General features: G+C 31.5%; 2 protein-coding genes across 4 annotated transcripts; both read left to right on the top strand.

The window, feature by feature from the left end:
• The first annotated feature begins 21,208 nt into the window (after positions 1 to 21,208).
• LOC120078079 (receptor-like serine/threonine-protein kinase ALE2) lies at positions 21,209 to 29,363 on the top strand. Of its 2 annotated transcripts, XM_039032287.1 has the most exons (9): positions 21,210 to 21,756; positions 22,092 to 22,181; positions 24,471 to 24,575; positions 24,650 to 24,739; positions 25,260 to 25,628; positions 25,715 to 25,975; positions 26,129 to 26,518; positions 27,731 to 27,971; positions 28,357 to 29,363. In XM_039032287.1, exons 1-9 carry the CDS (start codon positions 21,690 to 21,692, stop codon positions 29,069 to 29,071), a joined length of 2,328 nt encoding a protein of 775 aa, XP_038888215.1. In that variant the 5' UTR covers positions 21,210 to 21,689; the 3' UTR covers positions 29,072 to 29,363. The 2 variants fall into 2 exon arrangements, with proteins under 2 accessions (XP_038888216.1, XP_038888215.1); XM_039032288.1 differs by lacking the exon at positions 22,092 to 22,181 and having other exon boundaries at positions 21,209 to 21,756.
• A 723-nt stretch (positions 29,364 to 30,086) lies between these two features.
• LOC120078724 (ribokinase) lies at positions 30,087 to 37,205 on the top strand. Of its 2 annotated transcripts, none has more exons than XM_039033029.1 (13): positions 30,087 to 30,284; positions 30,395 to 30,458; positions 30,585 to 30,674; positions 31,820 to 31,897; positions 32,030 to 32,104; positions 33,562 to 33,614; positions 34,062 to 34,212; positions 34,474 to 34,584; positions 35,091 to 35,217; positions 35,362 to 35,462; positions 36,171 to 36,309; positions 36,618 to 36,670; positions 36,795 to 37,205. In XM_039033029.1, exons 1-13 carry the CDS (start codon positions 30,202 to 30,204, stop codon positions 36,876 to 36,878), a joined length of 1,209 nt encoding a protein of 402 aa, XP_038888957.1. In that variant the 5' UTR covers positions 30,087 to 30,201; the 3' UTR covers positions 36,879 to 37,205. The 2 variants fall into 2 exon arrangements, with proteins under 2 accessions (XP_038888957.1, XP_038888958.1); XM_039033030.1 differs by having other exon boundaries at positions 30,150 to 30,284; positions 30,366 to 30,458.
• Positions 37,206 to 72,089: the final 34,884 nt, after the last annotated feature.

Raw genomic sequence — 72,089 nt, 5'->3', positions numbered from 1 at the left:
TTTATAAGTGTATTTTATAGAAATCTTTCTTTTATCATAACATTTTTATTAAAAAATAAAAATTAAAGAGGAATAGTTGTTGTAGAAAAAAAATTAATTATTGTTTTAGTATTTAAATTATAATATAACTATCTAGGTGCATTGTAATTGAACTAGTATAAAATTAAATACAATTTTAATTCTATATATTCGAAAATAGAATGATATAATCTCTATAATATTTTTTATAGTAAAGTGATAGAATTATTAATATTTAATATTGAAATTTTTCAAAACAAGAAAAATGAAGGGAAAAAAAACATTCGGAAGTAGATTTGAACCTAGGTGGTGTGAGGAAAATGCCAATACTTCACCACTTTTCCAAAATGAAACAATGTCCAAATAAAAACAATGTATATAAATAAAAAATAAATACATCATTAAAAATTTAACCCTTTATTTTATGGTAGCACAATTTCGAGAAGAGACGTATTCTAATAAGAATAAAAAAAAAATTAAAAAAACTATTTTATTGTCATAATTATTTTATCAAAAGATGTGATGGGATAGATGCAAAATACACTTCTGTCCAAAAAATTAAGCGTATGAAAAAATAAAATTCCATTTCCCTACTCCATCATTATAAATAATTTAAAAACTTCGAGATTGGTGTCCTTCTGATCTCTTAATTTCTAGGTTAAATTATATAAAATATCTTTAAATTTAATATTTTGTGTCAAAAACACTTTTAAATTTTTTTAAAAAAATAAAAATATATATATTTTTTATAAACTCTTAAGTTTCAATATTCTTAAACTTCAAAAAAACTTCAAAAGTAATATTGCAGTTTAGTGTATGAAATTTTTAAAAAAATATTCTTAAATTTTCAATGGTTGCATGAATATTCTTATTTTTACAAAAAAAAAATATTAAAAATGTTTCTACTTGAGGAATTTGTTCGAAATTTTCTTAAATATATTAACAATAAGGATATATATTTTAACTTTTCTATAAGTTTAAAGGTACTTTTGAAACTTTTGAAAGTTCAAAAGTATTTTTTAACGTTTTAGGCTCAGGATTGGAATCAAGATTCAAAATTTGAATTTGACACCTGATGGCCCCAACATTTCCCTACGACTTGGCCATATTGCATGTTTTGGCTTCACTCACATGCTTCTAGGAAAATTCTGAGGATGTCACCAAACATATAATTGCTCCATTTTAATTATTTTAAACATTTTTAATCATATTTTCATATCTTTAAGAATCCTCTCATTCTAATATGATAACCGTTCATCCGTATATCCTCTAGACCCTGAACGTTATAAGACTAATCTTTAAAAGTGTCTAATATGCTTCTAAAATATTAATTTTACATCTAAGAGATGTTCACAACCAGGCAAATTCACATGACTAGTTATTTGTATAATAAAATTCTATAATTTTTCTTGGAATGATAATGGGATGCATTTTGTCAATGCCTTGGCCAGCGTGTAAAAGGCCAGCCAACGTAGCTCAACATTTTTTTTCATTTAGTTTTTTCAATTTTGCAATATATCTTCATATATATTATTTTACTGATTAAATTACTATTTTCATCCATATATTTTAGAACTTATTTAACTTTTGTCCTTATTTTTTTAATTATCTAATTTTTCTCCATACATATTTTCAATAAATCTTAAATCTAGTCTACATTATTAGTTTATTATTGATTTTTATTTTTTATTTTTTTCCATCCGTTAACATTTTTATTATAAATGTGAAAACATATCCACAATTTGTAATTTTTGCATAAAATTTATTAGTAGTATTAATTAACTAATTTTGGTGAAAACTAATTTTGTATGATTAAATTTAGAATTATTGAAAGTAGAAGAATTAAATTTGGACCATTGGAACTATAGATGTTAAAATTAAATTACCAAAATGGTTTTTAATACCCATTTTATTTTAGTAACTTAGACATGTTAGAATTTAGTTGATTTTAATCTTTACTAAATTATTTTATAGAAACTAATTGGAAAAAGAAAATCTAATTCAATTTTTAAAATTATTTCAAATTTCATTCTTTGTTATTTATTTAGGTGGATAATTTTATGACAGTTTACTAGAACTTTGAACTTTAACCATGTTCAATGAGCTTTTCAATTTGTATCCTATTGATGTCATAATCTGAACGATGAAAATGCACTTGACCTTTATGTGATATCAATACTAAATTTATTTGAAAGAGGTAAGAATGTGGCTTACTAATGAAAGAAAATCTACTCATTAGACACTTTGATGTGTAAGTTAGAGAGTGAAAGAGTGTGGATGAAAGGGAGATTGAGAATAGGATTTCACTTACCTTTCTAGGAGTTGTAAGGATATATTTATAGTATGGTTTGACCTAGATCTTTCCCTACTTCCTTTAGAAATCTGATCATTTGATAATTTAATTAGGTATCGCTTAGGCTTATTGGGGTTGGGGGCTTTGCTAGACATGCCTAGTGCGAGATTGGGTTCCTTGACCTTGGAGGTCGAGGGACAAGTTGGCCTAAAGGCCTAACTCCGTTCTCTGGGTTCAATTCATCTTACCTTGGCCTTGATTTGATTTTTTTTCTCTTATCTATTAGATTTATCCGTTTGGTCCAAAATTACCATTTTATCTCATACGTCTTATGCGTATTAATTTTTTTTAAGAAATCAACTGTTACATTTAGGGAAAAATTAATTCTATATCCAATTAAACCTCGAAAGCCTTAATTTTGTGTTAAACACAAAATTAAATTTCATGTCTAAGGGAACATTTGATCTTTAAAATTTGAATATGCCTCAATTGGATTTAAGTTTGAAAGTTTTAGGATCCATAAAAAATTGAAAATTTAGGGACCTATTGCACAACTTTTAAAGTTCACCATAGAGTTTTTTTCCAAGAAAAAGATCAATTCGATTGTTGGTCTATGTGATGATTCCGGATTGTGGACTGTTGAGAATGTTGATTTAGGTAACTTAGCAACGAACTTTTTTCAGAAGTTTTTTACCTCTTCGAATCCAAAGGAAAATCCCTCATAAACAAGAGTCCATAACTCACTCAGGATTAAAACTAAGTTGCCTAGATCATCCTATTGAAATAGAAACCTAACTAGTCAATCGAGTTATATTTAGTGGTTACTATTTCGTGGTCCGGTTTTATGCAAACTCATTGCATAGGATACCTCCACTTGCATGTCCCCTACACGAACGTGTTGGATCATTGCATTTGTATCAAATACAAAGTGGGTCATATCCATAGTGTCACCAGAATAGGTACCCAGCCTTATCCATATACTATAAACCCTTTAGGTTGTATCTTGAACATTGATCCTCGTATGTCTCCACATACAGTTCAAGACTCATACAACAGTCTAGGATGTTAATTTATTGGATTAGGATTATTTAGGCAAGATAAATACAAGATAAATAATAACTATTTATTGTAATAAACATTAATAACACCTTATAGATCAGTCAAATATTACATTTACTATCTACGAGTTTTAGGACATAAAATCTAACATAGGATATATATATATATATATATATATATATATATAAGATCACTAGTTGTATTGAGCGTAAAGTGACTACTGTCCAAAAAGATGAGTTGTGCTATAATTTTTCGAGGGATAGGGTGGAGAAAGCCTTAAAAAGGGTGGTCTTGGAAAAAGCTCTTGGTCTTAATGGTATGCATACTCTCTTCTATTAGAAGTATTGGGAGATTGTGGGATCTAATTCTGTGGATTTGTGCTTGAATATCCTTGATGATCAAGACAGGGGCCTTGAGCTAATCAATGGAACTTATATTTCTCTTATACCCAAAATAAAAGACCCTAAGCATATGCCAGATTTTAGACCCATCAGTCTGTGTTACGTCATTTACAAGATCATAGCCCAGGTTCTAGCAAATCAGTTTAAGTGAGTTCTCGAAATCATCATTTCTTCATTCCAATTAGCTTTCATTTCTAGAAGGCTTATCACTGACAATACTCTTATTGGTTTTGAATACTTTCATGCTATCAACTCTAGAAGAAAAGGGAAGCAGGGTTGGGTGGCTATAAAAACTTATATCAACAAAGTATTTTTTTGCAGGCACGTCGACAAATGCCTCATTTTTTTTTTATGCTTTTTTCTAATTTCTTTCCCAAAATTGTAACTAATTTTCTTTTCTTTTCTTTTTTCTTTCTCTTTTTTTTTTTTTTAATTCACAGTAGGCCCTATTTTATCCACTTTGTCTAGTTTTGCTCTAAAACAAACACAGTTACTCCTAAGTCAAAGGTGGACCTTTCAGAGTGACAACAGAAATACAAATCAGATAACCCAATTCTAAGCATGCAAGCCTTTTTCACAAAATAATCACTTAAAAGATGCATAGGAGACAAGAAAAATTTTTAAATTTGGACTAAAATCATGATCATGTCTTCTTAACGTTCTTTCATGCAAATTTTATTTCAAGAAGAGTGCGTCATAAACTATCATGATAACAACAGAGCAAATAGCAAGCAAGGCAATCAAAGTACACAATCATTATCCAAGCATAGCGCTCAAGGACCCCAAGCTAGTAAAAACCTACCTGACAGGTACCCCACCTTAACTTGAAATAATACATTGTCCCCAATGTATCTCAAGTAAGCTAAAAAAAGAATAAAAGCAAGGGAACAGAAAACCTCCCCTGATAACAATGTTGCGCACGGGATGGTGTGGTCGGGCATCTCCTCCTCGCTCGATTAGGCTCTAGAGAGGCCTACAAAAAGAAAAAATAAAAGAAAAACTATAAAAATAAAGTCTAACCTAAATAAAAGGAAAAGAAAGAGAAAAAAATAGAAATAGAAATAATCTAACCTAAATAAAATAAAAGAAAAGAAAGAATAAAAATAACAAAGAAAAGAAATAAAAAATGTTAAAATATGGCTGCCTCCAAGAAGCGTAAATTTTTAATGTCTGTTGCTCGATGCAACCTGTCCCTTATCAAGGCATAAAGAAATTCTCATATTTCTCTAGTCCTTTCTTGGATGAGTCGATATGGTCTGATAAAGCCATAAGAGTTCCCATCTTTTGAAAAGAATCGGACAGGTTAAATTTGAAATTTTTAATTTTTATAAAGGAAATAAAATAAAAGACTCAAAGACTGACTCAACTAAAAACAAAGACTCTGACTCAACAACCTCGACTGACTCGTGAGGTGAAAGTGAGCAAAATTCTAAAATAAGAGAATACCAGAATAAAGAACAGGAAGAGGCTTGGGAGCCTCTGACTCTTTTACCTAAGATTTTTCCAAATAAAGCCCATACTCGTACTTAACCTTACAAACTTATTCTTGGGATGGCAAAGGATAAACATCGTCGTTTGAATCGGCCATGCATATTCCCTAACAAGGCCGACTTCAGTGCCACAGACATAGGACGGCTCTAAATGATTTTCTGCACACTCAAAAAAATCATTAGTATGTTCATACATTAAGAAATCCAACGTCTTACCTTGTTCAGGAATTTGAGGGACTAGCTGTTCTGCGGAATCATTAATGCAAGTATTTCCACTGCTCAATTCAACATCTTCAGAAGATGTTGATTCTCAAGATTCGTCATCCTGCTGGAAACTGACGGGTTCTTGATAATTATAGAGGTACTCCTAAAGGAACTCTTATACAATAGTACCTCTGAGCGGAAACGGATCTTTCCAAATATATTATGACAGAATTACCACATTTATATTCAAACAGATAGATATGCATCATACTGTAAAATTACTGGCATACTTAGAACAAAAAACAACAAAGAGAAGAGATACGTACCAGTTGAAGAACTTTTCTTTACAGCAAATCTCGCTCTCTCAAAAGAAACGGGTCCTCTCGCTATCGTTGGAATGTCAAGCCAATCGTTCACCAACACCCGGTCGTCTACTCATGAATGGCCTCCACACAAACACAAGAATGGGGATGATTAGAACTGTCTCTTATACACATCTAGATGTGTATAAGAGACAGAGTGTATACAACGGCCAAGCAAGTGGGAGAAGGCTTAGTCTATCGTATAGTCAAAATACTTGATCGTTTAGATGAAGTACACGATTGTGTAGGGAAGAGGCAGCGATCGTCTATACGATCGTTTAGTAAATGCTCGACGCTAGACGATCGTTTAGTAAAACGTAGGTGATTGTTTAGAAGATGCGCGTGCGTATGCGATCATGTAGTAAATTCGAGCTATCGTATAGTCTCTCAGTTTACTCAGCGATAGGCAGCATACACTTTATGAGCAAATTACGTGATGTCTTGCAAAAATGAAAACAATTTTCATTTTATTCTTCAGTTACGAAAACTAAATCAAATTTCCCACTAACGCACGATTACGAAGAAAATGGCGTATCCCATAATTGTCAAATTAAAATAATAAATATAATCATATTATAATCATTAATCTATAGTTTAATATTATATATAAATCACAGTATTTTCTCCTCCACTAGATATAAATCATATTTATATTCAAATTTCTCCAATTAATGTATCTCATACATAAAGTTAATGATATCATATGTAACAAAAGATTCCTTTTTTATGTGGATTATGTGAAAAAGGCCCATATCAATAATTATGATTTTACGTATGGATAATTCCTGAATATCTTATTCATTCGCAACAAAATATTTTCTTTGTGCGACGGTAAAAAAAAAACATGCTTTTTTGTAGAGAGATACTATTTCACCAATCGAGTCACAGGTATCTAACATATTCATACCTAACGATTTTCCACAAAGTGGTGACGAAAGGTATAACTTGTACAGATCTTTCCATTTTCCAATTCGATCTGATCCATTCGTTCGTCGAGCTATTTACTCGATCGCAGACATTTCTGGAACACCTCTAACAGAGGGACAAATAGTCAATTTCAAAAGAACTTATTGTCTACCTCTTTCAGATATGAATCTATCCGATTCAGAGGGGAAGAACTTGCATCAGTATCTCAATTTCAATTCAAACATGGGTTTAATTCACACTCCATGTTCTGAGAAATATTTACCATCCGAAAAGAGGAAAAAACGGAGTCTTTGTCTAAAGAAATGCCTTGAGAAAAGGCAGATGTATAGAACCTTTCAACGAAATAGTGCTTTTTCAACTTTCTCAAAATGGAATCTATTCCAAACATATATGCCATGGTTCCTTACTTCGACAAGGTACAAATATCTAAATTTTCTATTTTTAGATACTTTTTTCAGACTTAGCAGCAAAAAAATTGTATCCATTTTTCATGATATTGTGCATGGATCAGGTATATCATCGATATCCATAATGGAATCTGACAAGTGAGATTTCGAGTAAGTGTTTACATAATCTTCTTATATCCGAAGAAATGATTCATCGAAATAATGAGTCACCATCGATATCGACACATCTGAGATCGCCAAATGTTCGGGAGTTCCTCTATTCAATCATTTTCCTTTTTCTTGTTGTTGTATATCTCGTTCGTACACATCTTCTCTTTGTTTCTCGAGCCTATAGTGAGTTACAGACAGAGTTCGAAAAGGTAAAATCTTTGATGATTCCATCATAGATGATTGAGTTGCGAAAACTTTTGGATAGGTATCCCACATCTGAACTGAATTCTTTCTGGTAGAGAATCTCTTTCTAGTTGCTCTGGAACAATTAGGAGATTCTCTAGAAGAAATATGAGGTTCTGCTTCTGGTGGCAATATGCTATGGGGTGGCGGTCTCCCTTATGGAGTCAAATCAATACGTTCGAAGAAGAAAGATTGGAATATCAATCTCATCGATCTCATAAGTATCATACCAAATCCCATCAATTGAATCATTTTTTCGAGAAATATGAATCAATCATATCATATACGAGATCTCACATCGATCTCATTAACTAGTTCAATCATATAATATATAATCGAACTCCCTCTTGTCAATTTGAACATTTCAAACTGACCCAAAAACTAATTCTCAACTTGAATCCATTTAGCTACCAAGAGGACCTTATAGACCTATGGCTCGAAGCTCCAACGGTATGTGAATAACTGATTAAACTCTTTAGCCACGAGATCCACCATCCGTTAACTGTCAGGCATTCCACTAAATACCGACAGCTGAGCTCTCTTTACCACATATATATTTCTGTGTCCATCGAATATAACCAATCAACAGTACAATAACCTTTCACATATGCTCGTAAGTACAACTGGGCCAATTTACCGTTTTTCCCCTATAGTTATATCTAACTCCTTAAGTACAACTGATCCCTCTAATGAACAATACAACATAGTCCTACTATGTGTGAACACCTCTCGGGTCATGAGAAGATGTGTGGTGCCACATCATTCAAGTCCCGGGATCAGGCCTTAAGGGAGCAATCTATCTACGTACCTCTGCTTCGGGGAAGGAGTGAATTCCATCTTGTGTAGCTGAGTTCCCAACTCCCAAATCAAACGAATCCCTAAAGTGGTAGGTTTGAGTCGGCAATCAAGCCACTCGCACCCATGCAAATCAAAGAACCGCCCTAAAGGCAGAAGTTCCCAACTCACTCAGGATTGAGGTCATGTTACCTATGGTCATCCTAGTGAAGTGAAGTCTCTGTCATGAACGGCATTATATAACGAGACGTTAACACTTCGTGGTCAGATCTTATACAAACTCTTTGTATAGGATGTCCCCGCTCGCACGTTCCCACATGAATGATCAGGATCAGACCATCTATAGCAAGTCACAACACTTGTAACTATTCCACAAAACGGGTCGCATCCATAGCATTACCAGGATAAGGTTTCCCTCCTATATCTATATACTACAGACTATTTTGGTCATCACTTAAGACATGATTCACTTGTGTGTCACCACATACATGCTTAAGTTATATAATGACAACCAGGGATTTTAGTTTATTGGTTTGTAGTAAAGCAAATAAAACATCCAATGTTCATAGACAAGTAGTGAAGAAAATATCATGTATTATACATCACAAGTGTTCGTACAAAACTGTGTTTACAAACTACAGGACACGAGAGTTTAGGGCATCATCTCCAACAACTCCTACACAAACTCACTAGAGCGATTAGAAAGTTTTCTAACTGTATCCTCTAAATAAATACCTGGATTTACAGACGGATATGGCATCGACAACGATGTTTGGCTAGGCTCCTCCCAAGGAGGATAGTATTCACACTCAGGATCACATGAATTCTGCATTTGCATACTAGCCATAACTTGAACAATAGAGGTTAGTTCAAATATTTGATCTCTAAGCTCACGAATTTCTCTTATCTTTTGTGTTTCCCAATGTTCTACATACCTTGCTTGAAGAGTATAAATGTTCATGTTTTCTACCACTAAAAAATAAGTAGACACGAGAAAGGAATACATACATACATACAGTCAATTCTAACTAAAAGATATTAATTGGCTTGCTTCCCCTGCAGCGGCGCCATTTTTTACAGGCTCAAAACTTACGTCGTTAATAAATTTCAAACTTGATCAAAAGAAAATTTGTAAAATCACTAAACTACTTCTATTACTACTAAAACGTAGCAACAATAGTAAGTGCGGGATTGAACCACAGAGAAGCGAAGAATTAATTTCTTTTTGGGTTAGATTTGACCGTGGAAAAACAATAAAACAGTGTTTCGGTTTTTGGTTTTAAAATTGAAAACATGCAAGAAAAGAAAATTGTAAGGGATATATGAAACGGTAATGGATTCATCTAGTTCTCGGATCAAGTAACCATTCAATATAATTTAAATCATTGCTTTCCGCCAAAGTATCATGTTATCGAATTATGCATGCATAGCTACCAAATTAACTAATCTCTACAAAGGGCGACAATTTATTAATTTGAAACTAATCGAGCGTCCTAATTCGTAATTAAGGCTGGGCAGACCGTGCCCTAACTAACTGTTGGGATTGGTGTCCTAATTCTCTCGGAGTCTTATAGTTTTTAATATATCCACATTTTTATGAATAAAATAAAAGTTATTTTATCTAACATTTACTTATATCCAATAAACAAAGCTCCATGGTTATTATATGTAAACTTAAGTATGTATATGAAATATACAAGTGGATCATGCCTTAAGTGATAACCTAAGTAGGTCTGTAGTATAAGAATTAAGGAGGAATTTCTGATCCTAGTGACACTACGGATTCGACCCTCTTTGTAAAGGTTTGCAAGTATTGTGAACTACTACAGATGGTAGATCCTGACCATTCATGTGGAGACATGCGAGCAAGGGTGTCCTATACAAAGAGTTTGTATAAGATCGGACCACGAGATGACTAGTCTCTGTATATAACGTCGTTGATACTGGAGACTTACATCTCACCTAAACGACTATATGTGACATGACCTCAATCCTGAGTGTTTTGGAAACTCTTGTCTTTGAGGGCGGTTCTTTGATTAGTATGGGTGAGAGTGGCCAGATTGTCAACTCAACATACCTACCTTTTTAGGGTTTTTCTAATTTGGGAGCTGGGAACTCGGTTACATAATATGAAATTCCCTTCTTCCCCGAAGCAGAAGTAAGTAGATATATTGCTCCCTTAAGGGATGATTCAAGGCTTGAACATAGTGGCCACAACTTTTCTTTGGAAGAGAGGACTCAGTCATAGTAGGACTATGACTTATGTTCATTAGAGAGATCAGTAGTACTTAAGAAGTTAGATATAACTACAAGGGCATAACAGTTATTGGCCTAGCTGTACTTTCGAGCGATCTGTGAAGGGTTATCGCACTGTTGATGAAGGAAATCAGATACGAGGATTTCCATGAGCAGCGGAAGGATCTTTCCAAATTTCAATCATATGTGAACATACACAATTACAGTCGCAAACGGAAACAATAGGCTATGCGCAAAACAGAAATTACAACATGTTTTTCTACAGATCAAGGGAAAAATTCACATACCTTTGAAGACTCATTTTCAAGGCCCTTAATCTCGAACGCTCGTATAGCACGACCGCTACACTACACGATCACAACGAACTCAAACAAAGCGATCACCAAGGTCACAAACACTCTGAACACCACAAACGACCTCCATAGAACCTCAACTGTGTCGAGTTGAGTATAATGATGACGTAAATTTAGGATGCAATTATTTGCGATGCATGTCTTAGGTTATGCGTTGGTTTTCATGCATCAGTGGTCATGCGTTGGAGTGGAATGTATGCGTTAAGCTCTTATACAATGACCATGCGTTCCTGTCACAAGTTTTCTTGCGCTCTCGCCAAGTATAACGAGATCGCAAGTTTCTCGGGTGATCTGAGGTTGAACTCAGAGACTTGTAGCTAAATGTATGCGGTAATGTGTATGCAGCGAATAAATAAAAGAATGATAAGGGTTATGGGCTAAGCACTACTCCTACTCCTAATAACAGACAAAGTAATGGAAGTATGACTGAGAGGTAGAGACGCGGAAACTGTTAACGCATAGTAAAATGCATGGAAAAATAGATGAAAAGGCGGGGATTTCTTCATTGCAGCACTAAGCTTGACCGTAAGGGTAACCCCAGCCAACGCAAGCTATGCTATCATGCTATACACACTTGACCTAGACGCATGCGATGTATATGTTATAGTGTCGAGAAGCCTATTTCTAAGCCTCTATATGACCGCATACCACCATATCCTACTTAAAGGGTGCATACGCTATGTAGTAGCAAACGGAGCTTATTCCTAAGTTCCCCATTATTGCTTATGCGATCCAATCCGCTCTCCCGAGACTTAGATTTGGTTTTTAGACTACTCTTCCAAGTATGCCTAAATGATGAACGATGCACTCATAAGACAAGGTAATCGCATAAACTTGGCTGACGTAAGATTATTCCTATTCTAGTGAACATTTGCTTAAATTGCTTAATGCGACCAACCATTTACCCTCCCGAGCAATTAGTTGTTGTTGATTCTACTCATAGACAAGCATTGTGTCCGCTTATAGACAAGCGTTGTTACAACTTCATACTCATCAAATAAGGTTTTCTCACAATATTTGCGCAATGCACGCCCCCCGGTGGTTTGTTATATGCTTCATATTCCTATGTCGCATGATTAAGTGTGTGATACTTTAACAGTCTTACTTAGTGATGCAATGAAAGTAAAGGATACTACGTAAATGAAGATGGAGATGGAATTGAAGGAAATATAGAAATGCATTGATAAAAAATGTATTAATTCCTTAAGCCAAAATGTAATACAATACAAAGATAGAAGAGAAATGGAGGGCCAGCTGGAAGCAATGTTTTACTTCTAACAGATGTGTGTCAAGGTTGTCAGTGGTGCCATGGATGGGCGGTGGAGTAGAATCTCTCGAGCTCTAACTCCAGCGAAGGCTCCGGTCGTCACTCGAAATGGTTGAGGGGATGAAGAACTCTCAAGCTATCTTCTCACGCTTTCGTCTGGATCACAAGGATCCACCCGAGGATAGAAACTTTGATGATCTGAAATTCTGCTCTACGGCTTCTATTTATAGAGCTTGATCACTGACAGAATTTATGGACCTGCTCTGAATCTGACACTCGCAGCGCGATGGTCATTTTCTGAATCTCTACAGCTAACGACGTGGTAGGTGAAATGTCAACATCACTTTTTGATACTCCCGAGATATGCGTTCATGCTTGGTTTCTAGAGTATCAACGAATTCCACCACCCTTGCAGTCATCCTTCTATTATGGTTATTATTCTATAGCCACAATCTCTCTGCGATGACCGCATTCGCTTGATGGCTGCAACTTCTATGCGATGGACGCATGTGGTTAATGGCCGCAACGTCCATGCGTCGAACGTATACGTTCGCCTCTATGATGGAAAGATTCCCTACGTGGTCATCTTTTGCAATAGCCTGGCTTCCGTGCATGCAACCGCTTCCTGCGTTAGCTACAAAGATAGACAATTGAATGCATAATAACGCATAAAAGTGAGTTAGTTAAGATTCTTAATGCGATCGACGCAAACTCGTTTTCTCATGAATTTTTAATATAATCGCTGCATATTCTACTTAACAGCCCCCATAATTTTAAATAAAATACCTATAATGATGTGTATTTCTGACCTTCATCATATAACACCACTAAAAAAGTTACCTTAGTATTCTCGGTGTGAGAATCCAGAGTGTGGGCTCTATGTGGACTTGGTTAGAGGCAGAAACTGGAGGAGGAGCAATCGTGTAAATGATTGAGCAAGTAGGAGAAAATACAACCTATCGTATAGGTCGATGCTCAATCGTTTATCAAAAGCTATGCGATCGTCTAGCTGAGTGTCTATCGTGTAGGAACACTCCACGATCGTTTAGTCTCTCCAAGTCGTCTAGTAAATCTGATTTACTTGACAACTATACCATGAGTAATATCCGAGAGTGGAAATCTCAAATTCACATTCACTAAATTTAGGAAAATATTTTTTCTTTTATCTCACGGTTACCATGAAACCACCAATAACCTCCCACTCAATTGGTTGTTAGAGAAAAAGAGATAATTATCCGATAATGAATATTATTATAAATATAAATAATAACTAACTTACCATAATATATTTATAACCTATAGTTTTAATATTTCATCTCATGAAACATATAAACCATAGCTCTTTTTCTATTCCATGGTAGTTAATGTAAATCTCATTTACATTAACCCTCCACTAGATGTATCTCATACATCATACCGATCATATCATATATAATCGAATCACCTCTTGTCAGTTTGAACATTTCAAATCAATACCAAGAATTGATCCTCAACTTGAATCCATTGAACTACCAAGGGGACTTTATGAACCTATAGCTCGAAGCTCTAACGATACATAAATAACTGATTAAACTCTTTAGTCACGGGATCCACCATCCGTTAACTGCTAGGCACTCCACTAAAGTCAAACAACTGAACTCTCCTTACTACAAATATATTATGTGTCCATCTTAACTAATCAACAATGCAACAACCCTTCACAGATCTCTTGTAAGTACAGCTCGGCCAATAACCGTTATGCCCCTATAGTTACATCTAACTCCTTAAGTACCACTGATCCCTCTAATGAACATAAGTCATAGTTCTACTATGACTGAGTCATCTCTTCCAAAGAGAAGTTGTGGCCACTATATTCAAGCCCTAGAATCAACCCTTAAGGGAGCAATTTATCTACTTACCCCTGCTTCAGGGAAGGAGTGAATTTCATCTTGTGTAACTGAGTTCCCAGTTCCCAAATCAGACAAGTCCCTAAAAAGGTAGGTTGTTGAGTTGGCAATTTCGCGACTCTCACCCATACCAATCAAAGGACCGTCCTCAAAGGCAGGAGTTCCCAAAACACTCAGAATCGAGGTCATGTCATTTATGGTTGTTTAGGTGAGATGTAAGTCTCCAGTATCAACGGTGTTATATACAGAGTCTAATCATCTTGTGGTCCAATCTTATACAAATTCTTTATATAGGACACCCTCGCTCGCATGTCTCCACATGGATGGTCAAGATCTACCATCTGTAGTAGTTTATAACACTTGAAAACCTCTACAAAGCGGGTTGTATCCGTAGTATCACTAGGATCAGGTATCCTACCTTAATCTTTATACTACAAACCTATTTAGGTTATCACTTAAGGCATGATCTACTTGTATATCCCATATACATGCTTAAGTTTACATACAATAACCAAGGAGCTTTGTTTATTGGATATGAGTAAATGCCAGAATGAAATAACACTTATTTTATTTAGAATTACAAATAATGAGACTCCGGGAGAATTAGAACACCAATCCCAACAGTTGATTGGTTGATATGGACACATAATATATTTGTAGTAAGGAGAGTCTAGTTGTCGATCTTTAGTGGAGTGTTTGGTAGTTAACGGATGGTGGATCCCGTGACTAAGGAGTTTAGTCAGTTATTTACATACCGTTGGAACTTCAAGCTACAGGTCCATAAGGTCCCCTTGGTAGCTTAATGGATTCAAGTTGAGAATCAGTTCTTGGTGTTGATTTGAAATGTTCAAATTGACAAGAGGTAATTTGATTCTATATGATATGATCGGTGTAGTGTATGAGATACATCAAGTGGAGGATTAATGTAAATGAAATTTACATTAAGGACCATGAAAAAGAAAAAAAAAAACTATGGTTTATATGTTTCATGAGATGAAATATTAAAACTATAGGTTATATATATAGTATGGTAAGTTGGTTTTCATATATATTTATTATAATAATAATAATTGGATAATTATCTCTTTTTCTTTAATAACCAATTGAGTGAAAGGTTATTGGTGGTTTCATGATAACCGTGAGATAAAAGGAAAAATGTTTTCCTAAATTTGATAGTTGTTGAATTGAGAGTTTCTATTCTCGGAAGTTCTCACAGTGACTGTCAAGTAAATGAGATTCACTAAACGACAGCTGAAGAGAGACTATACGATCATGGAGTGAATCTATGCGATATTTCACTCAGTTGGACGATAGCTAAACGATCTTGCAACTTTTGCTAAACAATCGCTGAGCTTATTCTAAACGATTGGGCATCGTTTATATGATTGACCTTGTCATCTCCCACTTGCTCGATCATTTACATGATTGTTCCTCCGGTCTTGTCCTCTAACCAAGTCCACACAGAGCCCACACTTCTGGATTCTCACACTGAAAATACCAAGGTAGCCATTGTAGTGGTGTCGTACTCAACTCGACATAGTCGAGGTTTTTGGAGGTCGTTCGCTGAGTTCGAGCATTCGTGAGTTGCAGTCTTGGAGTCTGTTCAAGCGTTCGTGATCAAGGGAGATTGAAGATGGGTCTTCAAAGGTATGTGCATTCTTTCCCTTGATCGTATAGTAAAGCATGTTGTCATTTCGTTTTGTGCATAGCCTATATGTTTCCGTTTCTTGATTGTAATTGTGAATATTCATATACGAATGAAATTTGGAACAATCATTCCGCTGCTCATAGAAATCCTCATGTCTGATTTCTTTTCACTAACCTACATGCTTCTAGATGCAATTGGGTCCTTAGTGGTCATGAATAACTAAAAACACATGCATTAAGATACAAGATTTAACTATGTTGATTAAGTATCATGATAGCCATATTCAAATAATCAATTTATTCTTTAAATCTAGATTAAACGTGCGATGTAAAGATTCAAGGTCAGCCTATACACCTAAACATGCTTATCTAATCGATGCTACAAGGGTGAACTCAAAGCATGGACGGTTACAGGGATACGTGTGAGCTTGAATTTAACTAGCTAAGATATGCGATCATGATAGGGGCGTCAATCTAACACACAAAAGCAAATTTAAATCATGCAAGATTCAAAGAAAAACATAAAATCTAAATTTAAATGCAATATTGGACAAAAAACTCATCAAATCACAAGAATGCTCGATCCAAGAACTAAACAAAAGAATTACCTCATCGATTCGTAGACAAACCAACGAGATACGTCCAACACACATCCATAATCCGAAAATAAAATAAAAACTAACCTAAGGATATTGAAAACATAAAGGAAAAGGAAGAAGTCAATGCCTCTCCTCGGCCTCCATTAAGGAACAATACAATTTTCAGCATATGCCGACCTAAAACAGAAGAGAATTATTTATAGGAAAAATCAAGACAGCGTTGCAACGTTGATGCGACTGGAGGGGAGCATCGAGCTGGAAGTCCAACGCTAGGCCTGACGGTCTCTCTCTCGCGCGCTTTGTTTTCCGTCCGTATAAAATCGTAGCATTGCAACGCTGACAGGGAGCGTTGCAACGCTACCCATTCTGTCCACAAGCGTTAGGGTTGGAGCGTTGCCTGGCATTGTGATGGTGGCACTGATGAATCTCCAGAGCGTTGTGACGCTATGCTACGCTCCCCTGTACTCCAAGCTACTGCCTCCAAGCGTCAGGTGAGCGTCAGACTTAGGCAAATCAAGAGCGTTGTGACGCTTCGGCAAGGGCATTTTACTCATTTCAACTCATTTGAAGCCCGAATGCTCAAATCAACTCCAAATTGCTTCAAATTAACCCTGTTCTTCACCAAATGATTAGTTCTACCTCTTGATTACTCGATACCTACAAAATAGGGGAATAAACACGTAAAATCCGATAACGAGCTCGAATTAAGTTAGGAATAATAGCTCTTTTTGAGAGCTATCATCTATGTTTGATAAATTAAATTATTAATTAATCTATAGAATCATTTTTTAAATTCTAATTATTAGACTTCGTTGATTCTTTTAAAAACAAAAATAAAAAATGAAATGATTATCAAGAGTGGAAAAGGAAGAAATTGGGGAAGTGAGGCCACGAAGTGAAGAAAAGAAGCGGCTGCTGGCAATGGGTTGTTTGTAGACTGAAGGTTGGTCTGCAGTAACGTAAAAAGGGAAGGAAAGCAGTCGGTGTGAGTTAAAAATTTACATGCAACCTGCAAAATTCTTTCAAAAAGTTGAAGAGAGAACGAAGGAGAAGAAGACTTGTGATTGCTAAGGGAATTGGTGATCGGAAAGTTGAAGAAAACTGGAAGGGAAGCTGGATAATTTAAAGAAAAATCGTACCTTGATCGAAATTTGAAAAAAACCGAGCACCGTGGAGTTTGAGCTAATTTTGGGAGTTCGAGGGATTTTTGAAGCTTCAAACTTTAAGGTTATTTAACCTACAAGTTATCTAAGAATCTTAAGCAAAATAATTGAGGTTATTTGGTCTGGAATTTACGAATTTAGAGCTCATTTTCGTTGACAAAAACTGCCTCGAACAGGGTGTGTTACTGTGGAAGATTGAAGATTTCTCTCAAAACAGTCGAACAATTGGAATGTTTTATTCACTAAAGTTGGAGAGAATTGAGTAAGAAATAACTTCGAGGGCTGACAAAGGAGAACGAATTTGGGAAGGCCGTCAGTTTTTAAGAAAACATGTAGTTTTTTCGAAAACAGAAGAATTCGGGTTTAATGCAAATTCGTGGACTTAGAGGTTAAATAGAGGCTCCAACTTCGAATTTAAGTTTATTCTAAAGTCCCTCTAAAGCTTTGTAAAAGTTAATTTAAGTTTTATTGGCTGAAAATGTTGAATTTAGACTCTGAAAATTTCTGCAACTTTTTCATCGGGAAAACAGGGGATCGAGGAGTGTTTGATCAATTCCGGGAGATTCAAGGCGATTCGAGGCTCCAAATTTTGAAGTAAGATATTTTAGATGATGGGTAAGAGGTTTATATGAGATTAATTGAGCTTTTAATGACCGGAAATCGATGAAATTAAGTCTGAAGAGCTCACCGGAAAAGCTGGCCGGAATCTGGAAATTTTCTGGAGGTTGCAGATGACCACTGTCTATCATCTTTTGTCCGAGATTAAAAGCGGGAAATCCAATTTTAGGATAATTGAGGTGTTCTTGAGCATGATTAGGGGTCCAATTATGATACTTTAAACTTGAAATTAGGAGAAATTGGGATCTAAGTTAATAGTTGAAGTTGATTAAGGGGTCAATTTATAAAATAAACCCTAATTAGGGTTAATAGATTAGGTAAAATTAGACAAAATTAAGGTTAATTAAGATGTTCCTAAGCTCCATTTAAGTTCTCATGGGTACCAGTTAGATGCTTTGACCTTAAGATTGAATTGATTTGGAACCATAAGTTAATTTTAATGTAATTTGAGGATTAAAGTATAAGGTGAAACCTTAAATTGGATAAGTTAGGGTTTGGAAAAAAATTAAGGATAGTTGGCATTTTTACGGCACCTAAAACCTACAATTGGAAATTAATTTTGGGACCTCAAGTTGATTTTAAGTAATTAAAGGACTCAATTGCAAAGTAAAACTTTAAATTGGGGTTTTAGGGAAGTTTAAGTAAAGTTGGGATATTTTAGGGAGGATTTAGGGGTTAGGGGAGTTATGGTTAAATGATGAGTTGTTGATGTACTGTTTGGACTGAATAATTATCTAGAAGATAACCATGGGTTATAATGTGATTTTTAGGTCAAGTTCAATTAGGAGAGACTTATAAATCCGAAGGATCGAGCTGAAAATTGTGAGTGACAATGTTTTCTAAAAGACTTTCTTAAAATGTGTTCCACGACTATTTATGCATGATTTACTCCGAGTGCCTGGATGCATAATTTATAATTGAATGAATATTCTATATGGCTTACATTTTAAATCACGAGTTATGAGTTGAATGTTTTGAATTATATAAAAGAAAAGTCGTATGCTAGATTTCACCATGAAATTGCTATGATGACTCAAGTATGATTTTATTATTACGACATTCCTAATGTTCATGAATTCCTTTTAGTTTTATGAGGAATGCTGGGTTATTTCAGATGCATAATATGTTTTATGTGAAGCATGTTTAAAAGTTTACAACGACACCATGTGTTGATAAAGCATAATGCTTTTTGACAATCTCTTCATGAATATGCTATTTTAAGGTATGTTTTCATTGAAACGTTTGATATTTTAAATGCTTCACCCTATTTTAGGATCTCTGGTATCAAAGGTATGGTAAGATACATAGAATCTTGTAAACTAATCTAAAGTTTCTGGTACTGAAGATATGGTAAAGTATACAAAATTGCTATCAGGAGATTTTCATAATCGAAGGTATGGTAAGGTATACAAAATCCCATACTCTAAAGCCTAATATAGGTCTTCAAGACCCATATCTACGTACATGTATGATTAGTATTATCGACATTGAGCGATTAAGCAAAAAGAAGCTCTCCCTCAACTAAGGCAATTAAGTACAAATGTTTTATGAAGCAAACCAATGATGAGTTATGTTTTTAGGTTTTATATGCCATGATCTTTTATGTAATCAGATTATGTTTTTATTAACCCTGATCAATGGAATCTTGAATTTTATTAGTAAATCATGTTTTACGTATTATGACATATTATGACAGTATGTTTTAAAAGCTAATCATTCACTTGGCATTTTAAGCTCATATTTTCCAATATTTTAACTCCACGGGTAGTGGTTAATTCCCCAAAATCTTGCTGATATGCCAGTATGCCACAAAGCTTAGAATCTCAAAGGGTCAAAAGAAGTTTAGGTGATCTATCATGTTTTGTGTAAACTTTAAGACTTCCATGTACATATTAGAGGAAAATGATAGAACCCTAGATGAAATCGTTGTAGTATAAACTCATGTAAAGTTGTTCTGGTTGTATATAAGTGGTGTGTGCATTAGTGTTTAAGCCAAGGTTGCATGTTTGGGTATGTTGGTGAATGTATGTACATTGATTGATTATCAGGTACAACAGGTGCAATGGAGACAAGTTTTAGGAGTAGAATGGGCAGTGGATGTCATACGAGGGTTGACGTCTATTGTCTTCACATCTCTTTACAGGTTAAGTAAGTGATTTGGGAGAGAGTGTGACAATAACCACCTACATCTGAGAGTAGTATGCCCAAGAAAAATAATCCACTAATATTAAAGAGTCAATCAATTACAACGTAGTACTTATTTATAATGTAATGACTATTACAGTGACTCGTATAGAGCCTAACTCACCAATCACCTAGGTTCCCCTAGATCCGAGACTCCCTCTCTGAAGAACTTAGGCTCCCCCTAAATATGTTAATATTAGCAACAAACACTTCAACTATCCTCAATGTTTGGGACTCCCTCTCTATTGGTGTTATCTTTCCTTCATTCAGTAAACAACCTTCACTAATCTGACTTAGGTACACCTTAAGTTAGAGAACTCCTTCTCGCATAGTGAAGTCTTAGGTTCCCCTTAAGATCGAGAATCTCTTCTCAATAATAAAGCCTTAAGCTCCACCCAAGATTGTGAATTGCTTCTTGCATGGAAATTGGCAACCCTAACAAAGCCCAATACTTGCAAGTAAATAGGCATTCCAGAAAAGGATAAAAACATCCTCGGATGAATTATGCAGACCATAAGAAAGGAAATAATCCATATAAAATAATTATGCAGAATTTTTCAAATAGGAAAACAAATAATTTGTAGAAAAGGCATCTTTTGTGACATCTTCCGCGACAATAACAAAACTCTTAACAAAAATTTGTATATCGTTTATATTATATTATATTTTATATATATATATATATAGTGAAAGTCTCCTCCTACTTTGGTAGTTTTTGTTTGGCAAAAGAAAACAAAAAGAAAAAAAGGAATTATGACGTAGTCAAACGAGTCTCTAAATTGTCGTTTCATTCAACAGCGCGTGGACCAGACCCATCCATTGGCCACCTTTATGCAAAAATAAAAAACAAACAAATAAAATAAAATAAAAAGCAGTGGCTTAGTAGTAGCAGTAATAGTAGAGTGTTGTTTGTTGCCATGTATTAAAGTTTCCTCACCTAGCTCCTTCCTTCCTCCTCTCAAGATCTCCTTCTCCATTTTCCTCCATTGTTTTCTCTCCCTAAATTCCTCCTTCACTCTTCTTTCTCCTTGTATTCTGCACCTTTTCTTTATCCTTTCTTCTAGATCTTCCACCGCATTTCATGGATCTGCAACTCTTCATACCTGCATTGCTTCCTCCTCTTTCGTTTTCTCTCTCCTAGGGTTTTTTTCCGGTCATTTTCAGCCATGTGGTGCCGGATTTTGACCTCTCATTGCGTTGAAGATGATTCTTGCCGGCGAGTGCTTAATCGTAACTCTTGTGGGTGTTTTCTTTGGCAGATTTTTGTTCAGCTGGTGGTTGAGGTTGTAGCTCGCTATGGCTACTGATGATGATCATAATGATGATGATGATTCTTTTCCATTGAAATTTCCTTTCTGGACACGAAAATGCCTTTCTCGATTATGCACCTTCTTTTGGTTCTTCATTCGTTCGATTTGCTTTTCTCTTGCTCAGGTAACTTTTCTACTTCAGAAAAAAGTACGTTGTTTCTGTTGCTTGCTTTACTTCTTTTCGCCTTTTGTATTTCTGTGTAAAAAGAGTCATTCCTTCAGAAAGTGTTTTAGTTAGCAGTTAATTTACTCTACTGTATGTTAAGCTGTAGTAAGAGCGACACTCGATTTGCTTCTGATTTTTTTTTTTTTTTTTTTTTTTTTTTTTTTTTATATATTTTGCTGAATACAACATTCGAATCTCTTATTGATGAGCTGTATTAGTATTGTTATTAACTGAATTGTCTTGGGTATTGTAATGTAGAACTTCTGAGAGTTACTTATTGTCTCTGGTTTCAGGACAATCTTCAGTTTCGCCACACATATACTTATCTCCTTCCTTACAGCCAAACTTGCAAACAATGACCACAGAAATGTCAACAGAGCATGGTATAGTGATTTCCATTTAGTATCAACGTGTCTCGTTTGATTAATATCTATACATATTCCAAGTTCAGTATTATAAACACACGATAAGTGCCCAAAATGTGTTTGAATGTAAAGTCATTGCTCTTACAGAAATTGATAATGCACAACTTGTAGCTTCTGTTTGAACTAATTACATACCCATCAGTTGTCCAAACTCCCAAAGTTGGAAAATTTTACGCCGTCTATTAACTTTTGACCATGATGTGTCTTTAATCAAAGGAACTTCTTTTGCAAACTACAAAGTGAAGCTACATCTTCCACGTCAATGATTAGAATGGAATAAGTTTGGTTGTTATGTGGAGGCATCAATCTTACTAACTCTGCCAATAAACCTAAATTCATCTCTTTTCAGCTTCAGTTTCCTGCATCTGAAGTTGGTTTTCAACAATTTGAAGAGGAGCATATTAAACGAAAAGATGATTTTATCTCGTTGGATATTCAGTCTAGGCTAGTATCTGGAGCACAGAATATATGAAATAGATTCCAAAATATTAGAACAAATATTAGAACTATGATTCATACTTATCAGACCTCGTGGCCGGACTCCGAAATTTTTTTTATTCTTTCATTGGTATCTGTCTGACCTCTTTCCTTTTTTGATTACCTTCCTCGGAGGCCTTTTGCCGGCTAATGTCTTCCAAGGAGTATCAGGGGGTGGAACGACAAATGAACCTTTTTGAGGCTCGGGCCGAAGAGCGTGAGGGAATGCTAGACGTTTGGTAATTTGGCCTCCGGCCAGAATAAAAGAACCCATTGAAGCGGCTAATCCCATGCATATGCCCTAAAACTAAGTTCTTATCGTTTTTCCCGGTAAAATGCGAGACCCTTTCGATCCTTCACTCTTGCGGTTTCCTCCTTTTTCCCAATAAGTCGACGGCGTTACACCATTGGGATACTTCGAATAAACTAGAGTACATATAGAATACACCGGTGCTAAAACCTTTTCTCAAGATATCTTCCAAACTACACTCGAAAGTGCTTCGAAAGGTGTCAGCAGGTGCGCGGAGCCGGAGCCCGCCATGTTTGCCTGTTGGGCCAAACCTTTTCTTTTGTATCTGTTTCAATCGATATTATTACATTCCAATTCCTTCCTGATACCTCTCAAGGAAAATTCCGAATTGGATCTAGCTCCAAATACGTGCATTGGAGCTCTTCGCTCGATGTCCCGGGTCGCTAACTCTCCATGATATTGAAAATCAAATTTTTGAGATTGACAATGATCCTTCTTTTGTAAGTGAACTAGAAAATGCTTTTTATCGTTTTTGGAACTCTACTTATCAAAATAATGTATCTAAGAGTGCTGATTCCCACGATGATCGTCTCGCATACTGCTAAGGAAGAAATTAGAAAAATAACAAACCCTATAGGTAGACACCACAAATTCCACCCCCAAAAACCATATTTTGATTGAGCCTAAACTATATTAACGGTACTCGAACTGTTAGATAATCATAATCGGTAATAACATCACTGTTCTTATCGCTATTACAGAACCGTACATGAGATTTTCACCTCATACGACTCCTTGAGGGTTTTAAATAAATCCAAGGAGCGTATCGGGATTATTTATCTTGATATGTCTTTTTTGTAGAATACTATAGGATAAAAATCTATCGTGTGTCCCCGAATTAACTCAGTAGAATTTTGTCTGCTCTCTTTGAAACAAGGGACGCTTCTGGTTCTGTCGGTGCTTGAAACAATTTAGTCTTCTCCATATTACTATATCTCTAGAGTCAATAATTCTAAATGAGGAAAATGCAGCTGCACATTGGAAACATCTTTTGTATTCCCTCTAAATTGGACTCATTTTTGTATTTCTTTGGATAATTTCATTCATCAATGAAAACATTACTTATCCAATAAAAAAAATACAGTTGGTAGTAATAACATTTCGTTCAGACTTTGAATTCTAATCATAAAAATCATTATTTGACTTTGACTTCGGAATAAGGACCAGGAAATTATAAATAATGACCTGGGAATGGAGAATTTAAATAAGGCAGTGATCTTGCTTTTCCTAATCATCTGGTCGTTTTTTAATGTTTAATTTAATTTCTGCTTGGTTGGGATTGTTCTCAAATTCAAATTAATTATTTTTAGCTTTCTGGGAATACCGAACACAGTTGGTGGAAAAAATGAAAAGTGAAGTAGTTAATTTTTATGATGTTCATGCCTTTTTCATCTCCTAATTGTTCAACGATTCATGTTTATCTCTTTTTCTATGGCATGCACATGTCTCCATAATTGCAGCAAGGTTGGACTCGATAAGTTTTTCATTTGTGCCGTCAAAGTTACGTGGTAACTGGATATTTAAGTCTTCTTTGGGACCATCTACTGCTCCTGCACCCTCTCCAGGTTATGAAGGCAATTTAATAGATTCTCCATTGTCCTTTGTTTTGCCATTACTTACTGGCACTACGCTTTTGTAGGTCCTAGGAGTGCACCCTTGCCTATCCGACGTCATCGACGGCGTCGTGTACGGCCTCATATGGTTGCTCCTACCCCATCAAAAGACCAAGGTATAGTCGGGGATTGAATTATTTAGCGGTCAATTATATGTCAAAATCGAAAACCTGTATAACCTCACAGATTATGATTACCAAATGATGGCTCTTTGTTTCTACACTTCTGCTCCTCATTTCTTGTAATTGCTTCTAGGCTGCTAAAGTGCTTGCTCCTTTTGATTGATCAATATCTCCGTCCATCTTATTTCTAGCTAAAAAAACAGGTTTATAGAGCCATTCCCATCTGTTAAGCATTTGCTTTAACATGATTTATTTCAGAGCTGGAATTCTGTCGCTGTGAAACCATTGTTTTAATTCAATATCTACATTTGAATAGCTTTGTAACATTTGACGTCATGATTAGTACGTGGTGCCTTTGATTTTGTTAAGTGATGGTGATCCATAAAGAAGGTTATCAAAGGACCTTTGCAAATTTTCATCTATCGTTGTCTAGACCAATGGTTAGCCTTGAAGTTGTAAATTGTTTTTCACGAAATTCTTTGTACTAAATATTTTTTACCCATGGACTTGGAAGGTTGTGATCAAATATGCATGGAGCCCCTTACTGCAGCTCCCTTTGGTTCACCTTGTGGTTGTGTGTTTCCCATGAAAGTCAGACTTCTTCTGGATATAGCTCCATATGCTGTTTTTCCTGTGATGAACGAGCTTGAAAGTGAGATTGCAGTGGGGACTTACTTGGAGCAGAGCCAAGTGAAAATCATGGGTGCAAGTGCAGACAGTCAAAATCAAGGAAGAACTATGGTGGACATAAATTTAGTACCACTAGGAGAGAAGTTTGATAATACAACTGCAGTACTGACTTACAGAAGGTTTTGGGATAAAAAAGTGCATTTGAATATGACGCTTTTTGGTGATTATCAAGTTGTCTACATCAGCTATCCAGGTAATAACTTCAACATTTTTTTTTTCTCTGCTTTTGTTAACCTCTCCCCCTATCAGTAAATACTGAGAATAATGAGCCATGATCAGGGATTCCTTCTTCACCGCCATATGGAGGGTACATGGGAAGTGCTCCTAGTGGAAGTGCGGGTGACCTTCCCATTACTGCAAATTTTGTTAATAAGAGCCAGAAGATGAATGTCAAAACAATTGCCATCATAGCACTTTCAGCATTTGTTGTGTTATTAGTGTTCATTGGAGCTCTTTCCATCTTTTTTAAATGGAGAAAAGTTGGCAGGCCGTCTAGTGCTGTTGGCCCTGTCTTCACGTCATCAATTAACAAAAGATCTGGTGAGTTTGTAGACCCTGATCTGTTTGTTATCACAAGGATCTTTTCACAAGTATTATTTGATTATGAACTGTCCATTCAGTGAGCCATATTGCAAGTCCTGTTTATTTTACTTGTAATGCTGCTTGAGACGATTTCATTTTGAATTAATGCAGGTCTAGGATCAGCATTATCAAGTAGCATTGCAAGCTCCACCTCTGTTTCCCTAATTTCCACAATGCCAACCAGTCTTCAATCTGTTAAAACATTTTCACTTTCTGAACTTGAGAAAGCAACAGACAAGTTTAGTTCAAAAAGGATTTTAGGTGAAGGGGGATTTGGCCGTGTTTACTGTGGTATTTTGGAAGATGGAAATGAAGTTGCAGTTAAGTTGCTTACACGGGATAATCAGAATAGAGACCGTGAATTTATTGCAGAAGTTGAAATGTTGAGTAGACTTCATCATCGGAATCTCGTGAAACTGATTGGGATATGCATTGAAGGGCGAACTCGCTGCTTAGTTTATGAGCTTGTCCATAATGGCAGTGTTGAGTCTCACTTGCATGGTATGTTTCCCATATCACCTATAATTTATCATTTTAGGTGTTTGTTATGCATTCTTATATGTACTGTTGTTGGACGTCTCCATTTTCTATACATGATTTGTTTGGTCAACTTTAGTAAAACTTTTCTCATTCATTCAATCTTAGAACAGAAATGCCTCATTCACCTTTTTCCTTGATCATCAATGCGATGAAATTTGATCTCGTGGATAACATCAAATTAAAGATTCATCTGCTTTTTGTGCCTAGGGACTTTCTCTGTCAGTCTGTCTATCGTCTGTTAGTTATATATTGGCTATCGGGACATTTTAATTTGTTCTGTTTAAAAAAGTCGGTCAACCTTTTCTTATTTGAAGTTCTGTATCAAAAAGTATTGATAGATGAAGGATTTCTCAAAGCCAGAAGGGTGAAGAAAAGGGTTGATTTGTTCATATGAAACTTCAGAAATTTCTTAACCAACCAACATCAAATGATATAACTAGGCATCCCTATGCCAGGAGTGACAGGATCAAACAAAAGACCCCCGATCTAAGTTGATAGCAAAAGTAGATTAGCTACAAAGAGATTTGTGTAAGATACTCTGATTTGGAGCCTTTAATGTTTACATGACTGTGAGAGTAATAAATTCGTATTCTTGAATACTCTCGTAGGGTATGATGCCAAAAAATCCTAGCTTTCCTTTGGTAGTAATAGAAACAAAAATTTCTGTATCTTTTTGGAGATATACGCTGAATTAACCATTCTTAGCATCAAGTAAATAACATTTGGTTTTCGATGTCGCTTTCACCTGTATTTTTTTTTAAAAAAGTAAGAGCTCTTTAGGTTTCTCTCTTTAGATATGTGTACATTACCATTTATTTAGTTCCAAAAGTTTTTTCCATCTTGTTCTTAACTGTTGACCTAGTAGTAAATAGAGGGCATAACTATGATAAAGGGCTAAGAGGTCATGGGTTCAATCTATGGTGGCCACCAACATAGGATTTAATATCTTATAAGTTTTTTTTGACACTCAAATGTTGTAGGGTCAAGTGGGTTGTCATGTGAGATTAGTCGATATGAGCTTTGGCTAGTTCGAACACTCACAAGAAAAAGAAACTGATTATATTGTAGTTCTCTATACCTTTATTGCTTGATGGAAGTTCAACTATCCATTTTTTATGTCATCTAATTGCACTTGGTTTTATATTAAAAAGGCCCTTCATCTGTATTGTGTAGGCATTGACAAGAGAAAAGGACCCCTTGACTGGGACGCACGATTAAAGATTGCTCTTGGAGCAGCAAGAGGTTTGGCATATCTTCATGAAGATTCTAATCCCCGTGTAATTCACCGCGATTTCAAGGCAAGTAATGTTCTCTTGGAAGTTGACTTCACCCCCAAGGTTTCGGATTTTGGATTGGCCAGGGAAGCAACTGAAGGCAGTGAACATATCTCAACACGCGTGATGGGAACTTTCGGGTAATTCTGGTGTTGAGCATATCTATATTTCTTAGGAAAATACTGCTGCACCGTGCACTCCTTGCTGCACCCAGTTAAAAATTTACACCTGTCATTTTTTAAATTAAAAAAAGTGATTACAAACTATTTTTTTGTGTATATATAGGAAAGGGGAGTATGTTGCTCTATTTCTTATTGCATCGATTTACGAATCTGTAGTAGTATTTAGTCCGTGGATCATGGATTCAAGAAACTAGTTTCAGAACCGAATTATTAGCAGGATAAACTTTTTTTCTGTGATATTGTTGATTAACTCACTTCAGAAAATAAGGGACATGAATCTCAAGTCTGTCTCTACTTTACATAATATTGGTGGATCTCCTTGACCAAGTTGATAAATTTGCAGGTATGTAGCCCCTGAATATGCAATGACCGGGCACCTGCTTGTCAAAAGCGATGTTTACAGTTATGGAGTTGTGCTACTTGAACTTCTTTCAGGAAGAAAACCGGTGGACATGTCCCAACCACATGGTGAGGAAAACCTCGTGACATGGGCGCGGCCTCTATTGACCAGTAGAGAAGGTTTGGAGCAACTAGTAGATCCTTCTCTAGCTGGTACTTATGACTTCGATGACATGGCCAAGGTGGCTGCCATTGCTTCAATGTGCGTTCATCCAGAGGTGACTCAGAGGCCATTTATGGGAGAAGTTGTGCAGGCTCTTAAGCTGATATATAACGACACAGACGAGACATGTGCAGATTACTGCAGTCAAAAGGAGTCCTCTGCTCGGGACTCGGATTTCAAAGGCGACCTTGTCCCATCCGACAGCAGTTGGTGGAATGCCGGTGGCCTTACACCTCGACTGACATATGGTCAAGCCTCTTCCTTCATCACCATGGAATACAGCTCTGGCCCTCTTGAAGAGATGGAAAACCGTCCGTTTTCAACTTCAAGTTTAGTAGGCGACGAGATATCTTTGCCTATTCGGCATGGAAACAGGTCAGGTCCATTGCGAACCGCTCGAAGCAAACCTGCGTTTTATAGATTTTCAGGAAGTAGGAGCGAGCACGGAGGATTTCTTTCAAGGCCTTCTTGGAACAGCAACAGGTTTTGGGTTTGAGTTTCTTTTTAAATCTTGTGGATGCCTTTGTGCGACTCTTTAAAAATGTACAGTTTTAACTCTCTGGTTCATAAAGGTGGCTTTCAGGTTTGGAAGTTAAAAGTTGTCTTTATATGTGTGAGAGAGAAGGAAAAAGAAAAAAAGAGAGAGCGCAAAGTATTGGGTTCTAATTTTGGAATTGTTGATTCATTACCATACGAGGTTAGAAATGTAATTTGAATACTCTCGTGTAGTTGTATCATATCTTCTTTTGACAATTTTTGCATACTTAAAAGACTCTGTCTTGGTTGCACTGATCATTATTTTCTTTTTCTTTTTATATGTTTCCATAGTTTATATATATAAAAATATATATATATATATATATATCTAAATTGAAGCTTCGAAGTTTAATGTTTATTGTAAAAGTGTTCTAGATTTTTTTAAAACGTAATGTAATCTAAAATAGGGTAGACCAAAAATTAATGAAGGGTGGACATGACACTCGATTAGATCATACAACTATTTACATGACGTGGATTTGAATTGGAGACACGTTTAATTTATTTTAAAAGTATTTAAATGTTGTTTTTAAAAAACATTGAATTAGAAGATAATTACTTAAACAACTGTTTATTTGAATTTAAGTATTAATATTCTTTAGTATAAAATTTTGAATTATGTAAATAAAAATCAAAATTTAAACAAGTAAATGAAAATGAAAAATATCATTTTAATTTCCACGACACGTTGAATTTCTATCTGACATATCTAAAATTTTCACATCTCAATAGATTGGACATCGAAATTTCTATTATTTCATAAAAAAAATTTAATAAAAAGAATTATTATTAATGCGAACATAAATTAAATGACAAATTTCATGATTTAAAGTGCCTAACTTTTCTATAAATTATTTTAGACATCCTTTTCTGAACTTTTATTTATTTATTTATTTTTAAATTTTCAAAATTTTCTCGAAAATATAAACGGTTATAATTTTAAATATTGTGGATAATATAGATTTTAAATTTATTCGGAAAAAAAAAGAAAAAAAAGTGAAGCCAAAGTGAAAACAAAACAGAAGAGACGGGTGGCGAAGAGGGGGAGGCAATCACCTCGGCGCCGGTTCTTCTGCACCCATAAACAAGATGACGCCATTGCAGGCTTTCATTTCAAGCAAAACGCTTCTTCATTCTTCTCCAACCTTTCTTCGGTTCTCCAAATCAACCAGGTTTGCATTCCCTCTCCTGCAATCCCTTACTTCCACTCACATTTTCCCGATCAAATCCAAACTAATTCTTTACAATTTCAGCTGTTTCTTTCTGCATATTCTGATTTCAGGCCGAAAATGTCCTCCTCAACCTCCTCCTCCGTTCCGATTTCACTTCCTGAAAATCGTGTGGTTGTGAGTTTCTTTCTCTATTTCCTTGCAATGCTCGACTGCTCTGGCTCTGTTATTGACATAAATCATTCCATATGTGTACTTTTTGAATCATTGAAAGTTATTGAATGGTTAGGTGTGTTTTTGCAGCTTGGTGTTGGTGCTACTTCTGTTGATTTTTTGGCTGCAGTGGCTTCTTATCCAAATCCTGACGACAAAATTAGAACCACAAGCTTAAAGGTGTGCTTTCTTCTTGTTAGCGATACGATCGAGACATCAGTTTCTTTTTTTGTGGTTGCCTAGCTATGTATTAAGCATTTGTTGAACTTGTGCTGTGTATGAATGATATGTAGACTTTGCTCATGATGAAAAGATTCAGCGTTGACTGAATCGATTCGGATGAGGATTTATTAAACGGTCATTTTTTTTTTTCACTTTTCTTTTTTATGTCAAGTTTTCGACATTGCTGACAATTGGAATATTTTCAGTTCAACTCTTGTTAATTTTTGCCATGTGAAATTCCTCAAGTTCTGATAGACGTCAAGTTTCTTTTGCGCTTTTAAGACCCCTCTTTACTGAAATATTGTTTTGAACTACTCAGCATACCTTTTGTTAATTCATTTACTCCCACCATATGATATCTGGACCAACAGAGCATTAGGAAGTGAATGTGTTTGGAGTAGAACTTAGAATATAACAGTTGAGATTTGTCCATCATCTATATGGCTTAATTAGAGATCCGCTCATTGATCTGTTTAAAGTCCAGATTAAAGGAAATGGGGATGGGGAGAAAAGAAACATTAACATTGCTGCAGCACAACATAGAGTCATGAATTTGAGAAGGAAGTGCAATGGTGCTACACTAAAGTGACATGGTGCAATAGCATGACAAAATCCATTTCATTCTTTATTTGTAAGAAAAGGGAGTGATGGCTAGGCTTTTGAGGGTGTTTTAGAGTTTAAATTTTTACGAGAAAAATAGAGAGGAACATTTGTGAGATTGCCCCACTTGTAATCTTCATCGATTTCTGTAGAATCTGTAGTTGGAGAAGGCTGAAAATAGCCCAAAGTTTGGGGTGAAATAGTATGAACTCAAGAGTGTTATTTCTTTATTCCTATCTTGTCTCCTTTAAATTGCTTACTTTATTTGTGTACTGCTTTATCCTATGGAATGGAAATTTTAAGTAAGATTTGAAAATGTCTCTAAATTCCCAACAATAATATTGTGAGTTGTCTTGGCTTCAAGTTCAATTGTATTGAATACTATACATTATTATCTGTATGAATTTAGCTAATTTAATGAAATGTGTTCTTACAACAAGAAGACTGTAGTTTCTATTTATTGTAACCATTTGGAAAACCTGTAGCTGATGACTTCTTCTTAGGTGCAAGGTGGAGGAAATGTAGGGAATGCTTTAACTTCCGCAGCTCGGTTGGGTTTAACACCAAGGATAATTTCCAAGGTTGCTCTTTATCCATGGAATCTTTCCTTTCCAGCCCGACTTTTAAGTATTAAATGGAACTGGTCTATATATTGCTGTTTTTGTCTCCTTTGAATAAAGTTTGTAACATTTTCATCCATGATAAAATTGTAGGTTGCAGATGATAGTCAAGGAAGGAGCATAATTGAGGAGCTAGAAGCTGATGGCATAGATACATCTTTTCTTGTAGTAAGCTCTTCATAATACACAATTTCAAGTATTTATGACTTACATCATCATAATTGACTTCTGTATTATCTTGACAATACTGCCCTTGTTTTTGTATTTTGTACTTGCTGTACGCTTTTTAATTTTTTTTCTTTTCATTTTTTTAAAAAAATTCTTCTTCTTCTTATTATTATTATAACGAGAAACAAGACCTTCATTTAAGAAATGAAATGAGATGGATGTTCAAAAGATATGAACTTTAGAAGGGAGTGAATAAAGACAAAAATAAAACAAAATAACTACACGGGGAAAATAAAGGCATCCCAATTCAAATTAATATTTAACAAAGAAAAAATAGAAAAAGACTTGGAGGGAGAGTACCGGGGGTAGACTTTCAATTTTGCAAACTCAGAACGATCAAGCCAAGGAAGGTATTTGCTCTCGAGAATCTCTTAGATTCCTTTCCATCCATAATTATGAAAGGAGAGCTTTAATCACATTGATCCATAATTAGTGAGGCTCCAAAGTCATTTGAAGTCCGAGGAGAAGCTGAAGAATATTTTCCTTTAAATAAGAAGAGAATAGTATTAACAATTTTGACAGCAGTTTGTGTCAACAATTTTGCAAATAAGCGCAGCCAAAGAGAATATGATAGAGGTAATCCCACTACCATGGCAAAGGGGACAAACTGAGGGCATCAAAATTGGGAAAAGTCATGTTTGTTATTATTATTTTTTTGCTGATGCTAGTGTAATGGTGATGGATGTTCATCTACAGACTATAAAGTCTAATGCTAATGGTTATCTTTTGGAATACAAGGGCCATGCTTAATGCATTATTTGGTGTTTGTGAGTTATCAAGAAACAAGCAAAACACATTCTGTGGTCTTGAATTCTAATTCCAATGTATGTTTTTACGGAGAAGTGAAGCAAGAATGTAGTGAGAATTTGAGGGTCTGAGGGTGAACGGAAACATTAAAGGACGTAAAGTTAAATTTTGTGTGCTGAAACCTGCGTTAAGTGCATTTACTAGTTCAAGTAAAATTTAGTTACTTCTTACTATTCAATTGCTTAATGATCTTCGTTGATATGTTGAGGTTTGACATTCTGAATGACTTCAGAACTTTCCACTTTGCAAATTTCTCTTAGTATGTACTTTTAATTAACAGTTGTGGACATTATAAAGCTGGTTACCTACTACTTATAAAATATTTAATTATCGTTTAGTTCTTTTTTTTAGTGAAATTTATATCTTGCATCTATTTTTCTCTTAAAGTTGGAAGCTCAAATTTCCATACTCACATTTGTTATGTTAAAACATAAAATGTAGAATTTTCTGTTCAATATAGATGTGTTGCTATTAATATTTCATCTTTTCCTACTATTTTCTATCTGTAAGAATACCTGCTCTCTCTTCGTGATGGGATCTTTAGTGATTTCCTATGAGTTTCATATTTGTGAATTTATGTGTTTTCTCAGGTTTCTGAAGGGGGTACTTCACCATTTACCTATATTATTGTGGATAATAAAACGTAAGCATTTGCATTTTCATGCTTCTCTACTCTGTAATTGGGCGTGAGGGTTGTCTTGTTTTTGGCTTGTTTTAGTATTGCCCTTGTATATCCTTTCACCTATGTCAATGAAGTTTGGTTTCTTAATTCTTATTAAAAGAAAAAAAGGCATGAGTGTCTTTTCGTGGATGTTTGCTTGTTGTGAGGCATGAGCCTTTTAAATCATGTGTCGAGTTTGAAATGATGTTGTGGATTGTAAAGAACGTATACGTTCTATTATACAGTCTTGTTATAGTCTCAATCTCACATTTTAGTATTGACTATTGAGGAATTTTTTGTATCTTGATCTTTCAGGGGAAGTCTTCTGACGTTTATAATTTCTGAGACAGAATGCACAAAATAAAATTATAAGGAATGTACATACACACAATCATCTCACAATTCATTTACCTTGGCAAACTTTTTTAGGCACACTCGTACATGCATCCACACCCCAGGATCTCCTCCTATGGTGCCAGATGACCTCTCGCGATCAAGCTTGCTGTCTGCATTAGATGGGGCTAGATTTGTATATTTTGACGTAAGATTGCATGAAACTGCTTTGCTTGTTGCACAAGAGGTAAAAATATCAAAAGTTGCTTTGATGCTTCAAATTCTGCGCTCATGTCTTGAGCTTACTCTTTTATGTTGATTTTTAAGAGCCAGACTTCTGTGTTCCCTTTCCAGATTAAAAATTCAAAAGAAATTCAACACTTTTCTTCTTTCAGCTTTTGGCTTTTTCTTAGTCACTTTCCAAACATCAATGAACTGGTTGTTTGTTCTTAACCATCTCCTTTTTTTCCATGTTGTAAGGGATATTAATTTTACTTTTACTGCACAGGCAGCTCGGCAGAATATACCTATGTTGATCGATGCAGAAAGGAAAAGGGAAGGTCTGGATGATCTCCTGTTATTTGCCAGTTATGTTGTCTGCTCAACGAGATTTCCACAGGCAAGTGTTCTTTCTTCATTCCTTGCTTTCTAAATTCTCCTACACGTTAAAATTTTCCTGTTGGGAAATTGAACTTCATCCGTACTTATTACTCTGAATATCTTTAAAACTTTTAAATTTGTTATATTGGATCTTAAGTTTCTATTTTGATCCCTTTGTCTTTATTAATCATCATGCATACTTGTAGAGCTGCTTATGCCTCATGTAACTTGTGTGTTTGTTTGAGAGTTTTTGGTGCCACGTGTAAGCAAGATATGATTGGTTTTTTCATTGACTAGTTTATATAATTATTATAACCTTGTAGTATGTATGTTTGAATTTGTATTAAAATTATGTTTTTTTCTTGTTGGAACTCAAAGATATAGTTGTACAATCTATAGAACAGATTCGGTTCTTTTTTCATTCTTTCTATTCATCTTTATGTCTGAAGTTGTTTGTGGAATATTTTATGTATAGGGGCTCATGTTTTCTGTTGGTAAATTATAGAAACGTTATTTAATGGACAGGAATGGACAGAGGCACCATCAATTCCATCTGCACTTGTTTCCATGCTTCTGCGACTTCCGAAACTCAAATTCGTGATCGTCACCTTGGGTGAAAATGGATGCATAATGCTCGAAAGAAGTGCTGCTGGTGAGTTTTTATGATCAACTTTCTACTTTACCGTTGGCATTGTATGATGCTGTTCACCCTCTAAGGATGGATCTTGTTAGGTACAAAATTTTATGAATTTAATTTATATTTAAAATTTACAGGTATTTTCTCTGTTTCTGGCAGAAACATCTGATCAGATGGAAGAGTTTGAAGTAGACAGCTTACTTGAAGTGGTCCAGAGCAGAAGGGATGAGAATATTAATGTTCCAGCTTCTGTATCATCGGTAATTTATTTTTAATCATTATTTTGGCGTTTGCTCAACTCTATTGCAGTCCTTGATAAAACGATTGGCTGTTTATACCTTTTGTGCAGTGTACCATTAAAATGTTATGGTTTATAACGATCCTTGTGGATTAATGTCTGTTGATCATCAAGAAATTGTGATGTAAAGAAAGGGAATGGGAAGCACTTGCTAACGTTTGTAGGGTGGATTTTTGTTCCTAGGTCCTAGACTTTTAAGAGAAGATAATTTTGAAGGTCTGTCTGCCCTGCATTGTTTTGGATGTAGTATGTTGTTGGATCAAAAGCTGTGAGGCTTCCTACTGATGTTGTTACGTTGGTATTGAAGATGGAACCTGTTTGTAACAATTTTAAGAAAAATGAATAGTTGACAGATGTAATCATTTCATTTTCTCTGGTATAAAAAGGATGAATCATTTTGTACAAATTATCTGAGGGATATATGGAACTTTTTGTAAGAATCTACACTATTATAATATTGATTGAACAGTATGAAGCTTGGGTTGAGCATAGGAATTATCGGAGAGGATTGATAAATTTGGAGTTTGCAAGCTGTGTATATAAGTGCCAACTTAACGATCACATTAATATCTGTGGTTGAGTCATAGTTGTTATGAGTCCAAGAGATTATATCCTTTTACATTTGAGGATGTAATGATGTTCGGTTATATTTCGTCCTCATCTTTTTCAGCCAGTTGCCAAGTTGAGAGCCAAGGGGATAGGGACAGTTTGTGGCAGGCTGTTGCTCGGGACAGCTGAAAAAATATCGGAGTCTGAGATTGTTGATACAACTGGTGCTGGAGATGCATTCGTTGGAGCAGTTCTCTATGGTTCGTAATATGAACAATTTTGAACAATTTTATCTGATAACTTTGTTATCTTTGTATTTTCTAGCGGCTGCTTTGTTCTTTAGAGTTCAGCTTGCAATTTCATTTGTCCGCTTTTATGCAGAAAGTTTGCTAACTATTTCAGAATGAATCGCATGGCATACAATTGTTCATTCAAGAATTCTTTATATACATTTTTACTTGTCTTTATTTCTAGCTTAATTAACATCCTCCTCAATAGTCATGCAGTTTTTTTCTCTGTTTAATACGGGAGCTTTAGTATGAATTTATGCTTTTCATTTTAATTCCAGCCTTATGTGCCAACATGCCACCAGAGAAGTTATTGCCATTTTCCGCCCAAGTGGTAAGTTATTTGTTTAATGTATTTTTTATTTTTATTTTTTTAGTTAAAAAATATATGAAAGTAGGGGATTTGATTCTCTGCCTTGACCAGTTGAGCTATGTTCATCGTTAAATTTTATTTGCAGGCTGCTGGATGTTGTCGTGCTTTGGGTGCTCGAAGCGGTCTTCCATATCGTACGGATCCACGGCTGGCATCTTTCTTACATTAGATCATCATTAACTCAAATGAGAATCTATATTCTTACGCCACTCCATTGACATTACTTTTTGTGAAAATGTAATTCAGCCCAAAGCATGAAATGTTGATTTAATAGAAGCGTCATTGAGTTCGGTTCCATGCCTCCTTTTGAATTTCTTTCAACAGGTTTTACAGCCAAAAAAATTGGGGAAAACAAGTTCCAATGAGAGATTTGATGCTTTCTTCTAGTGAAACAGTTATTATGGGTACGCAGATTGTCTATTCTTGGTAAACTAATCTTTACGTCTATGCTTCGAAGTATAATGACTATATTTCCTTTACCTTTTGGATTGAAGAATTGATGCTGTTAATTATTATTATTATTATTATTATTTTTTTCATGAACAAAATTAGATAGTTGTGTAAATAAATACCATGTTTAACAGATTTTTGAAACTACATGGTACATGTTGCACCGTTCTTTGTAATTTCTTGGTAATTGACATTTTGTTTGTCATTCTTCTGGGATCGGGAATGAGAATCTGGAGATGTTATAAACGAAAAATAGGAGGGAGTTGCAAAGCTGAACAAAACTAGACAAACCTAAATTTCGTATTCTAGATTATACCTGGCAATTTTGGTCTACAATTTTCTATACAGATAGATAATATCTTTTGTATATAGTAATTCGTCTTATATTCTGTTTATCTTCTGTTCTGGAATAAAAAATTGCTATCAGATGGCTGATATTGGGGCTTGAAATGTACCTTTCTGTCTAAAGAAAGACAAATAACCATTTTTTTGCCCTTGTAGGCTATCTAGAAAAAAGAGTGTTTAGTTTGGTTCATTGGAAATACAGTGATGAGGATTCCCTCAAGCTCTAACTGGTCAATTGGTTAACACATATGCATTCGACCAAGAAGCAAATGTTGTTGAACTAAAAAATACATCGGTTTATACCCACGTGTTCTAACGAAAGCCTGCATAAGTTGGTGTGGTGTAGATTTACTGCTCGAACATATTTTAATAAGCAGCGGAGAATTATTTACTTAGCATAAACGATGGGTCCACGTTGTTTCCTTACTCTTTTATCCTTGAATTGTAGGAGAAAATCTTGCATGGGATTGTGGTTTCGAAGACATGGATACTCAACAAACCATGCAATAAGATTCTTCCATCCTTTCCAGGTACTACTAAACTTTGAATGATTACCTGCATTTTCATCGATATGTCTGGGGATTGCCGAATCGGTTCAAATAAACCACTTTCATGTCGTCGTTTGAAGCCAATTTGGGTCCATGAATATGGCCCACATTGCTACATGGGCCTTTGAACTGATGTCTTGGTCCATCTATGCCATGCTGTTGCACCTGATCTTGCCTAAGGAAGCCCAAGACCAAGTAAGTCCATTGGTGGACGTTGGACTTTTTATACCTTGGAGTCCATATGAAAGTAGTCTTTATCCTGAAAAACATTCCAGAATCCATGACGAAAATTCTAACGGTCTTTATTTTATAGGGTCCACGTTACTCATTAGATCTAAGTTTAAATGAATCAAGAACAGAAAGAGTACTAGTTCTAGATCGTGTGATTAAGGGCTTGTTTGGAATGATGTTCAAGTGCTTACAAAAGTATTTTTAAGCACTTGAAAAGTCATTCAAAATAGGCCCTAAATTCCACCGAGAGATCTTTAGTTGAAAAGAGACTTTAAATGACTAGACAAATACATTAATCTTTGCAACTACCAATCCAAAACACGATTATGAAAACTTCTAAACAGAATGACGGGTCTAATCGAAAAGTGGGGGATATTAATTTATCAGTAAAAATCAAGCAAAATTCTCTCCCTTTTCAACTAAATGATTACACTAATCACAAACTAGTAGTTGGTCCATCTAAAATAGAGTATTAAGCTTTGCTTGGGCTCAAATAACATCTCAATTTAAATGTGCATGATTATCACCCTAAAAAATTTATAGTATTTAATTGACACAACAAAATGGAAATAAAAAAGATTTAAGAAGTGAGAGGAATAATGAATGAGCGAAAGGTGACCTGGATATACTCATGCACCTAATAAATGAACAGTGACAAGTACCTAAAGAAATCAAGGTCACATACATAGTTGGATTCACTAAGGGGAAGAGAATGAAAACAGTATTTGGCCACCCATGAGAACTTCACATGCCATTTTGACACTCTCCAAAATGCTTCTTCCAATAAGCTGCCTCAAGTGCTTCCAAATCATAGGTCTTCCCTTCTCTTCCTTTGTGGTTTGGGACCATAACTTAACAAAGACACACCCTCTTTGCCCCAATTGGACCACCTTCAATCTTTCAACCCATTCACTTCCTTTTGCCTTTCCCCTATCCCTTTCCCTTTCCCTTCCTCTTTCTTTCCTCTTTTTGGATATGCATCCAGCAACTCTATCTAATTCACTAAAACTTTGGATAAGTTTTTGAATTTTTGCGACGCACTTTTCTTCATTGCTTTGGATCACACTATAACCAAAAAGACACTATATCATAGTTGTTTTTTTCCCCCTCTCCTTAGACTATATATGGATTTTAAACTTTTCTAAACTTATTTTTCTTTAAAAATTTAACAATGCAATAACTTCACATCCATTTTTCCTTTTTTTTTTTTTTTTTTTTTGAGTCTTGTCATGGACGACGATCAAATCATTGACCTTTGGGATGATAATATTAGATAACATAAGATTTCATCTCAAAACTAGTTGATAATGAGAGAAGTAGGCAATCTATCTTATAAAGTGTGCGAGGTCCTTTGATTTTTCCAACGTGAGATTCTCAACATACCTCCTCAAGATGGTGCCTCTTTTGAGTTCCCCATTCTTGGATCGGATTTCAATTTTTCTTTTATTAGATCAAATACATATTTAAGTTTCATGCTCTCTACTACCATATTAGATAACATAGGAGTCCATCTATTTTATAAAGAGTGTGAGGTCCCTTGATTTTCCTAGTGTAGGATCCTCAATAGGTAATTGATGTCTTGAGTGATGATCGATTTGGTAATTGAACTTCATATTAGTATAAATTTCTGAATTAGTTTTGAAATAAGATTTTTTTTAGTATAGCAAACGAAAGTATGATTTTGCCTTATGTAAATCATGTAACAAATATAAACAAAACCGATGTATACCCGTATTTGAAACGTGTGAAACTTTGTTCATATTTGATGTGTATTGATCGATATTTGATTTATTCAACGTGAGTTTGGGTATGATATTTGTTTGTATTGAATGTAGAGTAGTAGGGGCATAGGGAGTGAAGTAGTTTTTGTTTTTCTCCTCCTGCCTTTTGTGTACCAATTAAAGAGGTTATACTTTTATTAGCCGTGAAGGTTCACCTGACTGAGTCACCTCAACATCCTGGAATTGGTCCATGGAATTAGCAAATAAGGTCCCCTCCAATCTCCTCCATGCCACCCACCTTCTTCCTTCTTGCATTATTGCCACTTGGGAAATAGCGAAATACCTAACTTGTTCACATGTACCATGTACCCTATCACCTATGGCTATGAATGAAAAGCTTCCCTATTTGTCTATTTTTCTACTAGCTTTTGGTCCCAAAGCTTTTATTATTATACCTTCTCCGTTTCCATTCAAAACTTTTACCTTTCATCCTCCCAACTTTGATTAGTATTCATGTTCACATCTAAATTTCATTATCGGTAATAACAACATTAGCCAATTTAACTTGAATGTAGTTCAAGTAGTCATTATTGGATTGTAGGTTTGAACCTCATCTTAGTTGTAAATGTGAGTTACTTAGACATTATATATTTTTGTGACATCTTTTAGAATTCAAGGACACATATATACAACATATAGAACAGATCTTGTTTAAGAAAGATTGTTATATATTTTCGTGATATCAATATATTAATGTTCGTAAAATAAATAAATGAATAACTATGGCTCTTTCTCTATGAGTATTGTACCTTTACATTTTTGTGTGTTTGGAATGACCCCATTTTCATTAACTTCTCTTGGTATGGACTCATTAATTATGTTGTGACAAGTCAATGAAATTATTTATCTATTTTATGATATTGCCATTTTAAATAAGGGAGTGAGATTCAGACCTATAAGTCAGAAGTACCTCAAATAGGTCATAAGAGTGAATAAGTCAACATTAATTGACTCGAGCAAAACTTCTTTTTTATGGGTCTTAAATTTCACTTTGATTTGAAACCACAAATTTACCAATTTGTACAAAATAATTAATTGCATGGCCGACTTCAATTCTTTTACGGTTTACAATGGCCTTGAAAGTCAAATAATAGCTTGGTATGTTTCATGCTTTTATGGCAATTATAAGCTAAGTACTAAGGAAAATTTCTTATACTACAATGTTATGTACAATTTTTTACATTACTTTTAATCACTATGTACCACGTTGATACACTTTTAAAAATAGAGTGAGACTCACCGGCATTAAGGTGGGGTCCAAAAATATTTATGAAGACATTTATAGTGTGAACAAGGAGAGAGTATGGTACTCCCGTAGCATTAGAAAAATTTCTATAATTACTACTCTTAGAAGTAGCTTTTAGTTCAATAATATAAATGTGTGTATTTGACCATTTGATTTTTAAGATAAATATACAGTAATGTCTCAACCAATTTAGTTGCATTATGATAGTTGAACATAAATAGAAACATTATAATTTTCTAGTCCCCTCATTAGTTTGGTATGTTTTACATTTTTATGGCAGTTATAAGCCAGTACCATTCTAAAAAGTGACTTTCAGTTCAATATAAAGTGTGTGTTTGGCCATTTGATTTTTAGGATAAATAAACAATGTCTTAACTAATTGAACTTTACTAGTGCAAAAACATAACAATTAGTTAAACATTAAAACATAACAATTAGTTAAACATAATTAATTGTTTTAATGTTTGGAAGTTTTTAATTGTTAATTTTGATTATGTAACAATTTTTTTTCTACAATTTGTATACAAATTTGATTCTTAATCAATTTATCATGTGTAAAAAATTTCATTAAGTCTTAATAATATTTTCATCATAGGAACTAAATTGTTACGGATGCTAAAGTATAAATATTGAATTGATATTTATTAAAGTTCTAAATGGTTACAAATTTAGAAGTACATACATTAAATTATGTATAGGTTGAAGGGCGAAATATTTACCTATCAAAATTTAGAGAACTAAAGTAACTTTTTAACCATAAAAATTTGAGTTATGAGGATATTTAAAAAGAAGAAAATGAAGCACCAAATTAAAAGAACTGGATAATGGTTAGGAATGGAAGTTATATTTTAAGTATTCTTATTATTATTTAAAAGAAAAAGATTGAGATAGACACAAGTTACTAGTTTAGAAAAAAAAAAAAAAGTTTCAAAACCAAACATGGTGTAAAAATATTGAATTATAATTCAACTAATTAAGTCCTATCTCTTCTAAAGTTAAACTCTAGAGATTTGAATTTTCACTTCCACTGTTGAGCTAAAAAAGAAGAAAATTCTTTGTTGTGAATTTTTTACTCAAACATATCTAATACCAATTCATAACATGGTGGTGGTGGAGAATTTAATCAAATCTTGAAATTTCGGTAGAGAAAATTCTATTGCCCCATTTGGCAAAATTGATTCTTTTAGTAATGAACTATTTAGCTTAATTCAAGTTTTTTTCAATTTTATAGTTTTGATTACACAATTTTATAGTTCATACACCGATGTTATTTCTGACTAAGGATGAATTTTTACAATGTGCTACTTTTTCTAAATTTTCAACTTTTCTATATTTTCAGTTTATTTTAAATTCAAACTTTCATTTTTAAAGAAATATAATTTGGAACAAACCATAAAAAGAATCTATATTTATTTTAACCTCATTTAAACTTTTTCTATTAAAATTCCTATCATTTTACATCAAAATTGAATTGATGTGAGATTTGTTTCTTTTACCACCAAAAACTTTTATTTTCACATCAAAATATTCATAAACTTTATATTATTTTGTAACTATTTCCTTTTTATAAAGAAAAAAAATTCAACTCTCGCACAAACATTTATAACATAATCCAAACGTTATCTTAATTTATAGAAATGATGATTAAGTCACCATCAACGCTTCTTAAAATAATTATAGCAATTACCAAAATGAGCATAACTCACGTAACATAGTGTCTATATTATCAATTTCGAAGTTAAAGAGTTCGATTTTCTCACCCTATATATTGTAAAAAAAAATTAATTATAACAATTTTCATAATTTTTTTTTTTTGAAAATTCTATTTGACATCGATTTTGCACATCTTGCTCATAGCACATACAAAACACATGAAAAATTACAGAGAAAAAGACAAAATAGAAGTTTATGAAATTTGTAAGGGTACAAAATTTCAATGTCTAGATCACATCCATACACAAAAAAGTCGCATCACTTCAATTTCAATAACGGTAATTACAAAGGACAAAATAGAAACTACTAAAATGAGCATGTAAAGTGGGTATGTAGTGGACAAAATACCGACTAAGGATAAAACGAGCATGTAAAGATTCTCAATTCTTCTTTGATAGTCGATTTTATACATCGTATGGATTAATATGTAAGTATATTAGTATATTTTACAAGAGGTGTATAGAAAATTTGAAAAGCAGACAAAGTAAGTGTAAATCCAACTATATAACATTTAAATCTTCGTACGTCAAAGCAGAAAGACTTGGTCCAGTTGTAGCAATAGTGATGAAAACCACACGCATGAACCTGTTATTTTATTTATTTATATTTATTTATTTATTCTTTTTTAAAGTTAAATATGAAATATATATATTATTATTGACTAGATTTATTTGAATAGCTTAGGCTTAGATTCATAGAATTTGATCTATTTCCATTTCCAATACTTATTTCCCATGTTTTCCTTTTCTTCCCATAAAAATTGTCTTAATGTTTCAATTTGTTTTCCTCGAAGTTTCAGTTTTTTTTAGGAAGTTTGGGATAATTTTTTTAAAATTAAGAATATATATATATATGAAAAATATATTATTCAGACACTGTTTGATAGCTAAAAGAGAATAACATAGATTTTGTATATTGAATTAGGGTTTCAACTACACTAAGGTTAGAACAACTTTAAATACTAGCCAAGACAAAGGCTTAAAGGCCTTAATGAGATTGTACACACATCATTTAGATAACATAATATTAAATATTCTAATAATAACTTTTCGATTTTTGAAAATTATGCTTGTTTTTCACAACTTTTTAATACGATTTTCATTTTTTTTAAATGTAAACATTTGAATTCTTTGGCAATCAAAAAACAAAACTAGTTTATAAGGATCTGTTTGGTGGAGAATTTGAAAATAAGAGATTTAAAGAAAATAAAATTGTATTTCATATTTTCAATTATGTGTTTGGTAGTAGATTCAAAAGTTAGATTCTAATTTAAATAATTATTTAAAAACGTGTTTGATACGATATATTTATAATTAGTTGTAGTTACCCACCCATATTTAGTTGACAATAAACTATTATTAATTGATTTATGAATATGATTATGTTAAAAAAAATTATATAATTATTATTTTGTAATATTCTATAACTTATAATACATTATATAATACGTATTATATTTTTTTAAAAAAAAATGAGTTGAGTTTATAACCTGATATATTATATTTCTAAATGTTTTATCTTTATTTAATAAAATTTTGCTATGATTTAAAAATCAAAATTTGGATACAATTAAAACTAAAAATGTTGTTTTCATAATTTGCACTATTTGGAACACATAACTCGAAAATAGTTTTTAGAAATAGAATCGAGTTGTTTGCCAAACACATATTTACTGAATTTAGTGAATCTGAAAACATCAAATAGAATCCAAATTCTCTAACTAAGTCCTAAGTTGCTTTTTTTTTTTTTTTAATTTTCAAAATCTAGCTTGATTTTCGAACCCTCTTAAAAAACGTAGATAACAAGAAATCAATAAGTACAAATATGCTTTATAAGCTTAATTTTTAAAAACTAAAAATATAAAATTAAATAATTATTAAATGGAGCTTAATGTTCTTTTTAAACATTTTTTTATGATTTTCAAAACAATTTTGTAATATTAATCAAACTCAAAAGGTGTTTTAAATTTAATTAGCTTAAAACACTCACTATCGTTCAAAACACAATATCTATGTGTTTAAAGAGAAATATTTAAGGAGTGCTAAGATACATGAGTAAAGTTTAATTCATGTATGAGTAGATTAAATACTTAAATTTATGTTAGAAAATGTGTAAAAATTGAATTTTTTAACCTCGAAATCAATAATACAAGTTAAACTATATGTTCATAATGCCTGTTAAGACGACATATGTTTATTTATTCTAAATTAAAAGATGTATGAATAAAACGAGTTACTTAAACTTAATTTTATAATATTAAAAAAAAAACTTAGGTTTATACTTTTCCCCATTTAAACTCGAGATTCAAATTAAGATTTTGTAATCTCATACGTTATATATTAGAGGTTAATTATCTTAGGAGCCAACCATCCCTTAAATATTTAAATTGTAATGAAAGATCATTAGTTTTGACATTGTGTGTTATATTTTTGTTTGTAATTAAAAAGATAGTTAAAGTTTGGATAGATTTATGTACATATTCATACAATTTTTTTAGCCTACCAATCTGGCCCTTCAAAATTATAGGTTTTCAAATATGATTAATGAACCACCAATTCTTATGAATAATGAATTATTGAAAATTATGATATTATTAAAATATAAATATGAAAAATTCATTACATGTTTATCATAACTATACTAATTATTTACTTCATTATCATATAACTATTTTTCGGTGGCTTTTTTAATCATTCAACTTGTTTTTTTCTTCCCTTGTTTGTTTTTTTTGGTGTCATTTATATTTTGAATTTTAATTTTACTTTATCCGATTGGTTTAATAACACGCATATGATTGAAATTAAATATTATAATAACTATAATTAATTTAATTGGGGCCATTTTTTTTTAAATAAAGTATTAGGTCTAGAGGGATTAGTAGATACACCAGGTCATCTCAACTAAGTTACAAGATCGTAACTGTTTTTTAGATGAGAATAATATTGATTTATTGATTTGTTTATTTTTATCTATGAACTATTTTCATAGTTTAAATTTTTTAATTCTACTACAATAAAATATTTTAGAAAATAATAACAAAATGTAACCTAACATGACCATAATATTATGAAAGATATTTTAACTCATTTAAAAATATAAAAGGTTTATTAATTTATTTATATTTTTGTTTTAAATTTTGATTTTTAATGATTTTTAAAAAATATCCTAAACTTAAGACATAATATTGATATTTTTATCGAATATTTTCATGAAATTGATAATTTAAACATTGATATTAACTTTCATGTTTTGAATTAATTCTTTGAATGTAAGGGTATAAATTATTAATCTACTTTTTCTCTAATAATTTCAACCAAAAAAAAAAAAAAAGGAAAATAAAAAGAAACAAAAATGCCCTTCCACACAAAGCACACTAGCGGTCCCCTATGAATCTTCTCCTTCAAACTTATCCTAAATCAAAGTTTGGTTGGTATCATTTAATTCTATAATTTAATTAAAAGTCAACTCCATCAAATCCCAATGGTAAAAAAAGAAAAAAATAAATAACGAGACCGTCAAATTATAGCCGACTTATCTTAATAATTGTTGGATATAGATTTTAAAATCTGAATATTCTCTAATAATTGTTGTATATAAATTTGAAATACTATTTTTTGTAGTTACTCTCTCATGCATCCAACTACAAAAAGAAACTATTGTGTCTGCCTAAAAAAAAAAACAAAACAAAAAAAAAAACTCCTATTATCTTCTTTACCATTTGTTGGTAAACAATTCAAAATTCAAAATTCACCATCAATCATCTATAGATGTTTTTCCTTTATATTAGGGTTTAGTATCATTAAAAAGTCGGATTAGGGATAGTTTAGAATATTTGACGTGTGATGGCAATATTGAAGTTTTAAAACTAATTTAAATATCGAAAAGTATTTAGGTACTGTTTGGACTATACTTATGTCTGTACGGTCCAGACAACTATCAAATAAAAAACTATCATGTAGCAGTTTTTTTTTTAAATATATTTTTTTATTATTTTTTTTGTGCATGTAGAGGAATGAGAGTATGAAATTAGGTGCAACATAGTCTACATCTAATTATTATTTTTTAAAAATCAAAACAAAAATTACAAATGTGAAATATTAATGATTAGTTTAATGTTTATTTTAACTTAGTTATTTTTCTAGCTATAATTTGATGAAGTTTTGGATAAACCATATGACAAATGAGTGGAATTGACAATTGATTAAGGAGAAAAAAAAAATCTTTCTTCTCAAATGATATTGACTCTTGCAATGAATGAATTGACAATGTTTTTTTTTTTTTTTTTTTTTGGGAGAATCAATGAATTTTGAGTTAAAATGATGAAAAAAATATTTCTACCCTTTGTTGACACACTCATTTATGAAATATATGGTTTTTTTTATGACAATAAATGAATTTAGGTTCGATCTTTTATTATGAGTTATTGATGAATTATTTTGTGTGAAAAAAATTAGATAATTAAGACTAGTTTGATAACTTTTGATTTTTTAATATTTCTATTTATAGAATTTGACTAGGAATTCAAGTGTCTCTTTAATAAATATAAAAACTATAATTGAAAAATTAAAAGAAAACAAACTTGATTTTCTAAAACATAAAACTTAAAATGAAATTGTTATCTAACATAACCTAAAGTTAAATTATACAAAATGTCCACGAACTTTAAGATAAGTTTCACTTATATTCTTAGACTTGAGATGTTTTGTCATTTTTTATTCTGAAAATTTGAAATTTGTATAAAAAATTACTTTTGAAAACTTTCAAATCGGTCCAAAAACATCTTTTTTATATTAAAATAAAAGATGAAAATTGATCTAGCAGTTAGTATATGTGCAAAAGTGAGAAGATGTGCGTGATATTCTTTATAAATATATCTTAAAGTTCCCCAAATGAACATAGTTCAATTGACACATGAATTGTTAATAACCACGAGGCTTGTGGTTCGAATTTTCTCATTGTACTAATCCAAAAATCTCGAAATAGTTTTTTAATCAAAGATTGTAATACCATTTTAGTCCCTAAATTTTGGAATGTTCAATTTTAGTGGATATACTTTTAGTCAATATTAAATTTTAGTCCATAGTTTATCTTTTTTTTTTTTTTTTAAAAAACCTTTTTCTTATCTATTAACATTTTGAATATAAATTTTGAAAATAAAAAAAAAACCAAATTTTTTTACAAGAAAATTATTAATAAAAATAGTTTTGAATGATTAAATTTAAGATTTATTAAAAAAAAAAAAACAAAATATCAAACATTGGACATTTAAAATTGAGATACTAAAATTGATAAATCTGTCTCCCATCATCTACGCGTGATTGGATTGGCAGCACAAATCAATTTTATTTTTTTTAAAATGGGAAATAATTACATGTTTATATATAATTATTTGTAAAAGTAAAATGACATTTCCTCTAAAAATTGAATTAAATAGAACAAATTGGGATGGCCGACAATCGAGCCTTGGATACAAAATAATAAAAAGAGTCAATTATCAAATAAAAACATCAAATTAATATTTACGTCATAATTTATAGATCTGTCATTTTCTACATATACTCTGAAATTGTCTTATTTTGTTAGCTATGAAATCTGATGTGGCTGCTTCCAATTGGTCAATTCCCACTTGTCTCTTTCATCCTACTTGGCCCAATAGTATATCTATTTTTTTAAATTAATTAATTTTATTTATTTCATTTTCCAAAAAAAAAAAGGTGGGTGAAGTGAGTTTTCCTAACTGGATCTTTGATATTTAATGAAATGAAAACGACAATTCAACAACAATGATTTATAGGGCCGAATTTCCTGATCTTATTTTTTAAAAATATTATATATATGTAGGTAATATATAGGGTTATTTTCAAATAAAGAAAATTAGCCAATTTAATTATAAATATAATAAAATTTTACTAACTATTCGCGATAAATATCTATTAGTGTCAATGATAGATGTCTATCGAAGTCTATTACTAATAGAGTGACATTTTACTATATTTCATTTTGTTATATTTGAAAATATTTTCAAGACTTTTACTATTTAAAATACTTTATATATAATATATATATATATATATATATATATATATATATTTAAGATTAACCCTAGCCATATGTATCAAATCTCCTAGTTTCATTTTTATTTTTTTAATACCCAAACTCAAAGATTTTATAGCAATAGTAGCTTGAGAGATACATACTACCTGATAAAACTCTTCCTCTATCTTTGTGCTTGATTATGTGGCATTTTTCACAACTCATATCCCTTCTTGATTTCATATTTTTTAAAACTAAATTATATATTTAGTTACTATAATTTTGAGAAAGTTTGAGTTATTCTTTTTTATAATAGAATCAATTGATAAGTAAAGAATTCAACAAAAAGTTCTAACACTTAGATTTACGTGTTTTACTAACTACATGTTAGCTATGGGTGAACATGATAGGTCGAAAAACCAAGCTGATCGGCCAAATCGAAGTCGGTCGATTGGAAAAAAAGATGAGTTGATCGGTATCGGTTTGGAAAAAATTAAAAAAAAAAAAAATTGAAGAATAAAACCAACCAAAACTGACTGATCGACTTTTACTCATTGACGGTCAAGGTTGGTTTGAACATTTACTAAACTGACCATAGTCGGTTCGATGGTGGTTTGGTCGAAAAATTGACCCCGACCAATGGATGCCCATCCCTAATTGTTAACTAGATCCACGAACATGAAGATAAAAAACTATTCTATTATATATATCTTGAAGAGTAACAAAGTACAAAATATATAGATTGTCATACGTGCAGGTAAGAGTTAGATACATATATAACATCCCTCTTAGCTTAAACCCTAAGTAACTAAATTCTCATGCTTGGTCATTCAAAGTGGTAGGTAATAGATTTGAGACATTTTAAAAATTCATATGATTTAAAGGGTTGTGTGATTTGATAAAAGTTAAGACCCCTCCTATGTGATTCTTAAAATCATAGGAATGAAATTCTAACTTATAAAATTATAGGGACTAAATTTTAATTTTCTCTAAATCAAATAGACCAAATTTGTAATTTAATACATTTGTTGTTTCTACCTTTTGTCTTTCTTTTTTCTTTTCTTTTTTTTTTTTTTTTAAAGAAAAAGGTACATACCATCAAGATTTAAAATGTCTATATCGACGGAAATATTGAAGTCTTAATTTTACGAAAATTTCGATGGAAATAATGATGAAGTGTCGATTTCGATGAATATTTCTAGAAAATTATAAAAAAAAAATTAAAACAAATAGAAAACAAATTTAAATTAGTAAATAAATATTTTATGATTTTTAAACAAGTTAACATATCTAATATTTATATTATATTTACATTAAGTTACATTTTGTTACTTATTTTCTTGTTTCGTGGATTTTTTTTACAATATAATGAAATAAAAATATCGATTTACCCTTCATGTTGATATCGAATCCATGGAAACATGAAAATATCAATAAAAATATCTACACGTGTACTACTCATCATTACTTGATAATTTGCTAGAAAATGTTTTTTTTTCTCCTTTGATAAATTGTTAGTGCCTTTTCCATTTTCTAGTTTGGTAAAAATAAACGATATACCAACAAGAATATAGTTCAATTGACCTAGTATTCGTACTATCGAGCTCGAGGTTCAGTTATAGCTCAACTGACTTTGAGGTCGGAAATCCAACTCTCCCACCCTATGACATTAGTTTATAGCTTAGTTTTTCAAGGTTAATTTAATTTTTTATTATAAAGTTCTTTTCCGAAAAAGGGTTTTTGAAGAATGTTTCTCTACATTTATTGTCTTATAAAATAAATATCAATTATTAAATTATAAGTCGTCCATATTGAAATTAGCTGTCTTTATAAATATTATTTTATAAAATTTATTAATTTTATTTATGAATATGCTGACGTATGAAAATAAAAGTAAATCTAAAAATCTAAAATTTTATTTCTTCTATTATTATTATTATGGAAAAGCCTTGCAGTCCTTCTAAGATTGAAATATTTTTTTGACAATAACCATAGTATCAAATTTTGTCATAAACTTATATTGAGTCCCTTCCTATAATTTTATTTTTATCTCAATTTTTTTGTGACAATTTTTTTTAATGATTATCAATAAATTTTAGTACTACATTATATATAAAAGAAGAAAGTCTTATGATTTTAAGCTATATGATGTGAGAGTGAGAGTATAATTAATATTGTTCAACTTGTCTGAATATTCAACGAAACCCAAACAAATATTTATAAAAATATTATCAAAATTAATTGACACCGCTTAACTTGAAGTTAGAGGTTCATATTCTCATGTTCCACATTTGTTGTACTAAAATAAAATATGGTTAAATTGCAAATTTAATCCATAATTCCTATAATCTAGAGAAAATAATAATTTGGTCCACATGATTTGTAATTAGAATTTAGTCTCCATGATTTGATAATTAAACCATTGTAAATAGTCCCTTACGATAGGATTCAGAGTTTAGAGAATATTTATGAAGATTTTATCAAACCGTCTTTTAAAATTATAGAGACTAAATTTTAACTTTTTTTCTAAATAATAAGGACCAAATTTGTAATTTAGCAAAAAAAAAAAAAAAAAAAAACTTACAACCTTAAAACATTGTTTTGGATGATAGAGACTCAATTGTTGCAGTTGTGCATGAGTTAAGAGACATCTATCTATCTTCTATTTGTTTTAATGCAGTTACTATTTTGAATTCTTAGATTCGTTGAAATTAAGTTTAGGCGTAAAACAATATAGTCTCTTTATTCCGACTTAGCCATGTAGATTAATATGACTAAGAAGCTTGACAATCCATATTGTTGGATGTAGCTTCTTTTTCAATTGATAGTACAATCTAAGTGAATCATTTTACGAGGTCATTTTTATTCCTATATCGCCTAACTTATATACAATGACTCATCATCGAAGTTACTCACATGCTTGATGTAACCTAATTTTCTTAAATGGTTGTTGTCAAGTTGTTGAAATAACCATCAAAATTTTGTAGCCCAATTCAACATATTTTTATCCTAATATAACGTTGCAATTCGTATTAAAATAAATAAATACTCGTGTAACATTGGAATAAGGGTCAATATATAAAAAACAATTAATGGAAAAAAAAAGTAAAGGAAAATAGAAGGAAAGTGGAAGGGAAATGTGTACGCGGAAGGACTTTAATTTTTATTAATTTATTAAAAAATTGAAGAATATTATAAATATTATAGAAAATTTATGCGTATTTGACAAATTTCAAAAAGTTTGAAAAAGTAGAAAAATCCCTAATTTATTATTTTATTTTATATATTTATACATATTATGTTTAATTTATTTTAATATCTAGTTTGTTGTATTATTTAAAATTCAAAACAAGGGATTATTTATTTATTTTTAAAAATTGTTTTCTAATTTTTATTTAAAGGAGAATAATAAACGCGGCTAAAAAAGTNTCGTGTAACATTGGAATAAGGGTCAATATATAAAAAACAATTAATGGAAAAAAAAAGTAAAGGAAAATAGAAGGAAAGTGGAAGGGAAATGTGTATATTCATATATAATCCACTTCCTACTTGCCAAATTACATATAAACAAGGACATTTTGTGGGTTTTGATTTACACGTATTTGACAAATTTCAAAAAGTTTGAAAAAGTAGAAAAATCCCTAATTTATTATTTTATTTTATATATTTATATATATTATGTTTAATTTATTTTAATATCGAGTTTGTTGTGCTATTTAAAATTCAAAACAAGGGATTATTTATTTATTTTTAAAAATTGTTTTCTAATTTTTATTTAAAGGAGAATAATAAACGCGGCTAAAAAAGTGCGTTACACAGCTGGAGCAGGTGGGTTTTTGGTTTCTATTTTTTTTTTTTTAATTTAATTTTTAAAGATATGATCTTATTTGTCAGTTTCACACGCTTACATTAATTCTGCCTTTGGATTTCATGACTCTCACACGTGTTTACATTTAATATCCCAAATTTCCTATGTATTTAGCTTCCCCACTCCTTTTTTCCATGTGAAGCCACCTAGGTTTTTAGAGATTCAATGTTCTATTAAACTTTTTTTTTAAAATCAAGCCCAATTTCCACGTGTCAGCCTTTAGAACATGCCATGTGTACTATCCCTCACCCTTCAAATAAAGTCTAATTCTCATTTGAGTTTTTTAAGGTTAATTTATAAGTTTAATGGGATTAATTGATTGAGTAACCTAAAAAATTGGACCACATTGTTAGTTGACTTGGTTTTTTATTACCATTTTCAAACTTTTTCCATGTCGGTTCTATTTCTCTCTTTAAATCTTTCTTCCTCTCTTCTTCCTTTTATTACCATTTTCTAGAATATTTTTCTATATCTTATTTCTGACAACATCAATATTCGTTTCTTTGTATTTTACTTCCAATTAATGACAAAAACAAGTATTGGTTTATTCTTCTTCTGTCAACGCTCAACGGTCATTGCAACAAAGGATTTTTTCTTCAAATGCCTAACAAACCAAGTGTAAAGGCAAGAGTGAGAAAGTAAGAAGTAGAGAAAGAGATAGAGAGTAAACTAGAAAATGAACAAAAACCAAAGTAAGAGATAGAACTAGAAAAGAAGCGACAAGATAAGGTAGATGAGATAGAACTTGAATAAAAGTGAGAAAAACAATTAAAGAAAGAATTGGTAACAGATTTGTTTTGAAAAAGTCGGTCAAATTTCACTTTTTTTTTTTTTTTTTTTTTTTTTTTTTTTTAATTAGGGTTAGTTATACAAAAAAATCCAATTTAATCCATAAATTTGAGATTTGTATCTACCTAGTTTCTGAAATTTCAAAATTCTCTAATAAATATTTAAACTTTCAATTTTCTAACTAATATCTCGATATACTTTCATGTTTTTTTTTAAAAAATCATCTTTTTAAAAAGAATTAATTGGTTTTTCAGTTACATAATTGAATTTTGTATTTCCTAACTAGTTCGGTGTTTTTTAAACAACTAAAGAGCTCGTAGACTAAATTTTTAATTTCGAAAATTTAAAGACTACATATACACTAACTTCAAAGTTTATAGACTAAATTTGTGATGTAACTTAGTTTTTATAATTTTAGTATTTATTTATTTTATTTACTTTAAAGATGCAACTATATTTTGTTATTAACATCACTAGTTTAATGGTTCACATTCACCCCAACTTAATAATCATCATGATATTTGGCTATGTGACTTAAACATGCTTAACATAAGCATGTTCTTATACACATATTGCATAAAAATAAATATGTATTTTCAAATGTAGCAACCACATAATCCAAAACAAATTCAAATTAAGGGTATGTTTGTATTGTTGGAAATGTCCTAAAATTTGAAGTTCATGTTAAACATTCTATTTACCAAGAAAATATTATTGAGTATTTTATTCAATAAAATTATTGATTTTGCACTCTAATATGAAAATCCAATAAACATATCCATGGCTATAGTATGAATACTTTAACTTTATGTAGTGACATAAACGGGATCCAGTTAATAGTATATAACCTAAATGGTCTAACAAGTATATGGATGAAATTGGGTATCTCATCTTAGTAACGGGATGTGGCCCATCTTGTATAGGTAATACAAATGATGTGATCCATAGATCATTCATGTAAAGACATGTGAGTGGGGACATCCTATGCAATGAGTTTGCATATAAACTAGACCACGAAATAGTCACTTTTCTTTATAACGACCGTTTGCTGTTAAAACTGACTATTTCATATTTAAGTAACCTAGGATAACTTGATCTTAATCCTGAGCTAGCTATGAACTCCTATTTATTCAGGATTATCCTTTGATCTGCATGGGTGAGAGTAGTCCAATAGCACTACTCAATAAGCCTTCCATTTTGGGATAAGACCGAATGGATAACTGGAGACATAGCTTTGTAAGATGGAATTCACTCTTACCCATTTTAAAATTAGCAGATGGGTTGTTCTAAGTGCTGATTCTAGGTTTTGAACAATCGAGACCCCACCTTCTCGTGATAAAGAAGGGCATGATTCATAAGTAGTATTATGAATCAAATTGTTCATTAAAGGGTAAATGGGAACTTAAGGAACAAGATGTATTTGCAGGGGTAAAACGATAATTTTGACCGAGCTGTAAATACGAACAACCTGTGAAGGATCAACTTACTGATTATGGTTTATATAGACATAAATATATCTACAGTGAGGAGGGTGCAACTATCGAGCTATAGTGGTGTGTCTTGATAATTAACCAATAGTAATTAATTCGATTAAAGAGTTTTAACGAATTAATTGCAGATCGTTGGAGTTCATGATTTGTAGGTATATTAGGTCCCTCTACTTGGAATAACAAATTGAGTATTGATGTATGAATTTAGGGTTTTCGATTGATTGTATATGATATAATTATAAACGTTTATTTTAATTGAAACCAAACGAAATTGAAAAATCAATTAATATTTAAATTATGATTTAAATATGAAATTGATTTATTGGTGATATTGTATTAATTTAATATTTAGATATTAAATTAATATTATTTTTAATTAAAAAGTTTAATTAAAAATTAATCAAAAATTAGTTTTATCTAATTAATTATTTTGAATTAATTTTATACAACTAATTTAAAATAAAAAAATTAAAATAATAATGTTTTTTTTGAAAACATTCTTAGTTAATGGATTGTTCCATTTTTTGGGAAAAATCCACTAACCATATTTATTGGAGAATCACCAAATTCCATTGCTGGTTTTAATGATCTTCAAGCTGGAGCTGTTCTTCATAGAACCCTACACATGTGCACGAATTCTACTTATATAAAGGAGCTCCATGCATGAAGAACGAAGATAATTTTCGGATATATGCTTGCTGCCCTACTTTAGTTCTTCATCAATTCAACTTAATTTAGTGTTTCTACCACACGTTCCAGCTTGAGCATAGTATAGAAGATCTCGGTGGTAGTCATCTCGGTGTTTCAAGCTCTATCCTGATGGATTTCGGCTGAATTCGTTGGTAATATATATTTCAAACCCTCTTATGAATATCATATGAACAACATGTTTAAAACTCAAATTAAATGTAGTTTAAGTGCTTATTGATTATGAAGTTTTCTGTTGCATGTTATATTACTCCTTCATGTATTACATTTTCAAGTGTTTAATTTAAGAAATAAGTCATTTTAGAAGAAATTGGAGTGTTTAGCAACCATTCAAAATAACTTTCCAAGTGTATTTTAATCAATTTTTATCAAAAGTGTTCAAATAAAAAATAAGGTTTTTGAAAAACATTTTTTAAGTCAATCCAAACATACCCTTAAATATGTATCATAAAACATAATAAGATGTTTTTAGAATATATATTAAAGTTTATGGTAATAAGTGAAATTTCTTTTTAAATCATTTATTAAATAATTCATAACAAAATAATAATAAAAGATGAAAATAAGGTCATGTATATGTTTTCCGAATTTTTTTAAAAAATAATGTTATTTTAATATTTATTGATAAAAATAGGGTTGGTTTGAAACTTTTGATAAAAATAGGGTTGTGTGGACACGAGTTTTGAGTCAGCACATAAATCGTATACGCTGTCCACGATTTAAGCCTAAATCGTGTACCCCATAAACGATTTAAGGCCAACCACTAAGGCTAATTTTTTTTTTTTCCATATTTTCTCCCAACTTCTGTCTTCTTCTTATATTTTTTAGCCTTTTTGCATATTCGCAGAATTTTTTACTATGAAATTCAAATTTTCAAAGGTCTACACTAAAATAAAAATTGAATCAAATTTCTAGCCACGAATTAAGGTTAAATCTATTTTTTTCCTCACATTTTCCCCCAATTTCTGTCTTCTTCTTTTATTTATTTTTTTTGAGTGTTTTTATGTATTTTTGGAGAAAGTAAAATAAAACTTGAATCGAATTTCTAGCCACAAATTAATTCTATTTTTATTTTCACATTTTTCCCAACTTCTTTTTTTTTTTTTTTTTTTTTTTTTTTTTTTTTTTTTTTTTGAGAATCTTTTACTGTGAAATTCAAATTGTTAAAGGGTAAAATAAAAATTAAATCAAATTTTTAGCACGAATTAAGACTAAATCTATTTTTTTCACATTTTCCTCTGTCTTCTTTTATTTTTCCATCTTCTCCTTTTATTTTTTAGTGTTTTTGAACTTTTAATTGTGAAATTCAAAATTCTTAAAGGCTACGGTAAAATAAAAATTGAATCAAATTTCTAGCCAAGAATTAAGGCTAATTCTATTTTTTTCACATTTTCCCCAACTTCTGTCTTTGTCTTTTTTTAAGTGGTTTTTTGTATTTTGGAGAATTTTTTACTGTAAAATTCAAATTTTTAAAAACCTAAAATAAAAATTGAATCAAATTTTTGGAGATTTGTTTTAGCATAGATTTTTTTTACGTAGATTTGTTTTACCGTGAAATTCAAATAGATTTGTTCCACTTTGTATCCATTTAAATCAAAAAGCAATAAAAAAATAATAAAAATATGGAACTCGTGGACGAGGCTGACATAAAAATCGTGTAACGGGTACACGATTTTGCTACCCTATTTTTATCAATATTTTTTACCTCCATCTTACTTTTGTAATTTATTTCCTATATACCTTATTTTTGTCATTACTTTTAAAAAATACATTATTTTTTAACCTATCCCATGTTTTCCCAACCTTTCTTGCATGTTGAGAAAAATTGTTTATCTCACCTATGTGTTGGGAAATATCTCTACTTTTACCATAGGAATAAATAGAAAATAAAATAACATAAAAATTAAAAGAAAGTAATAAAATTGGAAACACAATACTTTATGTGGAAAACTCCCAACACAGAGAAAAGCCACGACTCACGAGAAAAAAAAAATCCACCATATGAAAAATTGTTACAATCACACAAAACAATTTTCTCCTAATCCCAACTACAAAAGTACTATTTTAAAGCTTTTATACTACTCACACCCTTTTCACACTCTCAAACTAGAGAATACATAAAGGTAATTTAACTAGAATTAGCACACCCAAGTTTAAAATGTTTCTAACTGGGACGACTTAAAACTAGAGGTATAAGCTTCTTTTATAGACTTGAAGCCCACCCTCATTCTTCAATCTAACCAATGTAGGACAAATTGCACTTCTAATATTTTGTCAAACCTAATAAATTCCATCTTGACAAGATATTTAAAGAATCTACAGTTTTTATAACATGTATTGTCTTCATCGACAATCATAATTCTTATCTAATAGAATTATAACCTATTCATCCATAAAAAGCAAACATTTTCGAAAGGAATTATGGGTGCAAAGGCAAGAAGGACATGAAGTTTTGAATCTCCCAATTGCAAGGTTTTGTTGAATCTTCAATACAAAATGGACCAAAACAACCCAAGCAAAAACGCTTGCAAGACGAAAGACCCGATAATGGGAAAGTGGTTTCAGTAATTGATAACATAACCAAAGTGGTGTTCGGCTGCTTCGCCCACAAAAGAATGGAAAATAGTTAGGTCTAAGGCTTCTTGGGGAAATCGAAAAATGGAGAGGGCGGCTTTTCATGTGTTTTGAAGATCTTGCTTAAAAAGTCTTTCTCATCCCTACGTAATAATTCAAGAAAATTAGGATTAACCTTGACGTTTTTAAAACATCAAGTATTGTGTCAGCATGAAAAAATCTAAACATTTTTTTTCTCAACTTTCGCTTTTTTGACATTTTCTTGATTTTTTTTCTTTAAAAGTACCTATTACTAGACATTTTTTTTTCGTAAACATGCCAAGTAATTAAAATTGCACGTCAAAAAATGTAGTTTTTCTTGTAGTGATTTGTTAGGGAATTTAAACTTTAAACTCGTGCGTCGGTACAAGCCAAACTCTATGCTGACGCAAATTTGCTTAAGGATAAGTCTTTCATACGTTAGTAAAAATCTATTTTTTGCTAGATTTTTTCAACGATTAATTTTTTATGCTAGCTTCATGTGGCTTCATGATACAGTATCACACTGCATCCCAGACTTCTCCTCTAACCTAGAACGAAACGTGAAGATGTTAAACATCACTTCTCTTTGTGACATCTAACATCTTGATTCTTAACATATCATGTACTTAAGATCAACCCAGACTTCCAACCAATTTTCAGAAATAGTTTACATTCATTAACATAGTTTAAGAACTCAACTCAATTAAATCACCACGATGTTTAAAAAGATTTACAGACCAATAGTAAAGATGGTTTTTAACAAACCTCCCATCACATGACATGAAACTCATAAGTTTTAACTATCTTAAAATAAACTCACAAGTTTAACAAAACTAGTGGCATTTGACAGCTCGGTAGGCACCAGGAACTTTATCGCTACTTGGGGGGAGAGAGGAAAAGATAAAACATTGAAAGCATGAGCTAAAGCTTAGTGCATGGTAATTTAATATGAACATAAGTTTTCTCTTTCTAAAACATTAATGAAGTTAGTCAAATCATTTAGTAAATCATTGACAAAATATAAAAGATTTAGTAACATTTCAAACACGTGCTAGTAAAACAGTGGCATGACCAAATCTCATAGAAAGTACATTATAAAGAAATTAGGAGTTATCAGAAAACCACATAAACTTTGTACCAACAGTGGGTTACTCTAGACAGGGAATGCCCCTGCGATGTAAACCAAATCACAAAGTCATACATGTACGTAGAGCTGCCTCAAAGACTAAACATAGATACACACCACATGCCAAGGTTACTCTGGAGTCCCTGGTATACTCTGGCTACATTTGACTCCGATAGCCCCTGTTAGCTTGGGTGGTGCTACAGGCCCAGATTCCTTTGGACTTTCTTATATACTTTGGCCACATCTGACCCCGGTAGTCCCTTGATTGCTTGAGCGGTGCTACTGAAACACATTCAAGTAGCACAAGAAAATAACCATCTCTCGAGTACAAGAATCAGTAGTCTGCAACCACTTTCATAAACCATTCAACATCATTTATTCCACCATCAAGAGGTTTTCTTATAAAATCATACAAATCATAGTAAAGTAAAATTAGGTTCCAAACTACATTTTTTAAAACTCTAGTTCATATAAAATCAGTGAGAGCTTAGAAATCATGATTTGATGCATTTCTAAAATAATAGTCAAGTAAAATAGATCATGCCAACAAATCTCACAAATTATAGCATGATATTAAACACATATATTTTTATATCAAAATACTTAATATAAAATCACTCACTGTTAATCAACTTCTCCTCATATTCCTAATTCCTCCGATTCTTGTTTATCCTGAAATTATATTGATAATCTCCTAGTTATCCTTCAGATGACCATAATTCAATTGTTTCAAAATTAACCTACAAATATAACCAATTTCACTTAAACTTTTCTAAAATCTTAATTTAATTCTAACGTAGAGTTCACTTTGCAATTTTCTTCTTTAATTACTTTTAAATTAACTTAAGATCACAAAATCAATCTCTAATAAGAACTAATTCCACACCAATTTTTCTTAAATCTTAGTCTGGACCGTTTTAGGGTTTCCCTTCCAATTTAACCATAATTTCACTCAATTTAGGATTTACTCACAATTAAGTCCCTTTAATTACTTAAATTACCTTAATTTCCCCAAATTAATCTAATTTATACTCAAAGTATCTTAATGATACCAATTAGAACTTAAATCAAGCTTGAGTATACTTTCCAAACCCTAATGTCATCTAATTTTAGGGTTTCACCTTACATTTTAATCCTTAAATTATCTTAAAATTAACTCAAGATTTCAAATTAATTCAATTCTAATGTCAAAGCATCTTATTGAATCCATTATAACTTAAATTAAGGTTAGAAACACCTTAATTAATCTTGATTTGGTCTAATTTTACCTAATTTTTCTATTAACCTTAATTAGGATTTACTTTAAATTAACCCCTTAATCATGCCTAAAAGTACCTTAATTAATCTAAAATTGAATTTTTCAACATTTAATGACGGACAAACCACGACAGACAGGGGTTAAACCATGGAAGTCAACTATTTCCTTGTCACCCCAGGTTTACCAGTAACGCTTACAGTTCCTTCTGTTGGTTTCTTTTGCTGTTCGCCACAACAAGACACATTTCTTGCAATCCAATGATATAACTCATACATTTAGTGAAAAGACCAATGCAGACTTATTAATGCAACTTTAACTCATGCTGACTCTTTGACCAAAATCCTTAGGTTTCCTAAATCAGACTTAATCTTGAGTCGTCGAGTTCATCTTCAACTATAAGTTCCCTAGCATTTTCAAGAAGTGAACCCTTTCCTTGTCACCCCAGGTTTACTAGTAGCGCTAACAGTTGTTGGGATTTTATGTCCTAAAACTCGTGGTTTGAAAACATTATAACTTATTCTGAGAATTCGATAAAGTTGTTGAATATATTATTTTTTAGAAATCCAATAAACCTAAGTCCCTTGACTATTATATGAGTACTTTAACTTTATGTAGAGACATACAAGTGGATCAGGTTCGAGTAAATAACCAAAATGATCTATAGTATATGAATAAGATTTGGTACCTTATTTTGGTAACACTATTGGATGCGGCTTATTCTGTAGTGCTACATACGAAGTGATCCTAATTCGTGCATGTTGAGATTTGAGGAGTGGCGGTATCCTATGCAAATGATTTTTGTGTAAGATCAGACCATGAAACCTGTCACTCTTACTTTATAACGCTGTTTACTGTTTAAGATTGACTATTTCGAAACGATGACCTAGGTAACTTAACCTTAATCCTGAGCTAACTATGAACTCATGTTTGTTCGGGATTATACTTTAATCTGCAAACGGTGAGAATAGACCAATTTTCTCTGCTCAATAAGCTTACCATTTTGGGGATAAGATCGGATGAATAGTTGGGAACATAGGGTGCAATAGGTAATTCACTCATACCCGATTAGGGTTAGTAGAGAGGTTGTTCCCTTAAAATACTGATTCTGGGTCTTGAACAAGAGCCCCGATTTATTGATTGGATCACAAATCAATTGTTCATTAGAAGATCAGTGGAACTTAAGGAACAAGAAGTAATTTCAGGGGGTAAAACAGAGATTCGACCCAGCCGTTATTACGAGCAACCTGTGAAGGGTTAACTTACTAATCATGGTTATATCGAGTGGACATAATATATCTACAGTGAGGGGAGTTCGGCTATGGACTTTAGTGGAATCACCCATTAATTAACGAATGAGGATTAGATCGGTCTAATGAGTTTAGCCGATTAATCTCGGATCATTGGAGCCCATGATCTGTATGTCCGTGAGGTCCCCCTACTAGCTCGTAAATGGGTAAGCTTTAGAGTAGTTTGAGAAATTAATTTGAAACGTTCAAATTAAATGGAACAAGAGAATAAATATTTAAATATGATTGAAATATATAAAGATGATTATTGTGCAAAAATTAATTTAAGAAAATAAAATTTTAAATTAAAATGATTTAAAAGTCATTTTGTGTTCTAAAAAGAAAAATGAAAAAATAGTTTGCATACATTGCACAAAGTGGAAAAGAGTTTTCTCCATTATCATCATCTTTATGCTCACACACAAAGCATTTTCTTCTCTACTTTGATTCTCCAAGCATGAGCTGCAAGCCAAACACTCCATCTCTTTGCATGTTCATCTTGATATATAAAGAAGATTGGAGTTGTTGGAGAAGAAGGAAGAGATATAAAGAATTCAGAGAGAAAAATTACTGTGAAGAAGAAACTGTCTTCTTCAATTTGCTACTATGGGCTTTCTTTGTTTCTTCACATCTTCAAGCTGTTCTTGATTCCCACAACTCTGCCTAAAGCTCCGAGAGTATAGTAGGGAAGGGTTTGAGGTGGTTCACATTGATATCAAGTGAAGACAGCAGCTGAACAGACGTCTTTCTTGAAGAGTTCATCAAAGGTATATTCTGAAAACCCATTTTTATGAAGAGCATGCTTTAGTTTTTGTCAAAAGTAGTGAATTAAAATGCTCATGGATCCTTGATACTTCCGCTGATATTGTTTAACTCTAACAACAGTTCCTTCTGTTGGTTGCCTTTTCCATTCGCCACAATGAGACACGTTTCTTACAATGCAATGATGTAACTCATACATTTAATGAAAAGACCAATGCAAACTTACTAATGCAACTTTAACTCATCCTGGCTCTCTGACCTAAAACCCTCCAAATAAAACTTAATCAATTTTGAGTCCTCAAGTTCAACCTCAATTATAAGTTCCCTAACTTTCTAAGCAAAAGTAAAAGAAGAGAGGGCTTACATAAAGCTTGTTTTTCCCCACACAATAACTAACTATTGGCATCATATGTGGGGTAAGGAGAATCACACTTCTGACCTCAGGATTAGAGATGTCCAATTTCCTCGTGTGGACAGAACTCCACGGCGCCTTGCCTCGAACGGGACGGGGATTCCTCGATTAGGCGGAAAGAGGGGAAAAAAATTCCCTTTGAGCTAAACAGGGGCAGAGATGGGGAGTGCATTCCTCATCCCCGCCCCCGCCCCCGTCCCCACCCTATTCCCTATCCCCACTCCCGTTAGCCTCTATCTATTTATTTAGTATAATTATTTAATGTTATGTTACTATTATTATTATATAAATATTAAATTTAAATTTCAAGTTTGATTGTTTATTGGTCAAGATAATGAATATGTTTAAATTGAATATTTAAATTTAGGTTATATATGTGAATAATTTCATTTATATTTATTTCTTTTGTAAAAAAGTTGATTAGTTTTTGGGCCAAAATTTGAGTAATTTATCTCTAAATTCAAATTATCAAATAAAACTAACCATAATAAACAATTTACTGATAGAGTTAATTATTTAATTAAAAATTTCTCACATTAGCGATTCAAGTATTAATTGGTTTTTAAAAAAAAAATAACGGAAAAAATTCTCCGAAGGAAATTTTATGGAGATGGGGAATGAAATAGAGAGTGGGGATGGGAAAGGGGAATGACATCTCCGACTCTGCCCTGTCCTATGACCATCTCTGCTCAAGATTGATTGCACAAGCTTATGACTATTGAATTATGCTCGTATTGGTTACGTACATTTATCTTTTAATTATATTTAATAATATGTAAAATTTAATGCTATTTTACCCATGAAAATAACTAATAATAATAATAATAATACCATAGGATGCATAAAACGTTGAGTGATTTTAACTATTTCAAATTTGAATTTGAGCCTACCTTTTAATTCTTTGTGGTTTGAAAAATTAATTAACCTACTATGAAGTACATAGGAAATGACAAGGTAGTTAATTACCTTAATTACCTAAAAGGTTAAGATATCATTTTAGTCTTTTTTTTAAAAAAATTGTTCAATTTTAGTTCTTGTACTATCAATAAATATTAAATTTAATTTACTCTTTGTACCATTAGTTGGTTGTTGATTTTTTCAATGGCTTTACATTATCTATTAGCATTTACACTGTAAATTTTGGAAACATATTCACATATTGTATTTTCTTGCAAGAGAATTATTATTAGAAAAATTTTCACACTTAGAAAAAATGTCAAACTATTTACAGAAATAGTAAAAAAAAAAAAAAAAATTGATCGATACTGATACACGTCTATTAGCATCTATTACATAGTATCAATTATAGACTTCTATTAGTTTCTATCACTAATTTACATTGATAAACTTTTATCAGTCTCCATCAATCTCTTTCAAGGAAGATTAAATTTTGCTATTTTGTGTAAATAGTTTCCCTTATTTTTTGTTTTTGAAAAATCCCCCTGATTATTATCAATTAATCAATTTGTTAAAAATTAACTTTGAGTGACTACCATTAAGATTTATTGAAAGTACATATCAGAACTAAATCGAACAAACTTCAAAGTACAAGAATCAAATTGGCATTTTAACCTAAAAAATATTATTTAACCTATTAAAATATTTAAAACTATCATTAGAAGTACAATGACATCCAAAGTACTTATATATATAATAAATAAAGAAAGTGAATGACATGATTTATTTTGTTATTATAATTGAAATTTAATTCTCTTTACATGAACTTATGTTAGTTCTCTTATGTGTGCTTTATTTGGAGAATTCTCTTCTTCTAATATATTTTAATTCTATACACAATCCCTTTTAAACACCAAATTCGAAAAGTATTTAAAAAATGACTAAGTATTTGATTAATTAATTAAATTAGTGCATATTAGACTTCACTAATCTACAGACCAAAATGTGTATAGCTCAACTATTATCAAACTTATATTATCAATCTCGACGTTGGATGTATTTGGAATACATTTTCAAGTGTTTAATTTAAAAGTAAGTCATTTTAGAAAAAATTGAAGTGTTTGACAAACATTTAAAAATAGATTTTGAAGTGTATTTTTAACCACTTTTATCAAAAAAGTTTAATGATGTGTTTGAAATACATTTTCAAGTGTTTAATTTAAAAAATAAATCATTTTGAAAGAAATTGAAGTATTTGGCAACCATTCAAAATAGTTTTTCAAATGTATTTTAATCAGTTTTTATCAAAAGTATTTAAATAAAAATGAGTTTTTTGAAATATTATTTTCAAATTAATCCAAACGAACCCTAAATAAAAATGAGTTTTTTTTTAATCCAAACGGGTTCTTAGCAGCTTGAACTTGAATTATCCGATCTATAATAATAATAATAATAACAATAATAATAATAAGTGTGATCCATCATTATAAAAAATTGATTTATTAAAGTTTTAGAGATAATGGAAACTTTTCAATGCCTATGTAAAAAGATTGTCGTTTTCACACACTAAAGCATCTATAATATACGCATGGGATAGAAAAAAGTTGCCCAAAATTTGAGATGTTTATTAGTTGAGATATAACTAACACCATAATTTTATATCGAAAAAATTACTATTTTAGTTTTTTAACTTTTCATTAAACAATTATCATCTCTAATGTTTCAAAACGTTAACTATTTAGTCTCTTAAGTCTCATTTGATAATCATTTTATTTTTTTCATTTTTAATTTTTAAAAATTAAACCTATAAACATCATTTCCAACTTTAAATTTCTTACTTTGGTATCTACCTTTTACCAATGTTTTCAAAACTAAACCAAGTTTCAAAACAAAAAAAAAAAAGTCTTTAAAAACTTGTTTTCGTTTTTTGTATTTGGTTGAGAATTCACTTTTTTTTTCCGTGAAAAAATGAATTCACATTTTTTTACTTAAGAATAATGATGTATATCATATAAGAATATTTGAGAGAAAATATGCTTAATTCCAAAAACAAAAAATAGTTATCGAAACGGGACTTTAGCTTTTAATAATAGGTTTAAAAAGTTCCGGGATAATTTTTTAATTAACTTAAATGTTGATGTGACATTTTAAATTATAAAGAAGAATTAAAGGAGGAGGAAGGTGGAGGAAGGAGGGGGATAATATATTTTTTTAAAAAAATTATTAATTTTAATTTTAAATGTCATGCCAACATTTAAAATAATAATACAAAATATTCATGTATATTTTACATTTAATCTTAAAAATTTGGGGAGTAAGAAAGTATATTTTGAAACTATAGAGACCAAAGTATATTTTGAAACTGTAGAGATCAAACACACAAAACACACACATTACTGAAAATTAAGGGATTGATTGGTAAGATTTGTTGAGTTTCTTGGTCAAATGAAATGTATAATACCATTCCTCCTAGAACAAATGACATGGATCGATTATAGATAGCCCAAAGTGTTTCTATAAAAATATAAGTTTCAAAAGTAACAAAAGAGGGAGTTTGATATGCTTTTGAGTATGCTTAAAAGTAAAGTGAGTAAAAGTAAATGCAAGCAATAATAGAGAGAATGATGAGAAAATAACAATTGTTTAAAACATCTAGCTTAGGTCTATGAGGTATCCCAAATGTTACTTGATCATTGAGCACAAATAAGTATACTTCTTATATTTAACTATTTTTAACAAACACATTTAGTAATGCTAAAATTGAAGTTTCGAGCAATAAGTCAATCAACACATTTAGTTGTAATGCATACTGAACATGCCAACTAACCGCATTAAGTTTTATAGATAAATCTAAGATGCATGACAAGCAGGTAATGCCTCACAAGTCAAACAATACGATGCTCAACTAATTTAAATAAACAATTATGATCGAAGGATAACCAAACAATTTCACAAGTTGAATTTAACTTTGCTATCGTGCGATTAAGGAGCTCAATGATTACAGAGTAAAACTTAATCTATAGCAATAGATCATGCAACTTTGTCTAGTTTGTTAAACATACACAAAGAAACATAATAATGAGAACAAAGCAGGATGCACATCCATAGATAATAATGAAATATATGCTCAGTTCAAAACAAATCTCACAAGTATTACAATTGAAAATCCCTTTAACATGAGCTAGAACAAATCTCTTAGCTCATACAAGCATTCATCTTCAATGAATACAAGTTTGGAAGGCCAAAATACAACATAAGAGAAGAAAAAAATATAGAGGAAAATAGAGAGGAAGTGAAGGGAATTCAGAGAAGTGGTTGAAGATTGCTTGATGTTTTGATCTAATATTAAATGCTACTTTTATAGACTGTCCATAGTGTTGCGACTCTGAGGATGGCATTGTGTTACCGTCCTCTTTCCTTAATTGCTAACTTTCAAATTTGTATTAAATTAAAGATGACATATTTTCCTCTTTAGTTATTCAATTGTTCCATTTAAGCTTGGTTTTTACCCTAATGCTCGATTATACCTCATTTACGTTTGAGACCTACAAAATCATCAAATAAACACATAAAGTACATGAACAGGCTTGAATTAAGTCAAGTAAGATAGTATATTTTAGATACTAGAAATAACAAGGTAATTTCCCCTTTTTTTATCGTATGTTCAAATACTCATTTGCAATAAATTCATGTAAATGAGGGTATTATATTTTTGTCAACATTATGACCACGGATTCAATATTAACATAGAGAATTGTTAGATGATATATAATTAAATTTACCTCTACCCATAAGCTTAAGCTTTTTGATCAATTGGTGATTTAATATGATATCAGAGCAAATTGCTTTAAGATATCCTGGGTTCAAGTGAAGGGGAGTGTTAGATGTTATAATCAAATTTTCCTTTACCCACAAGCTTAAGCTTTTGGGTTTTAGGACACTTATCGGTGATTTAAGATAGTATCAGAGCGGGAGGTCCTGTTGTTTCCTTCCCAATTAATTAATTTCCATTTGTTTGGCTTTCTTCACCTACAAACTCAAACTTTTTGGTCATTCAGTGATTTAAGAAAGTTTTGGGTTCAAGCTCCTACAACATTGTTTCCTCCCCATTTAATATTGATTTCAAGCCCAGACAGGTAAATGATCATCTAACACTCCTTCTCGCTTGTGGACTTGAAACATGAAGAAGAGTCAAACAAACCAACCTATTCTGATACCATCTTAAATCACCAATTGACACAAAAACTTAAACTTATGCGTAAAGACAAATTTAATTATATCATGAATCCACATTTTAATTATGTCGCTTAAAAATGAATGAAACATAAGAAAGAAATAATAAAATTGGGCTAATGTGAATAAAATATAAATAACAATTATTTTAACTCACTAATGAAGTTTTGGTATTGGGTTTTTTTTTTCATGCATGAGAAATTATTTTAAGGTTGTAAACCATATGAACTTTAGTTAAGTAACAAAGAAAAAAAAAACAAAATTCTACTTTTAAGATGACTTTTTTTTTTAATAATAATTAAAATTTTCCTTATTTATAATTTTTTTAAAAACAAAATATATGCTTCGAACTATTAATTAATTATTTATTTTAAGTTCATGTCGAATTAGTTTAATTGAATTAAATTGTCCTATGTATCTTCAAGCAGCAATTATGGCTGCAAAGATTTAAGATTAGAACAAATCTAAACACATGATGGGAAAATATTCCATCTTAAATTAATTAATTAATACACATTGATATTTAATTAAAAAAAACTATTAGGTAATTTGACTCCAATTTTGAATAATTAAGAATTTATCATCCAATGGAATAAGACCTCTAAATCTTTCCAAAGATTCTAATTTAAATTAATCAACCCCATTTATTATATAGATTCTTCAAGTGTGTTACTTTGTTTTCTTCTAATATATTATATAGGCATATTTAATGGATCATATGCTATCAAGTTAAGAATTTTCTGAACTTTGTAAAAGTAAGAATTTGTCATAATTAAATTTTATGATATTTTAGGAATCTTTTTTAAAAAATTTCAATCATGGCTTGAAGTGGAAAAGGTGGGTAGGGTACCCCTCCAAGTTTAGGTTATATGCCACTTATTATTACTATTTAAAATGAAATTCAATCTTTTGTGTGTCTCTCTATATATTCAACTTTCGACTTCGAGTGTGTAACAATTATCGTTAAGTTATCATCACTTTAACTTCTATATTGGATGAATAATTAATCTGAAGTAACATTACTGAAATTCAAGAAATTTAATAAAACATGGTAGATACTCTGGAAAAAGACAAAATACAGTCGCCTATGTATAAAGTTTAAATGATAACGATGTTAATAGAAATCTTGAGACCTCAATTTAATAGAATACTGGATAATGGGATCAATAGGTGCATCGGGATATCTTAACTAGGTTGAGACCTCAATTTTAATTTATATAAATTTCGATGAAAATATCGATAAAATGTCAATGTCGATGAATATTTCTACAAAAACTATAATAACAAAAATTAAATATAAGTTTACGTAAATATCGTTGGAAATATCGATAAAATATTATTTGATGAATATTTTTAGAAAAACTACGATAACAAAAATTTTAAAAATATATTTCAACTAATAAACAATTTTACGTTTTTAAATAAGTTAACATATCTATTAATTATATTATATTTACATTAGTGATATTGTATTGTTTTTTGTTTATGTTTCATGGATTTTGTTTATGATATAATAAAAATTTCAGTTCAACCCTTCATGTTAATGTCACGTCTATTGAAATGTGAAAATATGGATGAAATATTGACAATTTTTCTTTTCTTTTTTTTTTTTTTATATATATATTTACAACATATATAACTTTTTTTTTCTTTTTAAGAACATATAATATTTTTAGTTTAATTTTCATTTATTTATCACACCATATTAAATGAGTCAATGTTTGTCAAATTAATAAGTATATATTACCAATAAGGTGTTCATAGAATTACAAATTAAATTTTACAGACATAATTTAAAATATTTAGATTTAAAAACTAAATAGACAGCAAAGTCATGAAGCTAAAATTGTAATTGAAATACATATAAACTATTACATAAGGAATCTTAATTTTAAGTTACATAAACTAAAACCAAAACCAAAATTGTGGGTCCTAAGCCCTTTCTTTTCCACTTTATTTTTTTTTTTTTCTTTCTTTCCTTTTTTCCTTTTTTTTTTCTTTTTTTAATAAATAAAGATAAACTATTTCTTATAATTCTAGCGGTTTTTTTTTTTTAATGTTGAAATTAATACTTTGCCTTTGTTAAAACTATGAATTCATATTCTTAAAAAATAATAATAATTTTTAAAATATGAAAACAAATATACTTAGAATTTATGAGGAGTGAAAATATCAATTTACACTTTTAAACTTCGGAAATTGTATCCATTTTAAACTAATAATTGTATCAACTTAATACTAAACTTTCATCATCGCCACCTTCCTTTAGACTTAGTTCGAAAAATATCATGTAAAGTATAGAATTGTTTCAATGAAACCTCTAAATTTTTTAAGTGAATCAATTTAGACCCTTTATTAAAAATTACATTTGAAAATCGTCCATGTATTCTGTTCTACATGCATGCAGACTTCTTTAGATGTCGAATAAGTAGAAGAGACTATTAAAATTAATGCATTGACAATTTTTGAAAAAAAATCTTAATTGAGGATCTAAACTGATTCATGTATGAAATTTAGGAGTTTAAACTGATAAAATTATAAATCTCACATGATATATATCTAAACAAAATGTAATGGAGGGTGTAAATTGATAAACTCATGAAAGTTCATGACTTAAGATGATACAATTATTAATTGATCAAGGTTAAAATCGATACAACCTCTAAAGTTTAGGACTATGAATTGATATTTTTCCTTATTATTATTAGGTTAAATTATAAGTTTAGTTCTCGAATTTAAGGATTGTATCTATTTAGTTGCTAAATCTTCACAAATACATGTCTAATAAATTCATAAAGTTTTAATTTTATATCTAATAAATAATTAAAAAATTCTAATTTTTTAAAATTAAATATATAAATTTATAATTTATATATAATGAAACTCTAAGCTTTCAATTATATATATTTAATGAATTCGTGAATTTAAAAATATCAAAAAAATTATAATTTTATAAAAACCAAAAATTATAACTTCCTCTCCTTCTCCATTAACTTATGAATTTCTTCCTCCATTAGATTCAAGAATATGAAGTATTAGTTCCAAAAGATAATTTGAACTCAACACCCATACCCATCATATATATATAATATATGATGGGTGTTTAAAAAAAATGTGAAGTGACCAAAATATGAAGTTGGACTAAGAACTAATCATTTTAAATAATCTCAATGATTACAATGAAAAGTGCTTAGAATGTGAAATAATGATTTAAGGCCTAAAAATAAATGAAGTGATGGGTGCAATTTGAGAAATAAATATAAGTAGGCTTATTTAATATTGAAAAGCCACAAAGGGAGAGAGAGTTAAAAGTCATCTCCTTAACCAAGAAAGCATCATACAATCTAATCTAATGGGTCCTTTTTTAAATTGTGAAGTGACCTAAATAATACCCCACATTGTAATTAATTACTCAATAACCTCCCCTTCTAATAATAGTTACATATGATATTAATTATTTTTCCTTTTCTAATCATTTTAGGAGAAAAAACTAAAATCTTCTTTTGAGAAAAGAAGTAAAAATAATGAAAAAGGTTCTGAACTCAACTGTCTTAATCAAAATCATCCATTTGAACATAGCGACCAATAGATAAAGTATTAATTACTATC

The sequence above is a fragment of the Benincasa hispida genome, chromosome 5 (genome assembly GCF_009727055.1).
Source record: "Benincasa hispida cultivar B227 chromosome 5, ASM972705v1, whole genome shotgun sequence".
Lineage (NCBI taxonomy): Eukaryota > Viridiplantae > Streptophyta > Magnoliopsida > Cucurbitales > Cucurbitaceae > Benincasa > Benincasa hispida.
The sequence above is the reverse complement of the archived record's forward strand: the minus strand, read 5'-3'. Positions and strand labels throughout refer to the sequence as shown.

What these genes read in the sequence shown, in the direction of transcription:
- LOC120078079 (XM_039032287.1), top strand. Translation starts at nt 21,690, where the DNA reads ATGCCTTTCTCGATTATGCACCTTCTTTTGGTTCTTCATTCGTTCGAT. An exon ending in TGTCTACATCAGCTATCCAG is followed by an intron (nt 25,629 to 25,714) that starts GTAATAACTTCA and finishes AGCCATGATCAG; the next exon opens with GGATTCCTTCTTCACCGCCA. An exon ending in CGCGTGATGGGAACTTTCGG is followed by an intron (nt 27,972 to 28,356) that starts GTAATTCTGGTG and finishes ATAAATTTGCAG; the next exon opens with GTATGTAGCCCCTGAATATG.
- LOC120078724 (XM_039033029.1), top strand. Translation starts at nt 30,202, where the DNA reads ATGACGCCATTGCAGGCTTTCATTTCAAGCAAAACGCTTCTTCATTCT. An exon ending in TTAGAACCACAAGCTTAAAG is followed by an intron (nt 30,675 to 31,819) that starts GTGTGCTTTCTT and finishes ACTTCTTCTTAG; the next exon opens with GTGCAAGGTGGAGGAAATGT. An exon ending in CTTTGCTTGTTGCACAAGAG is followed by an intron (nt 34,213 to 34,473) that starts GTAAAAATATCA and finishes TTTACTGCACAG; the next exon opens with GCAGCTCGGCAGAATATACC.